The 69921-nt window shown below is 57.4% G+C and overlaps 2 protein-coding genes across 2 annotated transcripts; both read right to left on the reverse strand.

The window, feature by feature from the left end:
• Positions 1–8511: 8511 nt before the first annotated feature.
• On the reverse strand, positions 8512–41373 carry MTHFS (methenyltetrahydrofolate synthetase). Its single transcript, XM_046006985.1, has 3 exons — positions 41159–41373; positions 36188–36449; positions 8512–8917 (listed from the first exon to the last, which is right to left on the reverse strand). The coding sequence occupies exons 1-3, from the start codon at positions 41273–41275 to the stop codon at positions 8682–8684; spliced, it is 615 nt and encodes a 204-aa protein (XP_045862941.1). The 5' UTR covers positions 41276–41373; the 3' UTR covers positions 8512–8681.
• A 14871-nt stretch (positions 41374–56244) lies between these two features.
• Positions 56245–64153, reverse strand: BCL2A1 (BCL2 related protein A1). The gene is made up of 2 exons (XM_046009672.1): positions 63562–64153; positions 56245–56529 (listed from the first exon to the last, which is right to left on the reverse strand). Exons 1-2 carry the CDS (start codon positions 63976–63978, stop codon positions 56422–56424), a joined length of 525 nt encoding a protein of 174 aa, XP_045865628.1. The 5' UTR covers positions 63979–64153; the 3' UTR covers positions 56245–56421.
• Between the last annotated feature and the right edge of the window lie 5768 nt (positions 64154–69921).

Raw genomic sequence — 69921 nt, forward strand, 5'->3', positions numbered from 1 at the left:
AGCCTGCCGCATCCACAGCTCCCAGGGGCAGGACCCTCCCACCCACTCCGGCGGAGCTCCTGGTCCCCCTGCACCTGCTTGGCCTCGGGGAAGACGTCCAAGTTGCAGGTCCACCTGCCTCCCCCAGGGCTCTGAGCCACGGCACCCTATGCTTAGCCGCAGCTGGCACATTCAAGCTCTTCCTCCAAGAAAAGTCGGATACTGTGACCCAAAAGGCACCTGCAGGCCCCCGGGTCTGGGACAGGAGCCCAGAACGTGGCAGGGAGCACTGTTTTCTGGTGGGGAAGGGGGGATCAGACCCAAAGCAAGGGGATCAACCAGGCACGGCACACAGCCCGCCCCCAAGCAAGGGCCGTTACCTTGGGACGAGAGCACTGTTCAGCCAAGGGCAGTTCCAGGGGAGGGTCTCAGCTCTGGGCCAGCAGCTCCCGCAGCCCCGCAAGTGGACGGGCAGTGTGTGTCGGCACCAGCCGCTCCCAACAGAGCTCGTTTCTCGAGCTCAGTGTTGGCCTGAAGCAAACCCCCAGCTGTCCCGTTCAGACATGACGTGGTCTCCGACAACAGCGTCTAATTCGCTTTCTGCTCCTGGAGAACCCTCAACAGCACGGAGAACAAGGTTCATGCATCCGCCACACATCACCGCCACCCGGAAACCAGGGGAGCGCGACCCCCGACCTCGGGGCCCTGGGGCAGCTGCTGCGCTGTGGGGCTAGGCTTTAGCAGCCGGTCCACACCCGCCTGCTTTCCGTGTGCAGTGACCACGGGAGAGGGCGTCGGGCGGGACATCTTCTGGCTGGAGTTCCTGCAGGCTCCACAGCAGGGACGATGGGTGACAGACAGCCACACACTCTAGGAGAAAGGACAGGACTGTCTGTTTTAGCCTGGGTCCCGGAAACACAGGGCCTGGGACAAGGAGTGCACATGGCACGTGCCAGGACACGGGAGGGAGGCCCGAGAATGGGGAAGCAGGAGGGCGGCTCACCCCGGGGGGGGGTGTCAAGCTGATCATGACCACGGGCAGAGGTCTGGCCCTGCCTGCCTGGCCACCCCCCGAGGAGCAATGCAGAACGTGCCCCGTAACCGTCTGCCCGAGGTTGGGAGCGGAGACACGTTATCCCCTGCCACCCACCTGCACTGGTCACCAGCTGCCCCGGCGTGCGAATGTCCCCGTACATCCAGGTTTGTACACGCGCCGGAGTGACAGGGTTCTGCAAGGAGGAGGAGGAGGAGGGAAGGGAAGAGGAAGAGAATGGGGAGGAGGAGGAGGAGGGGGAGGAAGGGGAAGCAGAAGGGGAGGAGGGAAAGGAGGAGTAGCAGGGGAAGAAGAGGAGGGAGAGGAGGAGGGGGAAGGGGAGGAGGAAAGGAGCAGCAGGTGGAAGAAGGGGAGCGGGGGAGGGAGGGGGGAGACGGGAGGGGAAGGGGCAGGAGGAGGAGAAGGCGGCCCTGAAGAAGTCCCAAGTGCACTTGCCGGCTTGAGAGTCATCCCTGAAGCCGACTGCGGCCCCCGGTCCTGGGCAGATGCGGGCGCCTGGTAGACCAGCAGGCAGAGGGGAGCAGAGCGCACTGTACTCCGGGCCCCACGGCACACCTGAGGGCGCCGCCGGCCCCGGCTACGGCCCGTGGCTCCGGTGTCCGCGGTGGGCTCCAGCGGCGACTCCGCCTGCTCTCAGACGACCGCGACCACTGCTGCGGCTGGCCAGGAGGACACTCCCACCTCCGCTGAGCCGCTGTCGTCTGTGACACCGCCTAGTCCCACGTTCTCTTTGTCTCTGGGCCCCAGACATCAGACCCTGGACTCAGCCTGCCTAGGAGCCTCCTCCAGAACTCGGTTTACACGCTCATCCCAGCACCCTGCCCCCAGGGCTCCGGACGGAGGAGGGCCCTGCTCTAGCAGGTGACGGAGCAGGCGGAGCTCGCGCTCCCACGGAACTTTTCGCTTCCCGCGGTGGCAGGAGGTTTAACCCCGGCGCGACTCGGGACGGCAGGTACACGAACTGTCGCTACGATGTCTAAGGAAGTGAATTCCAAATTTCCTTTCATTTTTTTTAAATTTTAGAAGCCATCTGTGCCTGGGGCTACCAGGGCACAGCACAGCTCGGACCCTGCCGCTCAGCAGGCGCAGCCCAGCGGCAGCCGCGGCATGGCCCGGAAAGGTCAGAAACGCAGAGTCTCGGGTGCACCTGACACCTGCCGAATGAGAGCCTGTACCCAGACCCCAGGGCCATCTGTCTGTTGACAGACTTTCCAGAACACGCCGGTGCCGGACATGGCCACTGCCCAACCACCCGCCGCTCACGCGCCCCTCCCCTGACACACCGACTCCAATTCCCTGCCCTGTGACCCAGCTCCCGCCCTCAGCGCCGGGGCCTGGCCTAACGAGCACTATGGTCTGAGAGGGAAAGAGGCACGCGCGTGTGTCTGTGACGGGAGAGAGGAAGAGACGTCCAGGCCGAGTCGGAAAGGCTTCTGCGTGCATGCCACAGGCTCGCACCTCACTTGCTGAGCCACAGAAAACCATCTGGTGCCGCAAAGCAGGCAAGTGACACAGGTCATGTTTTATGACAATCACATGGGGTGACATGGCGCACGGGGAGGAGCTGAGCACACTGATCTCCACTGTCCGCCGGTGCTTGTGCTCGGCATCATTTCAGGGAGTAACCCTTGCTATCTCACCGCACCGCTGGACCTGAATAACAGTAAAAATTCTGGACTTCCAACAATGTCTCTCTTCTACAGTGCACGTCGTCTACAATGTATCTCTTCTACTCTATCCGCTCCTCAAGTCTCCTAACCCAGATCTCCAGAGTAACACAGTACTCGCTGTTGCTAAGCTTGGGAGGAAATAAACCATTTTGCATTTGAGTCCGAAAGAGATTGTTTCTCAGCGATAAACCAAATAAATGATCACCATTTACAGTCAAGCAAACTCTTTGGGGTCTGATTCACCATTGAAGCAACGTTTGCTTCAAAATCAGTTTGTAAACGTACCATGTTTAAGATCAAAAGTATAAAGAAGATATTCACAGGATACATTATAGCCCAAATCATGAAACGGGATGGATTTTCCTGCAGACACCTTGTCGGCTGGTTTTCACACAGTCTGTCGTCCGAATCAACCCAAATGCTAACGTTAACCACAAATAATAAATTTTACGATGGAAAACAGTTGCTTCGGCAGTGGGAAGAGGGATGAAATGAAAAGAAAAGTGGGGGATTGAGACGGTGTTTCTAGACTTTTGTCTCGTCCTAGGAATCCCTCGCTGCCCCCAGAGGGCAGGTACTGGTCAGCAGAGGCGTGTGCTGGGGAAGAGCCCAGAGAGGGGTCTGCTGTTGCCCCGGTGACAGCGTTCTGGGACATGCTCCGTGTCTAGAGACCTGACCGACATCGTCCTTCTATTCCAACACTTTGAGCGAGAGAGCAGCCCCCAGCAGAGCACCCGGATGAAGGTGGGGAGACAGGTGCTGGGACACAGGGCCCAGAGGTGCCAGGGTCACAGAGGGGCCAACGCCAGTAGGAGACAAGACACAGGCCCCAGGTCAGGAGGGGCCAAGGGAGAGTGGGATCATCAGCCATCAAGTCACAAGCCCCCTCTGTGGACTGAGCCGCGAGACCAGCCCTCAGGCCCACCCGGCCATGTGCACAGGCTTCACAGCTGTGGTGTCTCCACGTGTGGGACACACCCCAGGAGCTGGCTGGCGGTCCACTGGGGTTTGGGAAGAAGGAACTAGAATCTCTGTTTGTACTTACTTTTTGATCTTTGCAAGACAAGAAGTTTTGCTACAAGTTCAGTACAGACTGACATCGGCCCCTTGTCGCACCTGCTGTATAAGTCCCCAGTCAGGCTGGTCTGCAAGCTGTGCTGGGGGAACAGGAGGGGGACGTGGGACATGGGTGGGGGGAGGGGGTTCGCTGTCGGCCTAGCGAGGCGTCTGCGCTGCCCCAGGTACGAGGATCTACCCACGTGGCTCTCACTGAGCCCAACCCTCTTAAAATGCGTGAGCGGCTCTAAGAGACTCCGGCAGAGAAACAGCCGGCCAGAGACAATTCTCCGGAGGCAAGTGGGAGCTAGCAGCAGCAGCTGGTGTCTCCGCTCCTGACGAAAGCTACTCGTCAGCCCTACGACAAGGAAAAGCAGTAACATCTGCCAAGAAGGGAGCCCCCAAAGCTGAAAATTTCACCAGGACCCTCCAGCAGGAATCTGTGCTCATCACAGCTAACAATGAGCTCCTTCCTATACGACCACGGTCGCCGGAGGTTACAGACCCAGAAGATGAAGACGGACCCCCATGATGCTTTTAGTAAGAGCCGCTATCTCAGGAAATGCTAACTCTAACCCATCTTCAACAGTATTCACTGAAAGGAATCAGAAACATTTGTAAGCCTTTAAAGAAGAACACACAGAGAGGAGCACGCCATCCACGAAAGACTCGTTCCTCCCGCCATGGAACTACAGGGGAAACTCATGAAACAGTCAAGAGGGACAAACCCTGAAAAGCAACATCTTCTACTAGATGACACGGCAGACCATCCAAAGATGTAAGTTCTGGAATAAATTCTTCAGGGTGGGAGAGGCTGGATAAAAGGACAGAAGCTTCCAGCACGTCCCAGCTTATGGTCTCGTGAGAAGAACGAATGAAAAGCTGAGATGTTAAAGACATCGAAGTCATGAGGAGGACAGGAGTCTCAGAATCAGCTGACATGGTCACCAAGACAATTAGGACAAATGTTTATGTAAGTGAGGCCGGGATGGGATGCCTCTGGCTGGCATCTGCCTGTGCCGGGGAGCAGGGAGCCCCATGGAGGCTCCGCCGCGGCATCACCCCATTATTCACGGACAAGAAGCGCACCACGTGACTGACGGCGCCACTGATTCTGTGCCATGGAGGATTCTACCACACAGAAGACAACACTGACAATATTTTAGTCTAGGAGAGACCCATGAGAAATATTTTGTTCACCTACATTTCTCTGACAATCTCAGGATAAAACACTTTTATTTTATTTCTTAAATATTTTATTTATTTATTTGACAGAGATCACAAGTAGGCAGGGAGGCAGGCGGGGGAGGGGAGGAAGCAGGCTCCCTGCTGAGCAGAGAACCTGATGTGGGGCTTGACCCCAGGACCCTGAGATCATGACCTGAGCTTAAGGCAGAGGCGTTAGCCCACTGAGCCACCCAGGCGCCTCAGAATAAAACGCTTTTAAAAAGAGCTGTGAAGCTTCAAGATAAATTTACATGTACTTTTTTAAAAATTTCGTTTATTTATTTGACAGAGATAAAGAGCCAGAGAGCACAAGCAGGGGCAGAGGGAGGAGGAGGAGCAGCGCCCGCTGAGCAGGAAGCCTGATGCGGGGCTCGATCCCGGGACCCCAGGATCAGCCTGACGTGGGGCTCGATCCCGGGACCCCAGGATCATGATGTGAGCCGAAGGCAGACTCTCAGCTGACTGAGCCCCAGGCGCCCCTCTGTGGACTTTACACAAAGGTGAGCGCTCCACATTTTCTGACTTTTCTGTGGTACAAATGGCCACCAGTGGCCCATTCCCTAAGCATACAGTGCCACGGATTATACAGCTGATCTGTGGTCGTCACGTTCCACCGAAGAGACAGAGGGAACGTCTTGTGGCACACAGCATGTGCCGGCAATGGTGATTTGGAAAATTCTCACCATTCCACGATCGTGCTGCCACAGACCACGTGTGGCACCTGTAAACACGTCCACGTCTGCACCACCAGAGCACCAGGGAGCAGGGCTGCTCTGACTCCGTTCAGAGTCTTTCAAGTTTCAGTAAGTTTCAAAGCCACGTGCTGACCAAGGGAAGGTGCCGCGTCTTCTGAGTAACACGCAGGAACGAGCCGCGTCAAGACCACGGTGTTCACGAGGCCAATCTCAATTAAAAAGGAAAAAAAGAACCTCCGCAAACTTGGTGGTCAGCAGGGCCCGTTTCAGCAAGTGTCGCGGGGCTTCCGTATGGGTCTGCGCAACTCCGGAAGGTTTTGTTTTCAGCTAAAAGCCCTTCAAACCCAACACTGAGATAAACTGAAATTAGAACCAGACATTTCAGTCATTCCAGGGGGAATAAAATAAGGTTTTCAAAAACAGTAAATTTCAAGAAAATTTCCATCACGGCTTTCCCTTTTGGGAATTAAGTGCATCACAGATTATAGACAGAAAAGCGACGGCTTCTCGGGTCTCATCTCTTTTATCTGTGCCTGTTTCCTGTTGTGCCTGATGTCATCTGGAAAGCAATTGTTCGTTTTTAAGCATATAAACCTGCATTGGGGGAGGGGGCGCCCAGGAAGGAGAGATCAGCCCTACAAGGGAGGGCCGGAGGTCGGGAGGGACGATGACCATGAGAGGTGAAGGGGGCCGAGCCGCACAGCCCACAGGACACGCACGGTCCAGAAGGGTCACGCAGCTGGCATAACAGAAACTATTCTAGAAGAATCCAACTGGGAGACAAGGCTAAAGGACGGAATCCCGGCAGCAGGTGGCGGCCAATGCGCAAAGCAGCCAGGGCCCAACACAGACCAGGCCTCCTCACACTGTTCCCTCCTTCCTTGAGTACCTACCAGTTATTATTTTGTGCTGGGGACTGGGGTGAGCCCCAGACCCCCGTGACCTTGCCCGTGACGAGCTCAAGGGCTCATGCAGGAGTAAATGTGCAAACACATGATGAAAATGCTGTGTGACCAACTGGATTTCAACGATCTCTGAACGAGAGATGCGGAGAACGGGGCCCAGGACCTGGGCTTCTGCAGGGAGCCGTCCACACCTAGACGCATGCATCGCTCCCGGGTTAGTGGGACTGGGTGACTGGACATTCCTAGTCACGTGCGTCGCGGCTCCCCTCTCCGGTTTAGCTTCTCGGTAAGTCACACCTGGGTCTAGGCAGGGCAGCATCGTGGACGGAAGCTGGGGCTCTGCTACAGCCCCAACGGCCATTCGGCTCTGCCTGGACCGTCCCCTCGCCCACGGCCAGATCACGCCGGCTCACTTCCTGAGCTCAGTCAGGTTCTGGTGCTCAGCCTCTGCTTACACCCTGATGGGCGTTACCTGTGCTGTGGGGGTTTCCCCTTCCCGTAGCTCTGCACCAGGACCAACACCCAGTCCTGGCCACCAGGGTCACCGCTTCTGGGCAGGAGACCCGCAGCCCTCCGGCTTTCCGGAATCTCATGAATCTCACATTTTAAAACATTTTTTACTTCCATGCATAAATCACCAAATCAAATGCTATTATCCAAAGAACACGGATCTGAGGATTAAATGCACTCCTTCTGTGCGTTCCCTCATTCCCACACTCTCCAACACCAACCATGCGTGCAGGTGTCCACCACGTATGGGAAATGGCCAGCACCGTCCCTCCTCTTCGGAGCTTGAGGTCTGGGGAAGGGGCAGACGTGACAGCGAACAGTCGATGCGCAGGACAGTGTGACAAGGAGGACATGACCGGGGCAGTTTACACGGGTGGAGGGACACTAACTGTACCCGGGGCCGCGGAGGAAGACGCCACACAGGATGAGTCACCCCAGCTGAGTCATGAAGGGTGGACGGGAGCGTCCAGGCGAGCAACAGGAGAGAGGGCATCGCGGCCCTCGGGGCAAGCATGGGACCTGGTGTGAAAGGCAAGCGACACCCGCGCCGCTCAGGGAGGGGCACAGACGCGTGCGTCCGCGTCCACGGAGGGGCCTCCTGCAGGAGAAGGCAGCCAGCCGCTCCCCATTACCTGTAGGCCCTGGATGGCCAGACTCCCAGATTCACGCTTTGTAAGGTCACTTGGACCGGAGTTTGGGAAACAGAGGACGGTGCCAGACTGTGGGCAAGAGAGGCCAGAGGGGGTCTCCTGCAAAGGCTGCGAGCCTGGACCCCGGGAGCGAGGGGACGGGGGAGGGGAGGGGACGGGCAACAGCGGCTCCGGAGGTGAACGCCACAGGCCGCGGCACAGGCGGGGCGCGGGGTTGAGAGCAGCGTCTAGGAAGATGCCCGGTTTCCGGTCCCGAGGCAAACCTGCCGCACAGAATCCCGGCCCCACGCTGGGAGGCCATCTGCCGGCCTGCAGCCCGCGGCGCGTTTCATTTCCAAAGCAGACACCACAAGCAAACAAGGCATTTCTAACCCACAGGACATCAGACTTTAAATCCTGTGACCGACACAGAGACACGGAGACGGAACTAAAGCATTTAAATTCTAAAAGGTCTCCGTCTAGACTGTCAAGAGCTACAAAGTGTCAGACACGGAATCGCAGGGGGAGCAAATGAAGTCACGACAAAGTGCTAGAACATTCCGGGGAAACTGCGCACACACGGACAGGTCGGTGAACAGTCGCTGAGCCTGCCCAGCTTCCCCCAGACTGGGCAGGCCCAGGACAGGACGCGCCGAGACCGTGTCCCCACGGGGCGAGATCCCCGGCCCTCACCCTCGGTTGGGACCACGGCGCCTCCCCAGCACGAAGCGAACGCTGCAGAGACTCCCCGACGCGTCCCCAACCAGCAAGACAGGCTGCAGGTCACACCGTCATCGCCAGCGTGTTTATTCACGTCCTGCCCGACGTGGGAAGGTGGTTTAGCATCAGCTGTTGTGCGACTACACCTGCTTAGGTGGTCTGCGTGCGCACGGATGTCCTGACGAGGCAGCAGACAGGCTCTGCTTTCCCCTGGGACACGGTCCGTGGCGCGGGCGTCAGGATGTGCGTGGACGGCTCTCGTATAGCACCTCGTCCACCTTCACGTCGTTCTCGTCCACGGGGACCTGCGGGCAGATCTGCTCTCGGAAGGCCAAGGCCATGGTGTAGGGCCCCACGTCCTGCTCCCGCAGACAGCGTTTCAGGTACGCGTCATAGTAGCCCCTGCCTCGCCCCAGGCGGTTCCCGTGCTCGTCGAAGCCGAGACCCGGCACGAAGATGAGATCGAGGCCCCCTGCGGGAGAGAGGAGCACAGGTGAGAGGGTGAACGGTTTCTGACAGAGACGGACCCCTCAGGGTCTGCGTTCCGCTGTGGAATGACATGCATCCTCTCCCCAACTGATGAAGAAACACACGACGCTCTAGAAGATCCAGTGAGCACGGGTCAGAGAACCCGGGACGGACACTCCGAGAGCCCACCCCCATCTCCCCAGGCGTTCTGCTGTGTACACCTCGGACGACGTGGGTTTGCACCGTGGAAGCCCACAGTAACGTGCATTTTTTTTTTCAATAGGGGATAGTGCTGTAAATGCATTTCCTCATCCTTACAATTTTCATGACAATGTTTGCCTCCCTCTGGCTTAGCGCATTGCAAGACACAGCACACCACACAGAGAGCGTGCAAAAGACGTGATCGCCAGCCGTGTGTGTCACCGGCAGGTCTTCTGGCCAACTGGCCGCTACTGCAGGCACGCTCTGGAGGAGAAGAAAGTCACATGTGGATCTGCGGCCACATGGGGGGTGGCACCCCAGCCCCCGAGTAGTTCAAGGGTCAACCATATGCACAAAAACGCCAGATTCCCAGACCCCATCCACAGCTACAGAGAATTTCCTTGGATAGCGACTAAGAACACTTTTTCTTTCTTTTTTTAAGCATCTCTGCGATCCCACACACCGACCAGGTTGGGGAGCCAGTGTCCCCACACCGTGACAACTGGAGGAGCCAGAGAGGGTCGGAGAGAGGCTGGAACGGACGGAGCCGTCCTCCACGTCAGCGATCAGGCAGATGCGGCCAGCTGTGGGGGTGCCAAGGCCTGCCCGGCTGTCAGCTTCCCCGGACTCACGGGAGAGCAGGCTTCAACCCAGCCAGGGACATTTTAAAGGTACAAAAGGGGACCCCAACTGTCCTCTGGCTGGAACCCTGCCAGGGAACACGGGGACCAGGAGTGGACACACATTATCGAGCCAGAGCGGTTGCCGGGGCTCGGGGTGCAAGGCAGGGTCGTGGAGGCAACGGAAACGCGGCGACTGTGAGAGGCGTGGGGGGTCCCTGAAGGAGGCAGGACAGGCCGCGACGTGGAGAGCTGCTCGGATTCAGTCAGTCCCACTGGAGGGTCCTGCTAGCGTCCGGCAGCAAGGACGTCGGACCAGCACGAATCAAGAGCCACCGCACACGCCCAACTCAGGGCTGAGCCCAGCGGCCTCCCCTGCCGGCTGCCCGAAGGCCACGTGGGAGCCTCTGGGCGACCTCGAGCTTGGCACAGAGGCACCCCGCATGCAGCCCGCTGCCAAGGACGTCCCAGCTTGGAAGCTGTGACTCCTCGGGAACACGGTGTTCGGGGAGAGGTGTTCAGACTGCCGGCTGGGCTGGCCCCCCGCGGGCCGCAGCTGCTCTGACTACGCGCAGACGTGCAGGGTGAGCCCAGCGCACACCTGCCAAGCCGTGCCTGCCAGAAGCCCGCAGAGCCGCCTCCGACCGCGGTCGTGACCGTCTGTGTAAACCGGCTTGTCTTTTCTGGCCAAACCTGCTCACAGGCCCTGGTCCCTGACTTTCCCTTTCCTCCCTGACCCTGGCCTGCTCCTCCCCCTCCTGTGGGATGAACGGGGCTGCGTGCACGGAGACCGGGCTGGCTCTGGGTCCTCCCGTGTTGCCAGAGCACGCCGGGGCTGAAAGCTCGGCTCCGTCATCTACACGCACACGCGCACACACGCACACACGTCGTTTCCCAGGCTCCTGCCGGAGATGGAGCTCAGCCAGGATAAAACGAGCGACTGTGTGACCCCCATCCCCGGGAAGCTCTGCTGACCGCCTAAAAGCAACAGGGACAGGGACAGGGCACACCTGAGGTCTCGCCAGAGAGACAGGCCGTCTGCCGACTGGTCGGGGAAGGACACGTGGGAACCTTGGCGGGACCGGGGTTTTTGATGATGTTCCAGAGCTGGGTGCGGGCATGTTTCAGAACGTCAGGGAAAGGTTGCAGGAGCAGAGTGACGGGGGTGGGGGTGGGGTCAGATAGGCAGAGGGGTCTGCTGAGGAGCAGAGGGCATGAGAGAGGAGTCCGCCAGGTTGGAGTACAAAGGTTTGGGAGGGAGAGGCGAACGACCCCCTCAGGTCGGCAGAAAAACAACAAACAACCCGACCACACCGCGGACAGAGGATTCTCCAGAGAAGACCAGAAAGGGCCAACATTTTCGTACATTAATTTGTATCCGTGACCTTACTGTAACCCTTTATCCATCCTAGCAGTTTTCAGCGGGAGTCTCGGATTTTTACATACGGTCCCGTGTCGTCTGCAGGTAGTGGAGGCTTTACATCGTCCATACCCGTCTGGACGCCTTTTCTTTCTTTTTCTTGTCGAACTGCTGTGTTAAAGCGCTCGGTACTACGTTGAGTAACGCTGGTGAGAAGGGACATCCTCCTCTTGTCCCTGATCTTGGGGGACAAGCTCTCCGTTCCTCCCCACGGACTGACGTCGGCCGCGGGTTTCTCCTCCACGGCCTTCACTATGTGGAGGTTTGTGCCCACAGATCCGCTTTGCTGAGCACTGTCATCGGGAATAGGTGTTGAATTTTGTCAAAGGCTTTTCTGCAGCTACACGGTGACCGCGATTTGTATTCCTCACTTTGCTCACGTGAGGACTGTGTGGGCTGACTGGTGAGCACGGAGCCGTCCGCGATACACCCCGGGATAAATCCCACCTGATCACGGGGAGTGAAGCTGTTACTGCATCGCTGAATGGGGTTCGCCAGTGTTTTGTTGAGGACTTTGGTCCCTGTGTTCATCGGGGAGACCTTCTGTGTCTGTTGTGTCTTTACCCGGGTTTGGAGGGTAACGCGCTTCACGGAATGAATCTGGACGCATTCCTTCCTCTTTTTTCGGAACATTCGAGGACTGTAAGTACTAACTCGTCCTTAAATGTTTGGTAGATTTTCTTGTAACTCATCTGTCCCTGGACTCTTGTTTATTGGGCGTTTTTTGTTTTTGTTTCTGAAGTAGGTTCCATGCCTAGAGTGGAGCCCAACACCGGGCCTGAACTCACGACCTGACACCATGACCTGAGCTGAGATCATTGAGTCGGACCTCAACCGACGGGGCCACCCAGGGGCCCCAGGGGGCAGCTTCTTGTTTACCAACTGAATTTCATTACTAGTAATTGCGCTGTTGAGACTCCCTATGTCTCCCTGATTCAGTTTTGGAGCCAAGAGGCACAGAAAGAAATGTTCGACGTTACTCGTCAGCGGGGAAATGCAGATCAATACATCAATGACACGTCACCTCGTGCCTGCTGGGATGGCCGTTTAAAACGCCGCATATAGCGAACGTTGCTGAGGCCCTGGGGAGACCAGAACTCTGTGCATCGTTGCGGGAGCATAAGAAGGTGCAGCTCCTACGGACGACGGTGAAACCTTCCTTACAAAATGGGAAGTGGAACAACTAGGCATACTAGCCAGAGAGCGCCCCTGGAACGCAGGTCTTGAGGAGGGCTTTGGGCACCCCTGCTCAGAGCAGCCTCCCTCACAACAATCCAGAGGCAGAAACACCCAAACGTCGGCTGACGGCTGCGTGGACAAGCACAGGGAGGCTTGCACACGGGGTGCTACCCAGCCGTGGGAGGAAGGAGCCCGCACCTGCTATGGACGCGGAAGACACCAGCTAAGCGAAATAAACCAGGTGCAGAAGGACCTGCACGAGTCCCGCGCAGGAGGCGTCTGGAGTGGCCAAACTCGCAGGACGTGCTGTGGGGGTCGTGGGAGCCGCGGAGGAGAAGACATGGGGGGCTGCCCTGGGTGCCGGCCTCACCAGGCAGGACGAGAAGACACTCTGGGTGAAGACACTCTGCGGACGCCCGCCGCCCCGCACTGTGCCCAGAGCCAACGTGGACGCCCCTCTGAAAATTTTGTTGAAAGAGTGACTCTCAGGGCACCAGGGTGGCTCAGTGGGTTAAGCCTCTGCCTTCAGCTCAGGTCATGACCTCAGGGTCCTGGGATGGAGCCCCGCATCGGGCTCTCTGCTCGGCAGGGAGCCTGCTTCCCTTCCTCTCTGTGCCTGCCTCTCTGCCTGCTTGTGGTCTCTGTCAAATAAAAAGAGAGTTAGAAAGAGAGAGAGAATGGCTCTCACGTTATGTGTTACTTACCACATTTTTTAAATGCAAAGATATGAAAAGGAAAGCCAGGAGGAAATCAAGATTTCCACCCATCAATACGTGAGGAAGGGAAGCCAAATTTCAGAGCACACACCTCCAGGCCACTAGAAGAAGAGAAAGAAGAAAGGAGGCAGCAAGACAAGAAAATACCTTTTTCGAGCCCCTTGCAGTCCAGGTGATCTCGCTCCCCCCCATGTCACAGCCCCCACGTGCACTATAGCCCTCATGGCGCTGCCCTGGGTCTGGACGGAGGCAACACCCAGGGACAGGAATACGGCAAGTGTTACCTCGCGCGGTCACTAGAAGGAAGCTCTACAAGGAGTAAGCATGGAGAATGGCTCTGGAACTCTCAGGTGGCAAGAGGCCATGAGAGGGCCCTTCTCGGGCAGGAGTCCCGACAATCTGTTTGGGGTGCTGCTGCTGGATCCGCGGCCAATAGGATGGGTAGCACGACTCCCTTCAACCACGGGGTCACCTGCGTTCCCGGCTCCAGGTCCTCAGAAGCCCGCTCTGGCCTGCGTCTACGTGACGAATCCAAGTGTCTTCCTGGAACACGGAGTCTCCTTGCCTGACCTCATCTGTCTGCTGTCGCTGCAAGTTCCTCCTGTATCCTCCCCAGCGCCCCATGCGTGCCCCCTCCTCCCCCACGCACACCCCAGGCCACGTCACGCCGTCACAGCGCGGTCCTGGACGCTCTCCCTCCCCAGAGGCGAGGCCCCAACGAGGCCTGAAGGTCACACTCAGGCTTAATGAGCTCTCCTTGCACCCACCGGTCCAACCCTGGGGTGTCCCCACTAATGGGGGACCCCAGATCCTCCTGAATGCCCCGCAAGGTCAAAACCCGGCAGGGACAGCAGGAGAGACGCTTGGTCTGTGCACAAGTCCTCCAAGTGCCTCTGGCGGCTCCGTTTTCGCTGCGGGCTCCGTGCGAGAGGGCAGTGACGTAGGGCTCCATGCGCACAAAGACCGCACCTGATTCTGCCCAGTCGTGCGTGCCTCACAGAGCACCCTGCCGCACCAGACTGCACCCCCGCCGCTCAGAGAGTGCGCCCCATGAGGCCTGAGACTGCCCCACACAGTCATGAAGGTGGTTCTGGGCTCCAGGGCCAAGGCTAAGCTTCAGACCAGCACCCTGCGTCTGCTCAGACCTGGGCTGCCCACCCTCTGGGCGGGCTCTGGACCGCCAGTGCCCCCTGGAGGCAGCCCAGGGCGGCGGCGCTCGGCCCTGAGGCTCCTCCATGGCTCTGCGAGGCTTTCCTGCGTAGGTCGCCAGAGCGGGGAGAGGCAGCTGGAAACAGTGCCCGCTGCAGAAGGCTGGCCATGACCGTGAGACTAGGTGATGCCTGCAAATGCCTCCACCCAGGGCCAGGCCAGGCTGCGTCTGAGGAGAGGCTGTTGCCAAGAGCGCTCCTTTTCTCATTAAGAAATATCAGACACTGTTGCTCGAGCCTGGCAGCTGGGGGAGGGGCCCGGCAGCTGGGGAGGGGCGGGGGTCTGCAGTCTTCCAGGGGAATCCTCCACCCGGAGCCTGCCCACCTCCCCTTGGAGGGGGCTGGCACCTGCGCTCTCAGCTCCGGGCGTGGAAGGAGACGGGGGGAGGGCTCTGTGCAGAACGTTCCCCGTACAGTCAGAAAATAAACAATCCAGGCTCACGGCCACAGGGTCGTTACAACGACTTAACTCTGCCCCGTGGTCCAAAAGCGACCATGGACAGTCTGTCCACTAACGCATGTGGCTGTGCTCCAGGAAGGCTTATCCGAGGCCAGTGGCGGGTCCACTGTGGCCCGTGGGCTGCTGGCCACTGACCCCACCCTAGAACATAAGGGAGGAGTTTCAGGGAGAAGGGACCAGCATGCTGGCAGAAAGGACAAGTACGGTCAGGACAGGAAAATATGCATTAGATTTGGCCACGAGGAAACCACAGGGGCAAGGGTGCACCCAGCAGGGACACAAGGACAGACACGGAACACGAGGACAGACACAGGGACACGAGGAGAGGACAGACATGGAGCACGAGGACAGACATGGGGACACGAGGACAGACACGGAGCACGAGGACAGACACGGGGACACGAGGACAGACACGGAACCTGAGGACAGACACGGGGACACGAGGAGAGGACAGACATGGAGCACGAGAACAGACATGGGGACACGAGGACAGACACGGAGCATAAGGACAGACACGGAGCACGAGGACAGACACAGGGACACGAGGACAGACACAGAACACAAGGACAGACACGGGGACACGAGGACAGACATGGGGACATGAGGACAGACATGGAGCACGAGGACAGACACGGAACACGAGGACAGACACGGGGACACGAGGACAGACACAGGGACACGAGGACGGACACGGAGCCGCAGACTTCCATGCACTCACACAGAAAGAACAGGAACTAGGCCCAGAAAGAAAACGAAGATGGAGGGTTTCCTCGGGGCCTAGACGGAAGCACGGCGCTTGGCGCTGAGGACAGTCCACCCGCGCACAACGTCCTCGCTCTCCCCGGCTGCAGAGGCGGCAGCTGGCCACGGACCCTCTTCGGGCGCACTGACCTCTGACTCCTGCCCGTCCTTGCCCTCGGCCTGCAGAGAAGCTGGGAACGAGGACCGTCGGAGCCATGCCCCGCCGTCTCCCCCTCTTCTCACCAGCGCAGGGCCGGGGCGGGATCTGCGGGCCACCCCCTCCCGGAGCCACCGCCCTGCTGGCAGGACGCCCGCCTCACCAGCCTGCCCGAGCACGCATTCCTCCGGCAAGCCTGTCTCCATCCCCCCTCAAACTCAGCCTTCATCCTAACTCCCCTTGCTCAAAGCCTGGAGTCGATCAGAGTCTCTTAAAGACAACATCCAAGTCCCCTGACTGGGTGGGGGGCAGGACCCACACACCTCGGCCCCAGCACGGCTCCAGCACGGTCTGTCCGGAAACGCGGGCAGTCCCGTTCCACCGAGGGGCCCACCGCCCTATAGCCCGGCCCCATGAGGTCCTGCGGGCCAGTCTGGGCTCCTGCTACGCTGTTCTCCACGCCAGCAAGGTCCTCTAATCGCTGTGCTGACCTGTCTGGTCGCGACAGTCCCAGCATGCACAAAAAACCTCAGTTAAACGTCCACGCAACGCCCCTGCCCATGAACTGCGTTGTGGCCCTTATCCGACGCGGCAAGCAAGGGGACGAGTCCCTTCCTTGCCTTCTGGGGACAGTTTTCTCCTTTTCCCAGAACAATGCCGAGTCCGGTTCTACTTCCTATGAGAGAAAGCACCAGAGTGAGGACAGAATGACATCTGACTAGATTCAAGTCATCTCTGTTCGCACCTCCCGGGCACGGACTCTTCCCCACAGTGCAGCTTCTAGAAGGGAAGAAAGGGAGCAGGGGGTCCATGTCTTACGCGCCCACGATGGGGCAGGTGCCGTGCCACATGCTGGGTAGAGAGGGGGGACTAGATCGGCTGCTCGGTACATCCTCCGGGTGAGCCAGGAGGACAGGGCTCACGCGCCGGTTCACGGACAGAGACCCGAGCTCCGTGCTCAGAGAACCCAAACGCCTCCTCACGGGCGCTCAGCTCCGAAGAGAAACTGAGGGCTGCCGCCCGGGGGGCACCGCTCCTGCTGCCAAGGGCGCCCACGGGGCCAGGCACAGGGACGGAGGAAGCACCAGGAGGGCTGGTGTCCAGGCTTCTGGGGGGGGGCTGTGGGGCCTGGGTCCCAGCACCAGCTCGTAGTAGCCGGGAGACGTCAGACAAACTGCAACGACCTGAAATCCGAGACGGACAGCGTGTGAGGACGTAAAGTTTCTCAGCTATTCAAGCCACGTGTCAACTTAACTGGTGGCTGTGAGCAGACTCCCTGGCCGGCCGCTCATGACAGACGCATCCCGGGGGCACAAGGAACCAAAATCCTGAAATAAAATCCAGAACCAAAAATTCAGGAGGGCTCTTGCCGCAGAACTCTCAGAAATCGATACCAGATGCTTTGAGCTCATCGGGGTGCCTCGGAAGAAACAGAGGGACACAGGACCCCTCCCCCGGGTCCCCTGTCCTGGTGCAGCCATACAGACCCTGCATGGGGTCCCGCAGTCACGGGATCGCAGTACAAATACGCGCGACTTCCGACGGGTATAACCACGACGGTCCCAAGCGCTCACCTCCCTGCCAGCGCAGGCTGCCCTGCAGGAGCGGGACGCTGAGACCACCTCGGGCAGAGAGCGGGCTGTGCTCTTCCGTCACACGGTAAAGGCGCCGCCGTTCACCCACCCTGCTGCGTCACGGGCCTTCGTGGCCCTCTGGGACTCTCCATGCAGAATCAAATACACTATAGTAAAAGCCATCTCTCTCTCTCTCTCTCTCTCTTTTTAAGATATTTATTTATTGGGGCACCTGGGTGGCTCAGTGGGTTAAGCCTCTGTCTTCGGCTCAGGTCATGATCTCTGGGTCCTGGGATCGAGTCCCGCATCGGGCTCTCTGCTCAGCGGGGAGCCTGCTTCCTCCTCTACTGCTTCCTCTGCTCATGCTCTCTCTCCTCTCTCTTTCTGTCTGTCGAATAAATAAATAAAATCTTTTTTTTTTAAAAAGATTTATTCATTCAGAGAGAGTCACGAGCAGAGGGAGGGGCAGAGGGAGAATCCCCAAGCTGACTTTCCACTGAGTGCAGAGCCCAACACGGGACTTGCTCTCATGCTTCTGGGATCGTGACCTGAGCCAAAATCAGGACTCAGATGCTCAACCGACTGAGCCCTCCCCAAGCACCCAAGAAATCATCTTTGAAAGACAATCGTCTGTGACTGATCGTTTGTGTTGTCACTCTAAAATCCACTCTTTGAACGTGGGGCCTAATGCCTATGTTAAAATACAGGGACTGTACTTGTCACAGGAGCATGGGAGCCCACACCGGCCACGGCCACTTGTCACTCCCACACCAGCCATGGGAGCCGTTCCCTCCGTGCCCCCGGGCAGGCCACCGCTCATCCGCTACCGAGGTCTTCAGGATGTGAGATGGTCTCTGCATGCCTTCGAGTTAAACCTAAGTGTTGATGAGTTCCAGGCTTTCATTCAACCCTGTGACACGGACTACGTGTCCAAATGAACAAGGTGGGGATGACGGGAATCAGACTCTTCTGGAAGGGCTGAAAGCCAAGACAGAAGCAGCGTGGGTGGTATTTGGTGACAGATGCTGAGACTGTCACCAACGGCATGCCCCCCCCCCAGCCAACCCAGGGAGCCTAGAAAACCTCGGGGACAGCAGCATGGAAGCTGAGCTAAGGTGCACTGTGAAGGCCGATCAGCCCCTAGAATACGGGCGAGCCTCTCGGGACAGCTGGGAAGGGTCCAAAGAAAACCAGCCACAGGGACCAGCTCTGGAGAAGCAAACCGGGGGAGAGGAGGACCTCCCTTGCCTCAGTCTGTCCTTCTGCTGTTTGGATTTTTTACCACATTTGTAGATAACCCAAGATTTTTAAAAAGATTTGAGAGAACGACAGAGAGCGCGAGTGAGGAGAGGGACGGCGGGAGAGGGAGAGAGAGAATCTCACGCAGGCTCCCCACTGAGCGCAGAGCCCGACGTGGGGCTCAATCCCAGGACTCCAAGATCACAACCTGAGCTGAAATCAAGAGTGAGATGCTTAACTGACTGAGCCACCCCAAAACCCTCCCCCCAGATATCTTTAAGATCCTTTGGAAGTACCGGCCCTTGAGCATTTCCGGGACAAGGGCCTTAGAGGCCATGTGACGCGGCAGGTGAGCGTGCTTCCGGAGAGAGTGCCGCGTGGGGACCCTGACCTACCTGTGACTCGCCAAGAAAAATATTCCTCAAACTGCCTGTCTCCCCCTAAAACTCGGTGTCCCCTGCCCCAGAGGGAAGCCACACCACCGCCTGTGGCAGGAGTGGCCGCACGAGCAGAGGCGGCAGTGAAGCACGAGCAGGTGCTCAGCAAACCACCGCAGGTAAGCTCCGGGCGCGAGCGGGTGCTCAGCAAACCACCGCAGGTAAGCTCCGGGCGCGAGCGGGTGCTCAGCAAACCACCGCAGGTAAGCTCCGGGCGCGAGCGGGTGCTCAGCAAACCACCGCAGGTAAGCTCCGGGCGCGAGCGGGTGTTCAGCAAACCACCGCAGGTAAGCTCCGGGCGCGAGCGGGTGCTCAGCAAACCACCGCAGGTAAGCTCCGGGCGCGAGCGGGTGCTCAGCAAACCACCGCAGGTAAGCTCCGGGCGCGAGCGGGTGCTCAGCAAACCACCGCAGGTAAGCTCCGGGCGCGAGCGGGTGCTCAGCAAACCACCGCAGGTAAGCTCCGGGCGCGAGCGGGTGCTCAGCAAACCACCGCAGGTAAGCTCCGGGCGCGAACGGGTGCTCAGCAAACCACCGCAGGTAAGCTCCGGGCACGAGCAGGTGCTCAGCTAACCACCGCAGGTAAGCTCCGGGCACGAGCAGGTGCTCAGCAAACCACCGCAGGTAAGCTCCGGGCACGAGCAACCAGTTCTCTTCACAGTGACTAGGAAGTCACTTCTTCTCCGGGAATGCACACACGGGTAACCGGAATGCTGGGCCAGGGCAGGGGTGACTCTCTAGAGCCACCTGCTGTCACAGTGAGAACCGTGCAGGCCAGAGATGCCCCAGGTCAGCCAGCACGGAGCAGGGAGCCAGGGCAACTCGCAAACACACCGTCCCCGAAACAGGGGTCACGGGAAGCATTTCCACTGTTCCACGGGGCCTCTCCCTTGGCCCAGGCCGCTCAGGAGAATCTGCTTCCACACCCAGGAAAATGGAGTCACTCCTTGACGACCCCATTTAAAACCCACGTACATGTCGGACGCTGTGCCAGACATGACTGGCCAGATGACCTCCCCGTGTCTCCCCCACAGCCCCGCGAGGGCGGGAATTACTATCCCGGCTCTTCAAATGGGAAAACCAAGGCTCAAAGAGAGCACGCTCCGCCCAAGACCGCCCGGGCGCGAAATGCAAGAGCCGGAGTGCGGGCGCTGATTTCCCAGCCTCGCGAGGTGCTCAAGCTCTTTGTTCCTTGCCTGGAAGGATAAAGCAGACATGGGACGGGCTCCTTACCGGCCCTGGTTGGGGAAGGGGCCCAGTGAAGCGGACACAACCCTGTCTCAGGTTAAGGTCATGGTGAGGGGCAGACAGCACAGTCGAACTGGGGAAGTCCGAGCCGTGAGTACGGGAGGGAGTGGCCAGAGGGCAGGCAGGGCTGAGAGAGGCGGCAGACAGCGGCATGTCCCCCCGCAGGGAGCCTTGGCCACCTCCAGGCCCGCAGGTGGAGAGGTGGGAGCGGGGAGGGCAAGGCTCTAGGCGCTGAGAGCTGTAGCCAGAGGGGCCGCTGGCCAGGATGGGGTCTGGGCAGGGGAAGCACCGAGGGCGGGCAGGAGGGAGCAAACACCCAGCTCTCCCTCCCATGCCCTCTGGTTTCTGTCGGGGCCTCCTGCTGGCTGAAGACCCGGAAGCCAGGACCGGGCGCCTGTGACGTGGTCCACGCAGGGGGACTTTCCCGGCACCAAGCAGGTGACAGAGACAGACAGCTGCTGGGGGGGGAGGATGTGCAAAGGGACCCAACAAACAATGTATACGTACCTGTGATCCGTGCTGACCTCCGGGTTTGGGGAACTGGACGTCTTTACTATTTCTTTACATTCCTCTGCACTGTTTGAGTCTGTCTCATCTTTATCGTCAGAACAAAGCTATTTTCCTTAGAACAAGAAATCCTTTCGGAGCCTCAGAAAACCTCTGCGTCTCCCTCTGAAGATGCGCTTCAAACGTGTTTGCTCTTTTTTTAGGTATATCCTTTACTGTACCGTAAAGCTGGGGAGCATGGCGTACAGGAAATAAGCCCAAAATGTAATAAATGACTAAAAGTCCTTAGGAAATGATCATTTAATTTGCATTTCTTAAATCATCAACAGGACCAACAGCAAGCGAGGCGCTAAGGACCCAAGAGGTAGCAGTGAGGTCCCCCCACCGGAGGACAGGGCTCAGCAAACCACAGTGGGGGTCAGATCTGGCTCGTCGCCTGCATTTGTAAACCAAGTTTTTTTTTTAAATTTTATTTATTTATTTGAGTGAGAGAGACTAAGAGGGAGAAGCAGACTCCCCGCTGAGCAGGGAGCCTGATACAGCCTTGATCCTAGGACCCTGAGATCGTGACCTGAGCAGAAGGCAGAGGCCTTAGCAACTGAGCCCCCCAGGTGCCCTGTAAATCAAGCTTCAATGGAACACAGCCACGCTCCACATGCACACAGAAACAGCGAGCTGCATGGTTACAGCAGATACCGCAGGGCGCAGGGAGCCCTAAATATTAACTACTGCGCCCTTTATAGAAACCATTTGCCATGCCTGCCCAGCTTTAGAACATCCCCTGTAGGTTACAAAGGAAAAATGGTAACAGTGTACAGCTTCCAAGGAGAAATGGTAACAATGTACCCTTACAAAGAAGAACCGGTAAGGACCTAAGGTTAGAAAGGGGAAACGGTAACAATGTACCCCTACAAAGGAGAAACAGTAGCTCTGGGCTGCTACAAAGAAGAAATAGTAGCCCAGGGCCGCTACAAAGTTGAAACAGTAACAGCACAGTGTGGCTCCTCCTGCCTAAGCGGACGCAGACCACAATCAGTCCTACCGAGAAAGAGAATGAAACAAAACTGGGAAATGGACCCGCGGCAGCCGCCTCATCCAAATGGCTCTCAGAGACACAATCATTCTGGCTCCGAGCCTGCGACACTGTCCCTACTGCTGGTCACCACGGGGCCCCTCGGAAGGCCTCCCCCACTGAGAAGACGCTGCAGGACGTCCTGAGATCCCCGCAAACCTCCGTGGCTGTGGAGCTAGGGCAGAGGCTCCGACGGGCAAGAGGGAAGGTGGCCAAGGTCTGTTCCACAAGGCCGTGCGTGCGTGGAATGTTCCCAAGCTCCGCACAGAGAGGTGGCTGGCGTGGTGAGCTGCATACACTTTCACCACAGTCCAAAGCAGACGTAAGAGCTTGGCTGCTCAGGAAAAGTCAGGCGCGTGGGGCAGGCAGTTTGTCCCAGGTATGGGCCCTGCAAGGCTGGGCTCCGGGGACAGGAGGAGCCTGGTACACGGGAGAGCCGTGAAGAACGATCCCTCCCGACAGGCAAACCCACGGGGGTGTCCGGAGCTGCCTGTGCTGTTCTCACTTTTCAGGAGATCAGCCCTCGAAGTCATCAGCCTGAATAACAACAGCATCGGCCCTCTGCCTCACGAGCTTATCAGCAAGATGGAAGCTTCTCCTGGTTTCCGCCATTTCTCTCGCCAGCACATGAATGAGCGCCTCGAAGTCCTACAAACTTTCTGGCTCCGTACATTTTGCTAAAATAAACCACCCGGGACACAGTGTCTCTTCACGACCCCGGGAGGACTCATGGCCTGGCTGCTATGAGCCGTGGATCGCGTGCAATAGGTTTCACTACTGCAAGCCTGAGATAAGGTAACAGGGGACTTGGAAACAATGGTCGCTGGTGTTCACAGACGCCGTGTTCCAGCGGGTCCCAAGTGCCGTTCTCACCCCAGCCACCCCCGCGACCTGCTTCTGGAAGCCTTCTGGTCGGGTAGAAACCTGCCTCCGAGCCCTCCACGTTCCCCAACACCTGCTAGAGCGGCTGGACAGGAACGAGGAGGAGAAAGGGCTCGCGGCGGCTCACCGGAGGGACACACGTAACTCTCCGGACTCCAGGATCTAACGTACCCGACACAGTGTGCACGCGGACGAGTGCGCACGTCTCACCCTCACGCTGGGGTGACGTAAGCGACGAGGGAAGAAGCGCAGGGGCGGGAGGATGGCCAGTGTCGCGGAGAAGGGGGTTCACCCCAGCAAACCGGCGCATGGAGGGGCGTCGGGCCTGACCAGCCGTGGAAGGCTGAGGAGGAGCCCGGCGCGTCAGGATGGAGAGGCAGGGATGGAGGACCAGGAGCGCACGCAAAAAGCAGAGGCCCCGATTCGGAGAAGCAGGGAGTGTGTTCATGGCCGGTGACCAGCTCTCTCTGGAAAGGCCCACCAGTGAGACGTCTGGAAGCGCACGTTAGACCACGGCGAGACGCACCTCCGGTGACAAACCCACGTCATTCTGCAGGCTGAGCTGCTGACGCCCGGGCTTAGCCTCCAAGAGGAAGACCAGCGGCCCCAGAGCCCATATGGACTGCGGCAGAATCCCAACTCGCAGGGTGCGTGGGGGAGTCACAGAGGGAGAGGACAGCATCCTCGAGACCTCAGCAAAGAACCTGACTTTCCTGCCATCCTAAACAAATTCTACATGTAGTATCCCTAGTGAAGGGGCACTGGGCGGCTCCGTGGGCTGAGCGTCCGCGTCTTGATCTCAGGGTCACGAGATCGAGCCCTGCATCGGGCTCTGTGCTGGGTGCGGAGTCTGCTTAAAAAAAATGTTCCTAGTTAAGCAATTTCATTCCTTGTTAAGATTTGTCACAAACCCGCCAGCTCCCCCCACGTGCCAGCCGCACCCTCTCAGCGGGGCTCCTGGGGGCGGCCTCCAGGCCACAAACCCGTCCCTGGACTCCTTCGCCAACAGGAAAACTGGATTTCCTCTAGAGCTCCCCGAAACCTTTACAAGGAGGGACACGCCTGCATTTGGGTAGTGACTGCACAAATCTGCACGTGTGACAGAACCACACAGAATCGCGTGTCCATGTCCTGCACACTGCGGCGTGCGCGTGCACATGGGTGACACGGAGTCAGCTGCAGTGGGACCCGTGTCCCGTGGTCACGACTGCACCACAGATGTGGGAGATGCCACCGCGGAGGCAGGCGGGGGAAGAGAACCCAGGACCCCCCCCCCAACTGTTTCTGTAATTTATTATTTCAAAATAACAAGTTCAAAAATGTTCAGAAAAAGCATCTCTTGCTGTGACCTCCAACTCCAAGAATCTCGAACCCAACCAGCCCCCATCTACCCTGGATCTCACCTTTCTCCGAAAGACCTCAAGCTCGGAGCACGACAGAGCCTCCCCACTTGGCTGGGGTCTCCGTGTGCGGCCGACCGCGGGTGACTCTCCCCGGCCTGTCAGTCGGCGGGTTGCAGCCCCGCGCGCACCATGCCAGTGCCCTTCCCTCCCTCGGCTCCTCCCGTGGGCTTGGATGAGCTCACAGCCGCGGCCGAGCGTGGGACAACGGGTGTTCTGAGGGCGAGAGCGACCGCACCCAGGCACCTTCGTCACAGTATCGTTCTAATGGTGCCGCTTCATTATGAGCGTCTGTCATTCGCCTCCTACGGGGTCTTGTTCATTAACTAGACTTCACCCTAAGTGCGTATGGACTGGAAATACATCGAGTACTTTGGGTCCCGGGCTCCGAGATTTCAGGCGTCCGCTGGGCAGCAGGAACACGGCCCCTCGACTAAGAGGTGTGGCTGTAACGTATTCACCTCTCGCCCGGACCCACGCGCTCTCCAGCCTGCCACACGCGTGTCCCGTCTGCCAAGCGCCTGTACTCAGGTGACCCCTGACTTTCCTTCAAGGCTCAACCCACCATGACTTCCTTCAGCCGCACCCAATGCATGGGGCTCTCGCGGCCCCCGAGCCCAGGGAGGGTGGGGCTCACCACGGCGCCCACCGGAGTCCCGCCTCTGCCCTACGGATGACACCCCCCCACGCTTCCCACGAGCAGACACGGACAAGGCGGCCAGTGGAGTAAAGGGCGGGGGTCTCTCTGACACTCGGCATTGCCCGCTTCCTCGCTTTGTCTAACGTGGCCCGTAAGTGCGCCTCTCACTTCCTGCCCTGATTTCTCACGATGCAGAACAAAAAACCTTTCTTCTCCTGCTTGGTGTCTTTACTGGAAAAGATCATGGACCCCTGACGGCATGTGGAACCGAGTGGTTTCTAGGACTTTCCCCGACCTCACCAGCCAGGCCGTGCAGAGAGGGTACAGTTATCCCACTGCCCACATGCGGCTGCTGGTGTTCTATCCACAGGGACACGAACAAGGGTCACCCTCGCGCCCCATAATGCTACATTCAGGCAACAAAAGTTACCTGTTTTCAGTTTGTTTCACCCAATTATTATAACCCAAGAACCTAACATCATTAGGAGTCTCTATGTAGCTACCCAGACAAATGGAACAACATGCTTCCGTTCCTCCAAAATGTCACTTCTAGGTGGGGCCCACACAGTTTTCTTCTCTGTGACTTTGGTGGCTGACTTTTACCGTCATCTGGGTTTTACAAGAACATCTGGGTTTTGGCCTCGCCCTAAGTGCCTGTGTGACCTTGGACGGGTCGTTTCCTGTCTAGGCCTGTGCCTCCGGCTGCAGGATGGAAGGACTGAGTCAGAGAGTCTCCGAAATGCCCCCCCTGCCCCACAGCCCCGTGTGCTAGTTCAGTGAATAGAGAGGTGAGATGTGGGACACCACAGATAAAACCACCTCGGACCCACGCTGACATCTGCTGGGAACTGGGGAACCCTCGGCACCCACAAGTCCCACAGCCCTTAAGGACTCAGCCTGGGACACCTCACTTTGAACACATGACATCCGCGATGCAAGCTTCTCATTGCATTAAGTTTTCCGGGCACCTGGGGGCTCAGTCATTGAGCATCTGGCTTCAGCTCAGGTCATGATCCCGGGGTCCTAGGACTGAGTCCCGCATCAGGCTCCCTGCTCAGCGGGGAGTCTGCTTCTCCCTCTGCCGCTCTCCCTGCTTGTGCTCTTTCTCTTTCTCTCTCTCTCTCAAATAAATGAAATTTTTTAAAAAATAAAGTCTTTCAATATTCAATTTTCTAGGACTTAAGAAAACGTTAAAGAAAATAACTTTAACGTTGCTTCCAAGACTTCTGGTCCCATCTGGAAATCTGAGCCCATGCTCCTCGGCTTTCCTGCACAACAAGAACTTGACAGCACAGTGGAAAAATGTTCTACTAATAGCAACAAAAAAATGCTAATTGACTAGGAATGCACTTCACAAGCAACAAGCAGAAACAATATGACTCAAACCAAACACGTCTACAGAGGAACCCAGAACGGGCCTGGGACAATGGGGGAGACCGTACTCCTGCAGACGCTTGAACGATGTAAAAAAAATGTATTTCCCACAAACTAACCTCGAACTTTAACACAATTCCAGCCAAGATCTCTAGAGGATGTGGGGAAGAAACTGACAAGATAATTTTAAAGTTAATCCCAAAAATGAAGGGTTCGCAATCGTCTGCTAAATTTTTTAAACTAAGAATTGTGGGGGTGTGGGAAGGTGCATGGCCTCTCCCGGGAAGCACGAGGGAAGCAGCCACAGGCCTTCCGCCCCCGGCCCCACCGCACGGCTAGAGCGGGCCCGACGGAGCGACTGGCATGAATACGCGGACACGCGGCGCGGCGCTCTCTGGGCCGCTGCCTGTAACTTAGGAAACGGCAGCGGCCTGATGCCATCAGCACAGGACCGCTGCGGACAGAGCACGGCGATGCTTCGCGACCACTGACACACGGAGTCGATCGCCGCGTGCGGCCGTGCAGGTCATTCTACGCTTCCTTCACAGGTGAAAAAGCGAAACACAGAGCGGAATGCGGAGCGTCACCCTGTCTGCCCTGAATTCTTCAGAAGAGCGCACGCAGACGACGGAGGGCAGCGTCCGCCGCGCTCAGGTCTGGGGAACGGACGGGGCAACTCTGACTGCTCACCGTGTCCCTCGCTCGACCACAATCACGGCCCTGAGTGCGTGATCGCTTCCACGAAGCGCGAAGGAGCTGCTGCTCCCCCACGTGGGCTCGTCCTTCCACATCCGTCTCGCACTCACGGAAAGGCGGCCCGGCGGGGACGGGCCCAGCCGCCGGCAGCGTGACGCCCCGGGCCTTCCCGCTCTCCCGCTGGCAAACCGTGTCCACACTGTGAGGCTGTGGCGGCTTCCACACGGCCGGGCCTCCTCCCGGCCGCCGGAACAGAACAGTGCGTGCAGGTCACGCCTGCCTTCAGCACTTTTCGCTTCACTGCCGAGCCCACAGAGGGGGCCCGAGGCCAGCCCAGCCGCGGGCAGCTCCTCCTTATGGTGGAGCGCTAGCGGACCGTGGGGCCACCAACGCGAAGTTCACGATCGCCCCTGGAGGCGAGACGGCCCTGGCTGCTGGGCGAGCGCAGGCTGCGGTCGTATTTCTAATTTCCCGCTTCCCTCGATCGGACGAGCACCGAGAAAAGAGTGTCTCGCCGCAAGACACAGCCTCCCTTCCGTCTGCTTTTTCTACGGCAAAAGCTGACGGACGGAGAACGACCTGACCCGTGGCCTCTGGAGTCGAGCACGAGGCGGACACCCATTTCTGTGGGCTTAGAGATTGTTTTCTCCTTCTAGCTGACCCTTTCCAAATGTATACTCGCATTTTCCCCCCTACTTTTTGCAAACGATACTGATCTTAGAAATAATTTCAAAAACCCAGGACCGAAAAACCCTCACGTAGAAGAGGGAAGGACCAGCAGTCTGGCCCGTGTCTGCCACAGCCTCATCGGCCACCCATCGGCTCCCGCTTATAAACTCGGGGTTCACCGCAGCAGCGCGGAGTCTACCCCCACGACTCCCGAATCCACGTCACCATTTCCTGACCCCCGGATCTATGCACCCCACTAATTACCTCCAGCCGCCCCTGGACGCCCCGGAGCCCCCTCCACCGGGTCCGCTCCTGCTCCCCACCCCTCCCACGCCCCCAGCTCGGCGACCAGCACCACACCCCAAAGCCGGGCTGTGCTCCAGTGGCCTGACGCGGTCCATCACCAAGACAAACCGCTGCCTGTGTCAGGGCCCACGTGTCCTCTCTGTCCTTCGAGTGGCGGTCACTTACCCTCCTATTCCAGCACATTCCCTGATGATGCCGCTCCGCGTCTCTGTGGGCTTATCTCTCCAGCCCGCCCCCTCCTAGGCTAGCACCACGGTCTTTCCAAAACAGAGACTGTCCCCATCACTGCCCTGATTAAAGTATTTCGGGGACCCCCCCCCCCGCCAGCACCAATAGGATGAAAGTCAAGCCCAGGGGCAGGACGGGCACGATCCTTCACGAGTCGGGGCCGTGGGTGTCCACTGTGGAGGCAGCCCGAGCCACAGCCAGTCCAGGCGGAGCTGGCAGACGCCGCTGCTTGTCCTTCTGCACCCCCTGTCCTCCCCCCTCGTCGCGGAACCAGCACCTCACTCAGGAGCCCACGAACCCCACACAGCAAGACTCTGCAAAGCCTCTCGTGTTCACCACACGGCCCCTGACAGAGAACGTGCGTGGACACGGGGACCATCGCGGGTTCGCACCCATGGCTGAGAACACAGCGTGGACGTGGGGACCCTCGCCAGGAGAGTGAAGCCAGTCCTCCGTGTCCTTATCATCGTCACCGTCATAAAGACGGGGGGGGGGGAGCTTCCGGGGTGACGGCTTCCAGCACAGGACTTTCGAAGCAAAACTACGCTGCCCTCGCAGTAAGGGCGTACGACGCCATTACCCGATACGCAGAGCGCAAACGGGGGGCCATGGAGCTCACAGCAGCCGAGTCGCTGGATTTGGGGGAAGCATTGAAGCTGAGCCTTGAAAAGGGACAATTCAGCTGACAAAGACGAGGGGCATTTCAAGCTGAAGGCACAGGGACCTTCTCAGAAAGAGGAAACACACGGACACCCACACGCTCACACCTCTCTGCTCAGTACTGCTATGGAGGCAGGACTTCTGTTCCACGCACGGCTGGAGTCCAAGCCAGGTGAGTTTTCGGGTCCCTCTGGCAGCAGTGGGAGGCGAGGATGGCAAGTATCGGCAGGACGGGGGGCTGACAGGTCCCGCCACACGCTGGAGCGGAGAACTCAGCCCAGCACTAACCGGGCTCCACAGGCAAAGGGGAAATTTCCTCTCATCTGCCGGCTCAGCGCCCGAGGTCACCTCTTACCTCTGTGTTTCCACGGGGAAAATTCTCTGTTTTTTCGAAAGAACATGTCATAATGCATCATAAAGGAACATCCCAGTCTCGTGACCTTTCAAAATGCCATAACGAAGAATTGTAAAGGGGTGTTTCCCTGCTGAGGGCATTCGAAAAGACGCTCCTCGCTCTTGCCACACAACAGAGGAACAAGATGGGGAGCTCCAGGGTCCCTGGGTCTGCCCAGGACTGTTCGTTAATCCTCGGGAGAGGGCTCCGGGGGGACGGAGGGACAGATGGACAGAGAATGAGGGAACCCTTGCTGGGCAAGACGGGGCACTGTCTCTGAGGCCATGGGAAGCCATGGTGGGGCTTGTTTGCACACAGCTCTCACCGTTAAGGATCACAATTTACTTCGTTGTAATTCAAACTCCTCCTAAAAATTCCGCCTCTTCTCTGAATTGAATACGGACAAAAACATACAGAAGCCTAACGGACATTTTAATTTTTCTATCAGAGGTAATAAAATAAAAATTGAATAAGAAAAAGCATTTAAAAGTTGAGGTTCTGTATGAGGGGAGTTAAGTCACCTGGCTCAGTCCCTTGAATGACGCGTCCATGGGCACCGGGACCCTGGATGAATCGTTACCCCGGACCAGAGCATGGAGCTGGTTTGCCCATCTTGGCTGGCGTGACAGGCCATAACCTCCAAGGAAGTATCTTTTCCTCTTACTGGGCTGGGAGGGAATAAAAAGTAAATCACACTCCGTGAAATGAGCACATACTCCAAAGTCGCTCCCGCGAAAAGATGAAACAGAAAATTCTGGAACAGCCTCAGGAAGCCCGTCCTGAGGGCGCTCATCACTGCAGCGAAGGCCCGGGCTGTTCCTCCTGAGCATTTACTGGAATACAAAGTGGGAAAAAGAGCATCTTGACATCAAGACCGGTGTGCTTTCAGACACGGGGACTCAGTGCTCACTCTTCCCTGGGAAACCAGGACAGCGTTCCCGCAAACACGATCACGCAGGGTACCAGCTCCGGGAATCACGCTTATGCAGAAGGCAGTTGGGACAGAGAAGCATGGCCCGCGGAGACCACAGTCTTCATGAGGGAGTCGCTGGGAAGGGAAGTGGCCCCGCCACGGCCGCTGGAGGGGAAGCAGGAGAACAGGGGGACCAGCATCCCTGACCGCCCGGGAGTCCTCGGGCAGTCACTCAACCTCCCATCTGACAACCAGGCAGAAGCAGTGAGGACTTCAGGGCCCGTCCCGCCTCCCACGGTGCCTACACCCAGGGGCAGCCCTCCGTTGTGCAGAGGTCCCCCGAAACTCCCGCACAGCCCCAGGGACACGCTCCAAAGTTACAGGTGCTTTATTTTTAGTCGTGTTGATTTATTCTGAAAGTTCACGTAGAATTAGTGGAGGGGATTTTCGTGAAGCAAGAGAGGCCGTCAAAGGTCTAGAAACACCATTTCCAGGAAGAGCACGAGCTGTCACTATAAATCCCCCCGAAGCATTCAGCCACGGAAGGCGTGAGGGCTGCTTACGTCTTGGCTTGGAAAATTCAGCGAAGAATGCCCGTGTGCACACTGGGACAGTCGTCCGTGGTGGCGTGGGAGTCCCCGTGGGCCCGGCCGGGGAGGGCCCGCAGACGGGATTCGGCTCGACGCTCTGACCCGGGAGGCGCAAGCCCCTCTCGGTCTGGTGTCACCACCAGTACACGGCGCTCCAGAGCGGCCCCGTGCACAGCTCCTCTCTCCCCCTTGCACACCCAGAATGAATCAAGAGCTGTTGCTGACCCCCACACCTGCCACGTCCCACCCGTCTTTCGCATGAACTGAGACCCACAGACCCAAGGCCCGCAGACCCAAGGCCCACACACAGACGCCCAGCACCCAGCGTGGCTACGGAGGCCGCCAGCAGACAGCTGGGGAGCTCACGGCACCACAGTCTGAACTCGCAGCGTCCCCAAACCAGTGCTGGGACAAGAGCAAGTCGCAGGTTATTCCCTCCCAGGACTGGTGTCCATCAACCCTTTACTCACAAACACCAAATAAAAATGTCACAGCATCTTATGAAACAACAATTTCTATTGTTTTAAGATTTTTTAAATTTTCATTTATTTGACAGAGAGATCACAAGTAGGCAGAGAGGCAGGCAGAGAGAGAGGAGGAAGCAGTCTCCCCGCTGAGCAGAGAGCCCGATGCAGGGCTCAATCCCAGGACCCCGAGATCATGACCTGAGCTGAAAGCAGAGGCTTCAACCCACTGAGCCACCCAGGCGCCCCTCTATTGTTTTAACAAAGATTTTTACTGACTTCTTCGAGAGGAAGCGGGAGCGGGGAGGACAGGCAGAAGGAGACGTCCGGCTGAACAAGGAGCTCGATGCAGGGCTCGTTCCCAGGACCCCGGATCCAGACCCAAGCCGAAGGCAGATGCTCAACCGACAGCGCCCCCCAGACGCCCCACCTTTATCACTAAGGAAATTACAAGGGCATCGGGAGCTCTGTGCCAGAAACCCAAGCGCCGAAGACCGAATACAGGTATTTTGTACAAATCACAGTTCCATCAAGTCTGTCAGCAATAAAATACATGCAGCCCCGAGGAGAAATAAAACGGGGGGTGCCCGTGAGAAGCCAGGTGAGTGGGAATTACAGAAGGAAGGAGGGAGGTTTGGGGGGAAGTTAGGGAAGGTCTGGAAAAGGCAGCCGAGCTCAGAAGTAGCAACCGCCGTTTACCGAGTGCTGAGCCCGCGAGGGACCACTCGAGGCACGTCGCACACATCCGAGCCCCTCCGTCCTCTCAACACAGGCAGCGGGCACCGAGCTCATCCGCACTAGTCACATGAGAAACGTGTACTTTGAGGCAGTGAGTAACTTGCCCGAATGGTAAAGCCTAGACTCGAGCTCAGTCGGTCTGACTCAAAGGTGCTAGACCACAAGATGCTGCCTGCGAGGGACACGTGAGACCTCCCAGCTCCCGAGAAACCGGGGCAGCAGAGTTCACAGTGGCACCCACGGGACGCTCTGGGAAGACAGTTCCACGGCGGCACGCACGGCACAGCCCGGCCGGGACACTGAGCACCAGCAGAGCAGTGACCGCATCCTGAGCACGCGGCAGACACGGCCCCTGCGAGCTCCCCCACGGCCGTCCGCGCGGTAGGGGACTGAGGCTCACAGGCTGTAAGCAACCATCCCCGTCACACAGCAGAAAGGGGTCAAATGAGGTTCATTTGATTCCCATCTATGTTCTCGACGGCTGGGAACCTGTCGTCTGGCACACACCTCTGCTGAAGCAGGAGTCAAGGAGGAAGGACGGGGAGGGCCCAGAGGGTGGCCTGGACGTTTCAGGGTTATCTGGTGTCCCTTCTTCTGGCAAGAATGAGCCAGCAGAGGTGACCTGCCCCAGAAGGTATTTTAGGTATTTTAGGATGGTCAGTATGTCCAGGAAGCCAGTCCATCTGTTCCAATGGAAGAGATCTGAAGAATCAAGACTGCAGACAAGATTCCCCCAAGGCTGGAATGAGAGGCAGGTGGTAAAGACAGTACAAAGAAAAACGTGGCGATATTGGAAAGCCAGATGGGTGGAAAGGAGACGAGGACGATCCTATGTTCCAAACCATCGATGCACAGGAATGGAGGAAACACACGGAGAATGACAAGGATGAGCTCTGACGTCCTTGGGAACAGTGGGACATCTAAGTGGCAATGAAGTGTTGAACAGGGCAGCAAGGAGCCCTGGGACAGGCTCGCACAGACCTGTCTCGGCGAGGACCGTCCGCTCTGCGGCCATGGGACCTGTCCAGGCCCGCCCCATCCAGCTCACACACACCGGGTGCTCAATAAATACTTTCTGAATGAGTGTTATGATCCGATCTAATTTTATTTGGCTTATCCTCAAGGATATCTTGACCCTGTCCAACACCTCGATGAAATTCACACCCATTCTCTTTATTCTATTCTCTCTGAGGCCGTGCAATCCTATTAGAGGAAGGAATGAGGTCAGTTTAACCCGAATGACTTTCAGTGAACCGAGCCTCACCCTCCCAGCAGCTCAGATGGTGAACAGCGAGGAGGACACCATCCCGGTCATGCTCGTTAGGAACATCCCACTCAATCACTCTAAAGGTCGAGGACAAGAAAGTCTCCCTTATGACCATTCGTTCAGGTTACGTCTCAGGCGCCCACATAGGTATGACTTCCCAGAGAGCCTCTGGAAAGAGAAACAGAACAGCAGCCGGACAAAGTGACGGCAAACAGCTTGCGATATTCGACAGAATTTCAGAAAGGGGGCGCCTGGGGGCTCAGCGGCTTGAGCATCTGACTCTCGGTTTCGGCTCAGGTCTCGATCTCAGGGTGGTGGGATCCGGCCCCACGTCGGGCTCCACACTCAGCGGGGGTCTGCCTGGGACTCTCTCTCCCTCTGCATCTCGCTGCCCCCTCCAAAACAATAAATAAATCTTAAACAAAAAAAAGAATTTCAGAAAGGTCTGAAATGAGCAGAAGCTGGTCATGACAGGACAGGTGAGTGCAAACTCGGGACCGTCCCGCATCCCTTCCCCATGTTCCAATGCAGAGCCCATTTCTCCCGTGCGGAGTCGCCACCAGACGCCAGCGCCAGTGGCTGGAGCAGCGCAGCAGGCGCGAACACACAACCCTCCTTCCTGCTCTCGGCCGAGGAGCCCCCGTCCACATGCCGGGCTGCAGGGACCGATTTGGGGGATGACCACTTGGCCGGATTTGGGTCAGTGAGAAGAGCGGGATTTTACTGGTAGACTTGCTCCCTTCTGCCAGGAACGCGAACAGCAAGGCTGCTGTGGAACCGGAAGGTGCCACGGGCTGCCACGGGGCACCACGGGGCACCACGGGTCACCTGGAACAGAAGCCAACCCAGATGAAGGCAGAGTCAGAGTGGATCCTGAGAACCCTGACTTAGCCATATTGAAAGCTAGTCCTTTTGGGGATTTTTCAGTCTCTGAGCCAAAAAAAGTCCCATTTCTGATTCAGTCAGGTTGAATCAGATGATGCACTTTCCGTGGGAAGACTCCTGGCTCACCTCGTTGCCCGAGCAGCTCTCCCTCTGAGGGCGTTGCCCGAGCTGCTCTCCCTCTGAGGGCAAGTCGGGAAGGAGGCAGCCCCTCCCTTCCACTGGGCGATCTCTTGTGTTGCTGGACACACGATGCAAGCAAACCCCGTGGGACATTTTTAAGAACTTACGAGGGCAGCGACAGACACCACAGCTCAGTCTCCAAGCCGTGGTAACACGGGCAAACCAGAAAGAAACGGGCCACGAAAGCCACGCCAGGACGGGATGGTCTACGCGCTAGTCATCTCGTCCCAGACACCGTGAAGCGAGATTCGCAGCTCAGCCCCAAAGCTGCCTCATGCTAAGCCACTGATGCCGAGGAAACCCACGCACCTGCTAGGTAAGAGCAGGCTTGCGGGGCCTCACCCCCCAGACTGGAGGGGCACGAAACCAGATCGCAGCCCCTCTGCCTTTGCAACCCAGAGCACAAGTGTCTGCCAAGAAGAACACACGGGGAAGCAAGCGGCCCCGTAACTACAGCGTGGATAAGCATGACGGAGGAGGGAAGGAAACGAACCGCCTCCTGGGGGGACGGCTGTCTACTCTGGGCCAAGCCGTCAACTTCCATATTCTCAGCGGTCTCTCCCTTTTCATTTGGCGCGACGAAGATCCTCCGGAAATGTCCGTTGGAAATTCTCAAAATGTCACACCCTGGCTAGCAATGAACTGAGAGCGCGAGTAAGTCTGTCTTCCTCGTGCACGACTGAGAACAGTTACTACCTGGGACGCCCGGCTGGCCCGGTCAGGAAAGCCTCTGCCTTCGGCTCCAGTGGTGATCTCCTGGGATCGGTCCCGCTCCCGGCTCTGCGCTCAGCACGGAGCTGTTCGAGATTCTCTCTCGCGCTCTCCTCCCCCTCCACCCCACCGCCTTATCGTCTCCCTGTCCCCGCGCAGACACGCGGCCGTCCCACAGCGTTGGGGTTCCTCTGGCCTACTGAAGCAGAGGGCAGGGCTGGGTGATGGGGGGAGCTAAGGTCTCCAAGCAGGTGACACCCCCACCACGACGAGCCCTGACTCAATGCCCTCCTGCCCCACCGTGGTGCTTTGCTGGGTTAGGGTGTCAGGCTGGAAGGGAGCAGAACTAAGGAGGTGACCGCACAACGCCGCCCTGCGGTTCCTTGCGACTGTGTAAGCCGTAGTCAAACACGCACTTGAAAGAAGGTCTGAGCCAGTGTCTCACTAGCTCATAGTCCCGGCTTGTTTTGCTTTCAGCTCTCCGATGGCTTGTCAGCCATTAAATCTCCCACGTGGCTGTTGGCGAGGGCAGAGCGTGTGCAAAGGTACAGCGGTAAGGAAAGCCGGCAGGGCTGGGAGACAGACTGAGTGGCCGGGACCTGGGTGACCCAGGGCGGGCTGGAAACAGGTGAAAACAGACGGACACACAGAGCCAAGTTGGGAAGAGCCTCGTAAGGAGGGTCCGCCGCCCCCACCCCAGAACAGCAGGAGGTCGCTGAGACGCTTGAAACAGGGCGGAGAAGTGGTCAGATGTGTGTCTCAGAAATCTCGTCTCACATACTGCGTGGAGAGCAGATCAACGGGGAGGAGCGGTACGAGAAGGGACAGGAGCAGCCACAAGGAGGCTGCGTGGACAGCGCAGGCAGGTCGGACTGCCGTCCCAGCCACGGGGCCGCAGAGGAGCAGACACCCTCAACAGACACTCAGTAGGGACACCAGGAGGACTCGGCCACGGACCGCGTGAGGGGCGTGAGAGAGGGAAGAGGGACGAGGGAGTCAAGGACGATCCTGAGACTCCTGGCACGGCCAGACGCAGGGCTGACGGCACCAGGCACTAAGAGGGACACGCAATGGGCCAAGGGGGACAGGATTCAGCTAAAGCAGCCTGAAGCCAGGTGACATCCAAGAGGAGATGTCATCCAGAAGGCAGCTGGCTGGTCTGAAGTTGAATCAGAAAAGCTCATTAGCATTAACGTTAATGTGCTCATTAATACACAGAGCATAAGGGAAGTCATGGGAAGTGATGACATTCTCCGGGGGAAATGTCCGGTCCGACCCCGGGGAAGGGCCAGAGTGGGTACACCGGCGCCCGTACGGGACGCCTTACTCTCAGCTTACCGGGGCCGCTCGCCCTCAGCCACGTGATCAGGGCATCTCAGAACGGAAGCGCCACACTGTCCGTCCCCATAGGGAGAGCGGCCCCCACGACCCGCACGTCGCCGTCGGGTCGCCGTCTGCCAGCACCCTGGGATGCCGGTTCCAATACCGCAAGTACTCACCTGTCGACAAGGCTTCCTCCCGAACCTCGTCCTCTCCGGGCTGATGAATGTTCCAAGACGTTTTGGGAAGCGCGGAGATTTCCTCGGGCGAGGCCAACCTCACCATATCCATGTGATTGCTCTGGAACCGGTACCGCGGGATGAAGCAGGTTTTGCCTCGCCGGAAAATGTCCTTGATGATGTCCTCTGTCTCGATCTCGTCTGGCATGCTCAGGAAGATGGAAATCCTTTGGGACTTTTGATACTGACTGTGGGCCATCACCTAAATGGGAAACGGCAATCACACTGATTCCCCAAGGTGACACTTCCGAACACCAGCGGTTACCCCTTCGTGGTTTTTACCCTTTCTTCCCTCGTCCTCCGCCTTCTCCAGCTTCTTGAAATACAAGTCACCAACGGAGAGCAGAGCGGCCGAGGGGGCCGGGCAAGCCTGCGTTTGCGTCCTGAAGCCCAGGACTTGGTTCTGAAGCCAGCAATGACCTCTCTGACCCCTTGCCATCTTTCTCACACGCCTGCTCCAGCAGGAGCGACAACTCGTTAAAAAGTCACTGTCGGCTTGCAGAATCCCCAGCCTGCCCTCCAGCCACCTTCAGTCCGGCCACCTCCGGTCACCCCACACACTGCCCTGAGCGTCCCCACCTGGCTTCCACTCTGAACCTCGGCTCCCACGAGCTTCCTCACTCCCTGGATGGTCAGGCTCGAATCCCCTTAAATTCTGCCCATTTTAGCCAACTCCGGCGCTCGCTTCTCCTGACTTCTGCAGAACACTTACAACACTGAAGGGGGCACGGAACACTTACTCATGTTTTATCAGGCTGATCACTAATTGTCTCACGAGGCCCAACCTCAGTATTGTGACCAGGCTGTAAGCTCCCGGGTGCAGGGGACAAGCCTGTCCTTCTTCAGCTCTGACCACCTCTGTCCCCACCGCCTACAACTCTTCTGTCCAGATGTTAAGGAGTTTGCAGAGATGGGAGGAGGGGCTCTTGGAGAGGTGCAGTCCTTCTAGAAACAAGTACCAGGTTGCGAGAAGGTCCCCGGGTGGGGAAACACCATCGTGCTCAGTTTCGTTGGCCTCAGAGCACTTAATCTCCGAACTGCCCCAGACTCACAAGTCAGCTCGGAGCTCCCCTTCCTTTCCTGTCCTTCTGCGCTAAGAAGACAGATACCGCGACCCTGGCTGATAAATGGGTCTGCCGGAAAGGGACCGATACAGAGAGCCAGGTCACTCCTAACGGAAAGGAGCACGTAGCCTTCAGCAGACAGAGCACACCAGACCGGGGCCAAGGAAGCGAGCTCCATCCTCCTGGGAAGTCACAACACTGTGACGAGGCCTGAAATAAGGCGAAATGAAAAGAAATGTGACCCCCAGACCCTGGGAAGACCTGCGGCTTCTGACTTTCTGAGAAAGTTACATGTCTGTCGTGTTTGTTTTCTTTAAAGAGGATACGAAGCACCAAGAGCTGAATAAGCAGAAACAGGAATCAATTAAAATTCAGTGCGAGACTGTGCATCCGCGTTTATCTTCCTTGCTCCTGACGGTCTCATTTTGTGACAATAAAGAGGCACAGAAAGAGAAAACCATTATGGCACCGAGAACAGGAGCACAGACACTTGACTAGTTTCTGTGAGATGGAGAAGAGATGGAACCGTATTTCCAGACAAACAGCATCAGACACAACACTCAGACGACCGACGAGGTTGTGGGGCAGGCAGAACCCCTCCGCCCAAAGTGACTGCAAAAGGCAAAGGAGATCCCGGGGGCCTGTCACACCTTCATTCGTAAACACAAGTCCACAACAGAGCTTCACAAACATTTAGAACGTCAAAACACAAAAGAGAAGGCATAAAAGCGGGAAGGGTGATCCAGTGGGAAACTGAGAGAATTCAGAGAATGGGAAATTTTTAATTCTAATTAGTTTTCTCAGACAAATTCAAGATAGTTGCATCTGTAAGGTAACAACATACTATGGAAAGAAAGCAATCCGAAAATTGAGAAATGATCATTGAAAATAAAAATTAAGAATACCAAAATTTAAAAGTTCAGGAGAAAGCCTTAACGTAGGAGAAAAAGACAAAGAAATGGGGAAAGTAAAAAAAAGAAAGAAAGAAAGAAAGACTCTTAAAAGATGCAGAAAGTCTGTAGGATTTTCACTAGCTGATTCATGGGAATTGCAGAAAGGCACAAAGGAAAGAAGTAATCGACGATATAACAGATAGAGATACCAGACTGAACGGAGGTCATGAGTGCTGAGCAGAACAAGGAATGTATTTTAAACTTGAAAGTCAAACTAGCAGTGAAATATGAGGGTAAAGACTTTTTCTAATGTATAAAGTCTTAAAAACTTTACCCCCAGAGATATTTCTAAAAAGAAAAAAATTACTTGAGAATATACTCTAGTGCACTGGGCTACAGCAGAGGGAGCAGGGCCTGGAGTGCTCTCAGGAAGAACACTGATTTATTTAAACAGACAAAATGAAAAAGAATCTACTGGTAAAATAAAGGCATATTCCTGTTTTCCATAAAAGAAAAATAAAAGTGATCCGAAACTCCTTGAAAACCACAGAGCTGAATTAGAAACATAGACTCCAAACAGGAGCAGACTAAAGCCTGTCACGATTTTGAGCAATTCTAGAGCATAACGAAAGAGAGTTCTCTGCAGAGACACTGGAAACATTCTCTGCCTAGCCACACACATCTAGCGACACAGAATCATACATCCTCTTCTGATAACCATACAACTTGGCTCTACAATGAATACTATGTAATCAAGACACTGTAAATACTACTCCCTAAAATTCCAAATTTGGAAATCAGCCACAGAAAATGCTCCGTAGACTCATTCTAAGTATAAAACAATACAAATACTGTAAAAATTGAAGTAGATGGTACAGGGGTCAGAAACCGGCAGATGGAACAGAAGACAGGTACAGGGCACTAATGTCCTTATTTACCTGGGGAGTCAAGATGTAACACAAAGTTGAATTTCTTCACCGTACATTGCTTTTCCGATAAATTTCTAAATTATATTAAAAAAGGTGCTGTGTTGTTAAGAATAAATGTGCCTTGTAAACTACGGTACTGAGAGAACGGCGTCACTTAACGCCTTGGTTGACCGTGCACTATGGCAAAATACTGTTCTAATCCCAGCACTGGACCCCTGCAGCCGTGACCCCTGGTTGGTCATAAAATCAACAGCAGGTTACGAGCAGCTTTTTAAATAAAACAGAACACACTGAAGTTCACTGTACACAGTACGAATTATGAAACACTGGGCTGTGAAACGTTTCTTCTGTATGTGTATCCGTAGGGGTACAATGCACCGAGGACGGAGGGTCCTGGGTCTGCTTTCCAACGTTTCTCTACTCTGATGCCAGCTCTGACTTGTCACCCTGTTCCGTCACTGGTTCTGCGTCTGTACAGCTACTACTTCCGCACGGAATTTATGAACTCTCATCTTCTGCAGACAGACAGACAACTCATCTTCGTCTTCCCCACGCCTTTCCCAAGTCTGCCCCAGGCCTTGTGTGCCCCCTGCCTAGTGATGTCAAACGCCCATTTTGCGAGCACAGAGAACTGCTCTCCTTTCCGGGACTCTCTGAGCATCCCACCGGTTGCCAGGTTCCACGGGTTCTCAACTGTGCAGACTCTGGTTTCCCAAAACGCTCCCATAGGCTTCTCCTAAAGGCTACAGGGAAAACGTGTGTAGGGGCGCCTGCCTGGCTCAGTCCGTGAAGCACCTGACTCTTGATCTCCGGGTTGTGAATTCAAGTCCCACCTTGGGTATAGAGATTAATTAAAAACAATCTGTACCAAAAATAAAAATTTAAAAAAAAATCTAGGGGCTTCTGGGTGGCTCAGTGGATTAAGCCGCTGCCTTCGGCTCAGGTCACGATCCCAGGGACCTGGGATCCAGCCCCGCATCGGGCTCTCTGCTCAGCAGGGAGCCTGCTTCCTCCTCTCTCCCTGCCTGCCTCTCTGCCTGCTTGTGATCCCCGTCTGTCAAATAAATAAATAAAATCTGAAAAAGTAAATAAATAAAATAAAATGCCTCGGAGCCAGGTTAGACGCGTCCCTCCCCTCGCGCCCCCGCCCGCCGGCCCACCCTCCGCCCTCATCGTGCACTACGGGTGCGCGGCCCGCGTCTCCCTGGGGTGCTCCCTCGCCCGGGGCCCATCACACGGGTGACACCGCGGTTCCCTGCTCCTGCGGGCGCCCCTAGCCCGACCGGAGCCCTTCCCCGCACGCAGCCGCGGGCTGCTCCCTCCGCGCCGCACCTGGCGCTCCGACCGGCACCTGCGGGCGGGCCGCGGCTCTACTCGGGGGCGCGGCCGCTGCCCGCCGGGGCCTCCTACGGCAGCGCCAACCACGCGCGGGCGGGGACGGGGAGGGCGAGCGGCGCCGGCGCAGGGGCCCACGGGGACCTCGCCCCGGGAACGGGGCGGGGACGGGGCCGGAAGGCAGGGACAGCGGGGAAGTCCGCGCCGCTCGGCCGAGGAGGGGCCGCAGCCCCGCCCCGCCCCGCCCCCGCGGGCTCCCCTCCCGGCGGCGCGCGAGCGCACAGGTGCACGCGCGCGCACGGCACCGCCGGGCCGGCCGCGCGCTTCTCCGCTCGCGTCCCCTAGGCGACTGGACTCTGCGCCGCGCGTCCGCGCTGCCGCGCTCAGCGTGCCGGAGCTTCCTGCCCCCACCCCGCCCTCACCTCGGCGGGCTGTCATCCGCCGCCACCCTCCTCGCCCTCCTCAGCCCGGGACCCCCTCGCCGCACGCTCCCCCGGCGGAAGGACGTGCGCGCCCCCGAGCCGCCCGTGGGGAAACGTGCGCGCACCGGCGGGGTCCTCCCGGCGCCGGCGGAGGGACGTGCGCGCGCCCGCCAGCTGCGCCTGCGCAGGCCGCCCACCCCGAGCCGCCCGGCCTTCCGGCGAGCGTGCGGTGCGGTGCGCTGCGGGGGCCGCCCTCGCGGTCTCGTACCTCCTGGGCCAGGAGGCGGGACTGGCGCAGCCGCTCCTCGGCGCTCATCGCCCGCAGACGCTGCTTCAGCTCGGCCCGCAGCCTCCGCTTGGCGCTGCTCACGGCCGCCGCCGCCATCTCCTGGGCGCCCGCGTTCGTCCCCGCTTCCGGGTCGCGGGCGCCCGCCCCCAGCTCGCCTCCCGCCGGGGACTCCGCGCGGCCGGGGCAGGGTCTGAGGTCGGCCGGGTCCGGGGCAGGGTCCGGGGGAGGGTCCGGGGGAGGGTCCGGGGGAGGGTCCGGGGGCGGGGCGGCCCCGGGGGAGGGGGAGGGTCCGGGCCCAGTGAGGCCCCGGGGAGGGCCCGAGGTGGGCGGGGCACCCCGGCAGAGGGTTAGGCCTCAGGGCCGCCCCGGGGAGGGTTTGGGCTCCGCGCGTCCCCAGGGAAGAGGGGGGCTGTGTCCTGCGGGGCCCGGCCTGGGTTCGGGGAGGGGCGCGGCGGGCCCCGGCGCCGGCCTAGGTTGCTGGGAGAGAGCCTGGGGGCGCGAGCGGCTGGGTGGGCCGGACCCGCGCGCAGGGCCTGCGGAGAGAAGCGCGCAGGGTGCCCAGACCTGCTGGTTAAAGGAACATGATGTTGTTGGGTTTTGTTTTTTTGGCAAAACCGCTTTCTTCTCTTTTTCTTTCCCAGTGGGTGGGAGGGAGCCGGTTTGTAACCGAGCGACAGGACAGACCCTTGAAGAATTCAGGACTCAGAGTGAGTGCCCAGTGCGTCACAGGGTCCAGGTCCGGCTGTGCGCGCAGTTGGGTGCCTGGCCCTGGGGCCTCCGGAACAACGAGCAGATGAAACCCCGAGTTCCCTCCGTCTTCGGGGTATTGACCTGGACTGGGAGGAAAGAAGACTAATCCAAGGGACTCCGGTGGGGAAAGGCTCTTACTCTAGGCTGACCCCTCGCGCGCTGGCACAGTGATCCGATGGAAAGGTGAGAGGGTTCGTCCTTTAGCAGGTAAGGAGACCGAACTGTACAATAATTAGAAGTTGAGAAAATTTAGTGAGTTTTATGTTCATCAGTTTTACTGTTTACCGAAGTTCCCGTGGGAAAACGAGCATTCACGCATAGCCCGCAAAACAGAAAATGAAAGGCCGACCGGGAACCGGCCCTTCCAGACCTTGAAACGTAGGGTAAAACCTCGTAACTTCAACAGTTCGGGATTGCCACCCAGCAGAACAGTGGAATAGAGCAGAAGCTCAGAATAGGCCTAAAATGAAGCCGTATGGCAGTGTAGTATAAGACAGGGACGGCATCGCAGGTCACGGGGCCAGCACCGTCTGTGTAATAAATGTCCTCGGGGAGCTGGACAGCCATTTCTTAAAAGGTAAAACTATGTCCAAATCTCCCACCATGTATAAGAAAACCTCCAAACGGCTGAAGGATGTAGTGTACAACCTGAGACCACAGGAGGGGAGAGGGCGGTTCCGCCAGGACAGCAGTGTGGGAAAGGCGGTGAGAGAGAGGACTGGTAAGTTCGACTGCGTAGAGTGTCTCGTAACTTGGCACGGCACGTACACAAGAGACCGCTGACAAACGAGATACGTGCAGCATAAACCGCAGACAAACGGTTAATTTCTTTTAATAAAGAACTCTTTAAACGTTGGGTTCCAGGGCAGTTAGGCCAGAAAAATAATAACAGGCAACCAGCCTGGAAAGAAAGAAGTAAAACTTCTCTGCAGCTGGCATGACCACGTGCACAGGGAGTCCTGAGGAATCCATCAGAAGCTGTGAGGACTAGTACACTGTCCTGCGAGGTCGCAGGACAGGAGACCAGCCGCCCAGCCTGGCGCTGTTCGCACGGGACACGTTGCTGGTTCTTCTGGTCTTGCAGCAGCTCCTGGCCTTTGGATTCAAATGAGGACCACGGCTCTGGAGATGTTCCTGACTCCATGACCACATGCACCCGTCCTTTTTAAGTCTGGAAGCAGCCCTACTGGTTCCTTCGAGCTACTCCCACAGCTGACCCTCAGACAACACAGGGATCCGGAGCACCGACCCCTGCACAGTCACCTCTCCAAAAACGTAACTGCTGATACCGCACCAGTGGGGAAGCCTCGCAGACCACAGCACAGTTGACGGACACCTAGTTCTTGTTCGCGTGTGTCGCAGACTCTGCTGACGGTGCCGTGAGCCAGGGAAGGGACTGTTGCGGGTCATGAGAGAAAACACATTTGTCGTGCTGGACCGTATCAGAGGAAAATCCTATGTGTCAGTGAGCCCACTCAGTTCCTGCCTTTGCTGGTTATTGACCAACTATACACATATATACAAAACAGGAGATAATGTAAGTAGGGGATTTATATGTATATCTCATAATATTAGGTGTATATAACAAGATGTAGGTTACATATAATAAGACTATATTATGACCTCTAGTTGATTCCCTTTCTCTAGAGAAGCCCAATACAGATTTTTGTAATAATCCAGAGAGTCTCAAATTTGAAAAACAGTTCCATTTGCAATAGCATTAAAAAAAATACTTAGAAATAAGTTTAACAAGTGTTAGAGTTCTGGAAACTACATGGCATTGTTGAAAGAAAGGAGACCTGTATAAATTGAAGGGCATCCCGTATTCATGGGTTGGAAGACTTGATGTTAAGCTAGCACTGCTCCTGTTGATATGTAGAGTCAACACAATACCTATCAAATTTGGCTTTTCTGCAAAAATCGACAAACTTATCGTAAAATTTTTGTGGTAAAACAAAAAACCCAGCATAACCAAAACAGTCTTGAGAAAAGAGAACAAAGTTGGAAAACTCACAGTACTGAACTTGAGAAGTTAATACAAAGCTACAGTAATCAAGGCAGTGTGGTCCTGGTATAAGGAAGAGAAGGATAGGTAAATGGCGTAGAATCGAGAGCCCAGAAATAACATTCACATTCACGGTCACTTGATTATCCTGAGAAAGAGAGCCAAGATGATTCTATTGGGAAAAAATGGTTTTCTCCAAACAGTGATGGGATGTAGAAAACAAGGAAGTGGGATCCTTACCTAACACAGTATTCACAATTTAACTCAAAGTAGATCAAAGGCTTAAATGTAAGTGTTGAAACAGAACTCTAAGAAGAAAACATAGGCGTAAATGTTTATCACCTTGGATTAGGTAGTGGTTCCTTAGTTACAGCACCAGACACAGGCAACAAAGGAAAAATAAATTGGGGCGCCTGGGTGGCTCAGTGGATTAAGCCGCTGCCTTTGGCTTAGGTCATGATCTCAGGGTCCTGGGATCGAGCCCCGCATCGGGCTCTCTGCTCTGCAGGGAGCCTGCTTCCCTTCCTCTCTGCCTGCCTCTCTGCCTGCTTGTGATCTCTCTCTCTGTCAAATTAATAAATAAAATCTTTAAAAAAATAAATAAATAAAATAAATTGGACTTCATCAAAACTAAGCATGTTAATACGTTAAAGGACACCACCACATACACAAGGGAATTAAATCCAGACTATGTAAAGAACTCTTACAACTCAGCGATAAAAGAAGATAATCTAAACAGGCCAAAGACTTCAGTACAGAGAAGTCTCTGCCTAAGATACACAGACGGCTACAAAGCACGGAGAAAGATAGCAGCATCCTTAGTCCTTAGAGAACTGCAAACCCAAACCATGAAGGGACGCAGTGCGTGCGCACACACACACACACACCCACACACACACACGGCTATAATCAGAAACACAGAGTGTCGGTGAGGGTGTGAAGACGCGAGCCCTCCTGCTCCTGGGAACCTGGGATGCTACAGCGGGGATGGGCCCAGTGACAGAGGCCACACACGAAAGGCCACGTACTGTACGGTCCCTTTTGTATGAGATACCCAGGACAGGCAAATCCACAGAGACAGCCAGTAAGGGAGTGGCCGCCAGGGGCTGAAGTGGGGAGTACGGGGCTTCCGTCTGGGGTGATGAGAATTTCTCAAGTTACACGGAGAGGCTAGGTGCGGAGCACTGTGCGTAAATAAAATCTGCTGAATTGTGCATTTTAAAAGGGTGAATTTAATGTCCATTACATCGCCATGAAAAAACAGCAGAAAGGAAAATCTACACGTATCTGCTCATTTCTGAAAGAAAAAATGTAGCAAACATAAACCGGAAACAAACGACGGGTCCCCATAGGGCATGGGCGAGGGTTAGGGTGGGACAGTGGGAAGGGAGCAGCCGCGTGACGGGGACAACTACCTGAGCTCTGAGGCTCAGAACCGTGCCAACGTCTGCGTGCACAGGTGCACACGCCCGCGCAGCCAGGGACAGGGCAAGCGGGACGAAACGGACATGCGCTGTGATGCTTGACAGTTACCACCACTGGAGGAGGAGGGAAGAACTGACTTAAGTAACTTCCGGAAGCAGCATTCTGACGGTCCCCTATAAGAGCCGGGGCCGAGGCAGCTGGACCCTGACCGCGCACGCCAGTTAAGACGTTGGCTTCTCATCGGGTTGTAAATCAGTAACTGTGAAACTACTTTATCTGTGTTCCAGAACTGAGCCAATGAGGAAATACGTCATAGAGAATGAGAGTGCCAGTGTCCCCCCGTCAGGAAAAACAAGTACAAATAAGGACGGAGGAAAGGTTGAAATGAGCCCTGTTATGTTGCCTTGGAATGGGAAGTGTTGGTATAAATGTGTGATTTTCAACAGATACACAAACGGACAGAGAAATAGAGATGCGCGTTTGATGCACGCACTTAGGTTTCCTAGTTCTGTCCGTGAGAGCACGCAGAAGCAGTGGCCCTTCAGAGCAATGAAACCTAGTGTCCAGATCTTGGTTTCCAAGTGTCGTTCTCCAGCAAGGAACAGGGCTTCCAGCGTTGAGGCAGGAGCAAGATAGGCCTAGAAGAGCTCATGGCGCCGCAAGGTGAGGAGGTGAGCCCAGCAAAGGGAGCCGGGACCCAGGCTGGACTTCCCAGCAGCCTAAGCCGGGACAGCCTGAGCAACAAAATAATTTTACTCTATAACCCATGAAATAAAATAAATACCTGTGGTCCATAGCGATTGATAAATGGATAATGATAAATAACAAGTAGGCATAGCTCCTTATCCTATAAATGCTAGTTAACAAATGTCGAAGGAATGGTGGACATCGACAACCACCATTAGGCAAAATTTGCACTTACAGTCAATCAGTGCAGGCAAGAACCATTGATGGGGCTAAAATCAGTGGGCAAAGGAATAAGAAACAAAAAGGTCATTTTTGTGGTCTCTAAGTATCTCCCCATAAGATACTTAATGGATGTTAACATGTGATAAGACACATGTGCCCCCTAATATGGCCCACTGAAAAGGACACAAATTCGTTTACGTGGTATTCCTTCCTGCCAGAAAAATCAGGAAAATGTCAATCATGAAAAAACATCAAACCCAAATTGAGAGACATTCTCTAAACACCTGAGCAGCACTCTTTAGAAGTCTCAAGGTCAGGGTGCCTGGGTGGCTCAGTGGGTTAAGCCTCTGCCTTTGGCTCAGGTCATGATCTCAGGGTCCTGGGATCGAGCCCCGCATCAGGCTCTCTGATCAGTGGGGAGCCTGCTTTCTCCTCTCTCTCTGCCTGCCTCTCTGCCTACTTGTGATCTCTGTCAAATAAATAAAACATATAAAAAAATAAAAAAAAGTCTCAAGGTCATGAAAGACCAAGAAATTTAGGGACCGGAGATGAAGGAGATGGGACAGTTAAGGACATTGAGACGTCCTTGGGCTTCTGGACCAGAGAAAGGACATTGGTGGGAAACCGGTGGGATTCAGGTAAGGTTTGCATGTGGTTTGTACATTACGTAATTGTGTGGTATCGACATTAGTTTCTTTGGAAAGAAAGCTGCACCGTGATAACGAGGGATGCTGTTGAAGTTAGGTGAAGGGTATACAGGAAGTCTATTTTTGCCAGTTTTTCTGTAAGATTAAAATTAGTTCAAAAAACCTGTTAAGTAAATAAACTTGGTGGAAGCATGGGATGGAGAGATGATCCTGTGAAAAAACTAGAAGTTTTAGTTGACACAAGTGTACGTCAACACGTTTCCTAACCACCTGTTACAGCAGGCTCCTAACTCCTCTCCCAGAAAGAAAGAGAACACTCTCGTCCTATCACTGTTTCTAGTACCTTCTCTAGCCTGTCATCAGACCCAGCTCCCCTTGGTGACCCGTGTGGTCCTGTCGCCGTCTGCTCCCTGGCGTGGTGCGCTGTGCTGCCCGAGACCCCCAGACATCGCTGACCGCAGAGCTGTCCCAGTGCGCTGAGGGAGAACGTTTACTCACAGAAGTCCTCCTAGGAAAGCACCATGTATATGACCTTTCTTTCTTTTTTTTTTTTAAAGATTTTATTTATTTATTTGACAGAGATCACAACTAGGCAGAGAGGCAGGCAGAGAGAGAGGGGGAAGCAGGCTCCCCGCTGAGCAGAGAGCCCGATGCGGGGCTTGATCCCAGGACCCTGAGAACATGACCCGAGCCGAAGGCAGAGGCTTTAACCCACTGAGCCACCCAGGCGCCCCTATGGCCTTTCTTTAAGAAGAAATACTTTGATAAGGCACTTGGGTCATGGATCGAAAGCCACAATCACAGAAAGATGGTCCCTAACCTGTGGTGCGTAAGACGGGCAGAGGCGAGTCCGTTGGTTCCCAGAGGGAAGGGGGGAGTCAAACAGAGCCCGCGGCGGAGCTAATGCAGTGGGTTCCCTTGCACCGGAGGGAAGAGAAAGGGAGAAAAGTCCCTGGAAGCAACCGCCAGGGAGAGGAGCTCTGGAAACGTCCAGGAGGGACTTCCTCGCTTGTGCGCTCTCGGGTGGTTGACGTGAAACCTCCCGCCGACTCCCTGGCAGCATCGCCCAGGTCCTTGCGGCAGGGCTGCGTGAGGAGCCTGTCAGGTGAGCAGCGGCCTGCCCAATCCGGAGCAGAGGAGAGCGGCCGTGGGAGCGAGAGGGGCACGCGGGTGACAGCTGGCGGGTCCAGAGGCTGCTCTGCTTCCTCTGTCTGCGCAGAGTCCGGGACCTAGAAGCTGTGACCCGGTGTTACTGCGATGTTCTCACGGAAGAGCAAATAGGTTTGGACATGCCACGTGGCTCACCCAGGCTCACTACGTGGGGGGCTACTACGTGAAAGAAGCCGGGACCTCCGAAACCCAAGCTAACCCGCCTCCTCTGTGTCCCAGCCGTGTCCCAGCCGCCAGGGGACAGTCATCCTGGGGCCTTGGGTAGCAGTGGCTCGTATCCTCGGTGCTCGGCCCTGGCCCTGGGACGGCGCGGAGCTGGGTGGGTGCTGGGTCACAGCAAACTCGGTGGGGAGCAGCTGGCTGAATCTGGGAAAACCTCAAACTCCGCTGGAAGTCGGGGCCCGGAGGAAAGAGCCCGCGCGCTGCAGCGGTCAGACCACAGCTGAGTGCCGAGCGTCGGGACCGACTGGGGAATATTCAGAAAAGGGTGGCCCCCTCAGCTATACGTGGCAGGCAGCCATTCCAGAAATCGAACAAGAAAACTCAATGTCACCAGGGAAACCCACTGATTCGTGTCCGTGACACCGAGCTGGTTCCACACGTTCCATCCGACAGGTTGTGTGGAAACTTGCAAGTGGGTGAGGACAGGCAGGTACGAAGGAGGAGGAGCGGAAAGGAACAGTTTCCGCTGTCAGGAGGGAGACACGCACCGAATTCACTTACACACGTGGCTCATTCTTACGTGAATAGACCCAAGACTTAATTTCCGTCAGCAGCCCAAAACGCCCTGCATCTACCCATGCCTGCCCCTTCGAGCACGGTCCGTGAGCCAGCAGCATCGGCACCGCGAACCTCGTCTGGCACGCGGGGTCTTGGGCCTGAATCTGTATTTTAATCTTAACAGCCCCCCAGCCGATGTGTACTCACGTTGAAGTTCAGGACACACTGCCACAGGTGGCGTCTAAACCGCGCGGCAGTTTGCAGGAAGAACTAGAAGGACGTGCAGACTCAGTCCAGTCGGCCTGCACAGGTCATCCCCTCCGCCTAGACGGCTGGGGGGGCTGATGACCACGGCTCCTCCCCCCCCACAAGCTCCACCCCCGGCACAAGGAAGTGGCCTCCCCGCTGAGGTCCTGAGGTTGAGTAAGCACTAACCCAGCGGCCCGGAGGTGAGAGAGTTTTCTAAGAAGAAACAATTCCGTGCAAAGGCCCCAGAGGAAACAACCGTGGGGCCTTCCACAGGAACCAAGAGATGGCTGGAGAGCCTCATGGGCAGAAAGAGACAGGAGATAAGGCCGAGGTGCCCGGTACCAGAGGACGGGGGTGGTTTTCATTTGCCAATTTGCGTTTTGATTTTTTTTTTTAAGATTTTATTTATTTATTTGACAGACAGAGATCACAAGTAGGCAGAGAGGCAGGCAGAGGAGGGGAGGGTGAGGCAGGCTCCCCGCGGAGCAGAGAGCCCAATGCGGGGCTCGATCCCAGGACCCTGAGATCATGACCTGAGCTGAAGGCAGAGGCTTAACCCACTGAGCCACCAGGCGCCCCTTCTCCATGATTTTCAATGCTGGTGGGACGCGTCTACCGCACTCTGGAGGCGTGGTTCTCCTGGGCGTCCTTGGCTACTCCTGATGGCTCTGTGTGCTGTGTAGACACTGTAACAAGAGATGAGCCTCGTCTCCTTCAGTCATGCGTTGCCTGTCTTGGGGAAGAGAGCCTTCCTCGTTCGGTCCCAGTCTTTGAGAACCAGTAACAGTGGGGCAGGCATACGCTGCCTCTTGCTCAAGGACTGTGCTTCTGGAAGCCCGAGCACCGGCACGCACACCTGCAGCAGTGGGGGGCCGCTGCTTAGATCTCTGAATCCCCAGAGAACTGTGGGCATGGGGATGGGGCCTCATGATCGCATCACCGCCATCCGTGTCCCCCCGAGTGTGTTATCCTCGGAAGCCGTGCTTCATCCCCGGCAGAAGTCGGGAGACGGGGAGGAACACAGGGTGCACCGGGCACGGCGGGGAGGAGCTCGGGTTCGCAGGGGAACTGGGCCGGGGAAAACCTTGTAAGAAGAACAGAGCAAGAATCCCGTGCGAACGTGAGGAGTCTGGCTGTTCCGTGGGGTGAGGGGTCAGTTCTGAGGAGGGAGGGACCATACAGTGTCTTACGTGTGTTTCTTTCTCCTTTCGTCGGAGTCTGGCTGACGCACGGTGTCGTGTTAGTCTCGGGGCACAGTGTGGTGACTCACCTGCTCTCTGCGTTGCCCTGCGCTCCTCGTGGGCGTGACTCCCATCTGTCACCTCACTGTCACGCTGTCACAGACGATATTCTGTCTGCTGCTCCTCTCATCCCGGAGATGTCCTCATGCACGTTTTCTCGCCTGTTAAAGGCTCCCGCTCCTTGGGCGCACACTGTGAGGGGCAGAAGCGAGGCCAGCGAGGGGCTTCCTGCAGAGCCCAGGCAGGACGGTCGGCGGTGCGGCCAGGGAAGCGGCGCAGCGGTGGTGACTGCCGTCCCCTGGGCGGCTCGTGATGCCGGAACCAGCTGCACCTCCCGCTGGGCTGCATTCGGGGTGTGAGAGGAGAGGGGTCGAAGAGTCTGAAGGATTTGCCTGAGCGGACGGAGAAGGGGAAGGATGCGGCGTGCCAGGCTCGGGGAGCGGGACAGGTGTTGGGATTTCCCATGACAGGGTCCGACAGGCTTGTCGAATATCCCAAGGAGGAAGCCGTCAGGTCAGCACTTGAGGATCTGAGTCTGGAGCTCGGGGACGAGGTCCGGGCTGCAGGCGTGAGCTCAGGGGCCCCATAAGGCCAACTTGCTGAATGATCCCGGAAGCTGGAGGGCAGGTGTGGGAAGCAGGGAAGCCGAGGACAGGCCAGGGACGCCTCGGTATTTGGGGGCGGGCAGTTGGCTCAGGGAGATAATGAAAATCCATCGACGGAGATGGGAGAAACAGCCAGTGAGATGGGAGGACCAAGAGACCTGTGTCCCCAACGTCCCTAACAATGGAGAGACATCGGCTGTGTCTGATGTCATCCTGCCAGGAAGTCTGAGGACGGGGAGGCCATCCTTGACCTTCCTCGTGGCGGTGAGAGTCTGACGGATACTAGGGTCCCAGAGACAGTGAGAGGAGAGTTTGGAGAGCAAGTGTGGACTCTATTTTGAGGAGTTTTTCTCTGAATGAGAGCAGAAAAACAGGGCAGCCCCTGAGAGCTTGTGTGGTGGGTTTTACGTAACGGAGGCTGAAGGGATGTTTCTGCGGAGGCGGGGTGGGGGCGCTGATCCACACGTGTAGGGCTCGGCCCGCAGCACGTGGGCCCCCTCCGCAGTCACAAGAGGACGGGAGAAAAGCGCCGGAGACGGTGCAGAGTAGGCGGCTGGGGGGAGGGGCACGCGCGAGCCCCGGGCGAGAGCAGGGAAGTCCCTGGGACTGAGGTCGAGTCACTCACACCTCCTGCGGGCGCGTCCTTCATTGCCCGGACAGCAGAGTCGTCAGCCTCCAGCTGTAGAACAGCTTCTAGAAGACACTGGCCCCGGGCTTGGTTCTCCGGGAGCCGGTTAGGTTTGCTCCGTTAGTGTGGGAACTCACCGCGCTGGGCTGCTGGCCGCGGAGAATCCTGCCTTCAGGCCTGAGGCCGGCGAATCCCTGAGGACCCACCAGCACCCGCAGAAACGATGTTGCCGCGCCTGTCCTGCTGCGGAGCCGCCGCCTGTAAACAGAGGCCTCGTGCTCATGCTCCGCGGAGTCACCCGAAGCGACATTTCCCTGTCAGCAGCTTGTTCCAGAGCCGAGATCGTGATGCCCAGTCGGAGCTAGGGCAGTTCTCCCCGGAGGAGACGCGTAACGGGGTGGGGGGCGCAGACGCCGGAGAGGAGCTCACCCCGCCGGCTGACGGGCACGACGCAGGCCCTCTGGGGAACAGCTCACGCTCAGGCCCGGCGTGTGAGCGGGATGGGGAGTCGGTGTCCGGGCGGCCCACGGGGCCAGGAGGGCGTGGACAAGAGGAGGGCGGTCAGTGAACCCCATGCTCAGCCCACCCCGGCCTCGCGGCCGCACATCCCCAAACCAACTCCATCTGTTCAGGTGTTTCCTCGACAAGAGCTCATCAAGCTTTTACCTGGCTCTGAACGAGACTCGGGAGTGGGGGGAGGGTGAGCGCAGACAGCCGGGGTTCCTGCCCGCCAGGCTTGCTGTCTGTCGGGAAAGACACGCTGCCGGGCACATGGCGCACAGAGAACGCTAACGGAGATGGGGGCGTCTGGGGAGGCGACGCAGGAGAGCACAGCCTCGTCGGGCAGGGCCACCCCTGAGACAGCGACCTCTGAGCTGGACTCGGAAGGGCAAATAAGCCTGAGCGAGGGACCAGCTGGGGGACAGAGGGGGCCACATGTGGGAAAGTCTGCGGGAGAAGGTGCTGGAAACAGACCACCAAGGCTATCACGGGGTCCGTGGCCAAAATGCAGGGAGGGCCGCCCGCGCAGAGGGCCTGGCAGCGTGGCCGCGGGCATTAGGACGAAACCACAACGTCCTTGTACGTGACCGGGGCACCAGCAACAGCGCTTCGTGATTTTATCTGAGCACTGGTAGCGTCCACTTTTTTTGCTTTACATTTTATTTATTTTAGAAAGAGAGTGAGAGTGAGCTCAGGTGTGAGAAGCAGAGGGAGAGCGACAAACAGACAGACGTGGTGCTGAGCGCAGAGCCCGACGGGGACCGTGACCCGAGCCACACCTAGAGGCGGCGCCTCACCTCCTGAGCCCCCCCGGCATCCCGATGGCGTTCCACGTTAGTCGTATTTGGGGTGATCTTATTTCTTTCCTTTCATACTTTCCCTCAGTGCGCATTATTTCTAGTGAGGGTCTATTTTCTTCTTCTTTTTTTTTTTTGCAAAAAAAGGGCTTTTTAAAATACAACTACACTGACACGTGACTTATACTAAAATGTCCCTGTCCTAAGTGAGCACCTCTGTGAGTTTTCTTTTTTCTTTTTTTTTAAGATTTTATTTATTTATTTGACAGAGATCACAAACAGGCAGAGGGACAGGCAGAGAGAGAAGGAGAAGCAGGCTCCCCGCTGAGCACAGAGCCCGATGCGGGACTTGATCCCAGGACCCCGAGATCATGACCTGAGCCGAAGGCAGAGGCTCAACCCACTGAGCCACCCAGGCGCCCCCCTCTGTGAGTTCTGACAGGTGCACACAGCTCCCTGAGGGTGTAGGACAGTCTCACCAGCCCAGGAAGACCTTTCCTGCCCGGCCCCAGCCCCAGCCCCGGGCAGCCACTCGTGCACTCTCCACCACCGCCCGGCCGACCTGCTCTGGTTTCCTGCGGACGACGCGGCCCGCGGGGTGCTCCTCCGTGACCAGCGGCTTTCACTCACACGCAGCTGACTTTGTCCGCCCCTTGCACAAGCCGGCGCCCCGCGGCCGGTGCTCACCGCGTCACAGCCCCTAACGCAGACACGCACACGCGTGCAGTGTGTGGAGCGCTTGGGTCGTCGCCTGTCTTTCTGCCACTGTGAGTGACACGGCGGGGGATAGCGTGGACGTGTTTTACTTCTGCCAAGCGTTCCCGGTGAGAAGAGTCTCTCGTGCTGTTTTCCAAAGAAGTACAGTTTTCCCCGTGCCCGTCAGCACCAGAGACCGTCGGCTCCGTGCCTCCCCGGAGCCTGGCGCTCTCGGTGCTTCCCGAGGGAGCCGTTCCTGACCGTGTGCGCCTCTCCCGGTGCGTCCAGCGCGAGCTCCGCCCGGCCAGTGGCGTCTGGCCTCTTTCCCGTGTACCCGGCCTCCTGCTTTCCCCAGCCGTGTGCTCCGGGCTGGCGGCCGTTTCTACACTGCGTTGGCGGTCGTGTCCTCACTGAACTGCAAGTGTTACCTGTGCTCGGTGCAGGGCCTCCGCCAGGTGCTGGTGTGACGTGTCGCCTCCGATCTGTGCCGCTTTGAGTTGAACACCTTTACTGCGATATGATTCTAAACTGTCTTTATAAGAGAATCGCTTTTAGATGTTTGGGTTATTTTCCTTTTCTGGTGCAGGTTTTTGTGCTGTGCCTAACCTTGACCTGCTACAAGGTTGTGAAGATTTTCTCCTGTGTTTCCTCTGGGGTATTTATAGTTTTCCCTTACATTTAGGTCTGTATCTGTTTCACTTTCATCCTTCTGTGCGGCCTTGGAGAAGGGATAAGGATCAAAGCACCTGCCCCACCCCACAACCCCACATATTTTCATAATAAAACACACAGGGAGGGGCGCCTGGGTGGCTCAGTGGGTTAAGCCTCTACCTCCGGTTCTGGTCATGATCTCAGGGTCCTGGGATTGAGCCCCGCATCGGCTCTCTGCTCAGCGGGGAGCCTGCTTCCCTTCCTTTCTCTCCGCCTGCCTCTCTGCCTACTTCTGATCTCTCTGTCAAATAAATAAATAAAATCTTTAAACACACACACACACAGGGAGCTGCAGTCTGAAAGACCAGGTCACAACCAACCAGAAGTTTCACTGCCTTCCCAGCAGTTTTTACTCTGTTAACGAGATCATCGTGCCATAAAAGCCTGGGTTTGGGGGCACGTGGGGGGCTCAGTTGGTGAAACGTCTGGCTCTTGATTTCCGCTCAGGTCCTGGGATCGAGGCCGTGTTGGGGATTCTCTCTCTCCCTCCTCCTTGCCCCTACCCCCCACTCATGCTCTCTAGCTCTCTCTTAAAAACAAACAAACAAACAAAAGCAGGCTTTGCGGTTTCTTGTGCAAATGTATTTCAGGTAGCCATACCCACACACATCCTGTTCTGTCCACTCATGACTCGGCACTTAGTTCTGATTCACAGGAACATGACGTTGACGTCCCCCACGGAGCAGGGGGCCGGGAGCACGGAAAGAAACAACAGGCAGAGATGCTCCCCGTTGCAGACAGACGCACGCCCCAGGGCCCAGGTGCTTGGCTCTCCGGCGCGATTTGATAAATCAGCAGGAGTTCCTTCTGCCAAAATGTTTCCCTCCTGACTTGCCCCAATGACCTAGCCCACATCGCTAAGGATCCTGGGGGACTAGTAACTGCACTGATGGCCACCAGAGGAGGGGGGCACGGTGGGGGGGACGGGATGGGGATCAGGGAGTGCACTTGTCATGATGAAATGAAGTACAATAAAACACAGAAACCCTCCGGGTCTCTGCGTCTCTAGCCCACAGCGGCCGTGGGGAGCACGAGACGGGCTGAGAGCCTGCGTGTGAAATCTCCGTGCGGGCTTGCGCAGCAGACCTCCACGGCAGGACGAGTGATTTCTGAAGGGCTCTCTTCAAATCAGCTTTAAAAAAAAATCACAGGGAGGTGGAGCCTGAATCAGCTGAAATCCCCGGGGAGAAGGCCCAGAGCCCGAGAGCAAGGGGTCTCGGTTCTTTGTTAGATCGGCTACTCCCTAAGCAAGGTGCTGCAAGCCCTGGGGAGGGGCAAGGGTTGGGACGGAGACCGTCAGGGGAGGACGAGGAAGCATGGGGAGGTCTGGAACGAAGTGTGGCGCTCCCGTCCTGCCGTCAAAGTTGCCGACCTGCCGTTGGAACTCAGGATGTAACAAAAGACATAATTTTTTCATTTATGAACTTTCCAAAAAATGTCTATTTGGTGTGGGGGGCGGTGCACAGGGAGAGGGAGGGAGGATCCTCAGCCTCCACACTGAAGGCGGAGCCCAGCATGGTGCTCCAGCTCAGGACCCCAAGATCATGACCTGAGCTGAAACCAGGAGTCGGACGCCTCACCGACTGGGCCATCCAGGTGCCCCCTAATTTGTGAACTTTTTAAAGGGGAAAGTTGAATAATGGCTCAAAAATGAGTCATTGACCAGAGTGTCTTGGTTCTGACTACCCAAGTGTCCTGTGCCTGTCAACTGCCATCTGTCTGTCCTCGCTGAACGGTGGGCCAGGGAGCAGGGTGGGGGCGGGCGTCAGTGGAAACCCCTCCGCACCCAGGGTCATGGGGACCACAGGGGAGCAGGACACGGACTCGCCCCCACGTGGTCTCCACGAGTGACACGGAAAATGACTTCTGGGTAACGGGCGCAGCCTCCAGAAAGTCAGCGGCGGGGCAGGAAAGACGTCCCCTTCCTGCCCTCGTCCTCTCCATTCAGTACCTGCCCCTGTCTTGAGCTTCGCCCTTTCGCTCGGACACAGACAGGACACAGATGACACACTGAAGCAAATACACAATTTATTCACTAAAACGAGAACAAAATTTCCATCACATGGAAACATCGAGTTACATAACCAAATTTGTTTATTTAGAAATAGAAGTAAGTTTTGGCAACACTTTTTGTAGAAGTCAAGGAAACTGGGCGGGTTTCACAATTGGGAGTGTCCCTGTTGGCCGGTCAGTAGTATTGCTTCAGGAGAGAGAACATTTCACAGATCTTTCCTGTAACTTCCAGAAAGGTCAGCCAGCCGGACTTGGGCTCGAACTTCTTTACAAAGCCGTCCTCCTGTTGGGGAATAAATTTCACAGTTTAAAAATCACGAGAAGGGCGCCTGGGTGGCTCAGTGGGTTAAGCCTCTGCCTTCAGCTCAGGTCATGATCTCAGGGTCCTGGGATCGAGCCCCGCATCGGGCTCTCTGCTCAGCGGGGAGCCTGCTTCCCCCTCTCTCTGCCTGCCTGCTTCTCTGACTACTTGCGATCTCTGTCAAGTGAATAGGTAAAATCTTTAAAAAAAAAGGAAAAAAAATCACAAGACAGATTAGTGGGATGAAAAGCAAAGAAACTGCCACTTCACTAAAGCAGACAGTGGTCTCATCGGCACCCGCACGGGTCTCCCCATGCACCCGCACCGTCGCTGGCGGCAGTGCCCTCCAGTGGAAACACCGCGCGGGCTACAGACGGAAGTCCAAGTTCTAAAATATGATGATTTCAAATAAATAAATAAATAAAAATTACGTTTTCAATACGTAATCGATATGAAAATTATTGAGCTGTTTGACATTCTTTGCACAAACGCTTCGTGATACGCTGTGTTTCGCACTTAGAGTCCACCTGAAATCAGGCTAGTCACATCTCAAGTGTCCGACGGCCGCACACGGGACAGCACGGCCCTGGAGGACAGGAAGTCTCACTCCTCCTTTTCGGTTGTGTGACGTAGAACTGTGCACTGATGTTTGTAAACGGAACGGGGGCTAGCGATAAAGCCGGGTGCCACAGGGCGTCTGAGCCCGAGAAGAGCCGGTGGTCTCTATCCTGATTCATTCCGTCCGATCACAGGTTTACAACAGTGGGAACTGCTCACCTTCTTTCTGGACGGTGATTGTAGAGCGTCCTGACTGCACAGAACTTCTGAGCCAAATACCTGCTCTCATTTCGACAAACGAGGGAAACAGGCCCCAGAGAACGTGAGGGGCCTGAGGTCACTGACCTTCTTAGCCTGGGCCTGGAAGGGAAGGCAAACCCCGTTCTTTTCATTCCATGAGCTTCCGAACAAGCACCCAAAGAATCCGAAAACTGTTGCAATCCTTTTTTAAGTGTTCCCCCAGTGTGCTGGCCAGCCTCCAGCAAGGTCCGGATTCTGGGGTGATGGGCCTTCACGCCACTGCTGGCCTAGGCGACCGCGCTGGAAACAGCGCACCCGGGCCAGCTGGAAGAGGCCTGCCGGCCGTGCCTGCCACCATCTGCCCGAGCGCGGCCAGAGCACAGACTGACACGGTCAGGAGCACTTCCCAGGCAAAGGGCTGCCCAAGAAAGGCAGCTTCTGCTCACGCATGTGTCAAGTGTGGTCCTGCTCTGAGACACGACGTCCCGGCCTAACCAGGGGGACAGTCTGCTCCCGCTCTCCGGACTCACACACACACATGCCGCTCGCTTGAGGTACATGTGCCGCTCACTGCTTCCCTCCCCAGGATTTCACGAAGCCCACGGGAACGGGGCACGGCCAGACGGCTGCTGGCACCACGACCGGGATCCCTGTCTGTGACGACCGGGAAGTTAACGTCTCACATAACATTCTGCTTCTCCACCGAAGAGAGCCAGCGCGGGGAAACTGAGAAACTCGGCTCTAGGAAGATTAGAAAAGCTACGAAAAGCTACAATTCAAAGGAGAGAATTCACAGTAGCTAAGCCTGCAAGCAACCGTCAGCGGCTGAGGCACGGATCACCCAGACGCACACATCCCCAGGGTGGAACGCTGGTCAGCCTGAAGAAGGAAAGACGTTCTGACCCCCGGCCGCCCTGGGCACAGGCCTCGAGCACGTGACGCTCAGTGAGCCGAGCCCATCATGAGAAGACAAATACCGCCAACCCCATGTACACGAAGAGCTCGGAACAGTCAGAATCACAAAGCAGGACGGGGGTTGCCGCAATCTGGGGCGCAGGGATGGGGAGCCGGTGTTCGGGCGCAGAGGCCTGCGGGCCAAGGCCGGTGATGTCCTCCGTCCGAGCGGGTAGTGCGACCGTCCACACAGTCTCAGTCTGCCCGTCGTCAGACATGGGTCCTGGGGCCAGTCGGGAAGTGTCTCTACGAAGGAAGGCAACCCAAGTGTCTACCAGCTGGGAGCTGGTTAAGGAATCATGATGCGTGGAGTAGCTGGGATATTCTGCAGATGTTGGAGATGTCGGCACGGGGCCGGGGAGGCCGGCCTGGAAGTACTCGGGAAGCCACGTGCGAGACTGTCACGTGAACCTTCGCTGGAATGACGGATGGTGAACGCATGTGGACGCGGTCAGTGGTGGGAGTGATCTTCCTTCCGTCACACGTATACTTTTAGTGATGCTATTTGTATCTTAGAACCATTCTGTGGGACACCTGGGTGGCTCGGTCAGTTGAGCGCCCGACTCTTGGTTCCGGCTCAGGTCATGATCTCGGGGTCCTGGGATCGAACCCGCGTCTGCTTCCACGCTGAGCTTGGAGCCCGCTTAAGACTCTCTCTCGCGCGATTCCGTTGCCCCGCCCCACCCTGGTCCTGTTCTCTCCGTCTCCCTCTTCAAAAAAAAAATTGCATGAGGATAGATATAGAACTAGGGGTTCGATATCCTCTCAGTAATGCAGTAATAAGCAAGGCGTGCCCAGATCTGGTTCTTCTTCTATTAAATTCAGCTACCTTGGCTTCAAGAAAGCCTCAAGCATCAAATAATATCCTGCATCCATAATTCAGAGAAAACCAGACCCTCAGAATTGCTCAGAGCCAGCAAAGTACCACGTGGTGATGGGCGGCTGAGGGAAACGCCCCCCGGAGGGCCGCGGGGGCCACGCACACCTCTGGGGGGAGGTCGTTCCGGGCAGCGGCCAGAGCCAGTGCAAAGGCCCTGGGGAGGGGGGCGGGGAGCCTCCTTCGTTACCCAGGGAAGCTGGAGCCAAGAGCGCACAGGAGGGGCTCCGAGAACGTGAGCGCCGACGGGGTTTCCGTGCAGCGGTCAGGACTGGGTGTGTCGGGCTTGCTCCCTGGGCGACTGGGTTGCTGGGGAGGGTTCGGACCAGGCCAGCACACGGCAGCTCCCAGTCTGGCTGCCACGTGGGGAGCAGGCCGTGGCAGGGCGGGGACAGGAGCGGGAAACGGAACAGGTGCCGTCGACAGGACTCCCTGACATGGGGTGTGGGGAGTGGAGGGTGACGCCCAGAGTCAGAGAGTGTTCCGGAAGGACCCACGGGGAGGCTCGAGTTCTGGCTCATCTCCCGTTTCATGAAATGATCTTAAACCTCCAGCTAAAATCCCAGAGGACCAATCTGACCCCCCCAGATGGAATCCAAGGGTGTGAGGGCTCCTGGAGTCCATCCCCTCACCACGAGGTCCCCGCACCAGCGGGACACCGAAGCGCTCGTGTGTGCATCTCTGCACGTCCTTTGTCCAGGGCACTCTTCCGATAGCTCTTCCGAGCAAGAGGCTCAAGGAACAGCAGCGGCAGCGGTGCCACGGCCACTTGTCTCCGCTCTGGAAAGTCCCAGCAGCGCCTGCACGTTCCTGCCTTGGAAGGGGCTTTCTGTGTGTCCGCACCTCAGGGTCACGTGTTCAACCCTCTGGAAATGCCCACATTCGCTTCAGAGCCGCGTGGGAGCTGGCATTTGAGAAGGCGCTCTTCCAGTCGCCACGTCTTCTACCCCCTTCTCAGGTAGCGCTACGGGGCCCCTTACACGGGGCGGACACGACGCATCTCCGCTGTCACGTGACACGCATTCTGCAGGGGGCCTCGCTCACTCGGGGTCACACCGGGAGCAAAGCCAGGATTCAGATCCCAGTTTGGATGGGGCCCCCCAGGAGAGGGCGGGGAGGGGCGCGCACAGCCGTTCCTCTCAGCAGGTCCTCATGGATGTGAAGGCCCAGCCCTTCCGCACGACAGATGGCAGCAGCCGTCCCGCCGCACCGGCGGGAGCCCTCCACTCTCGGCCCTCCGTGCTGGCAGGGGGGCAGGAGGAGGGACCCGCACACGTGGGAGGGGAAGAGAAAGAGAGGTGAGCAGCACGGACAGAAGAAGGGGAGAGGGGAGAGAGGCAGGGAGGCGGGGAGGGAGGAGGAGGGCAGTCACTCCCACCGATGAGCATGAGAAAGAACGTGTGAGTTGACCAGTCACACAACTGACACACGGGTCCCCATTTCCCGTTCCCGTGGGGACTCCGGTCTAACTGCAGGGCCTGGAACTTTGGAAGACTCCGTGTGGCTGAGCAGGGACGTCGCCGTCCGAGCTCTGCTGACGGCCACGATCCCGACGGGAGCGGACACCTGCGGAAGCTCTTCTAGGAGCTGTGGGCATACGAGTGACCGATGTCATCCAGACAGCGGTGCTGGGCATCCATGTCCCCCTCCCCCCATATTACAAACGAGGACACGCGGCCCTAAGGCTCGCTAACTCGCTGGCCTCCCGGGGCCACTGGGTGCTGGCACCTGGCCTCCAGCCCAGGGGCTTGGGGGATCTGTGTGGTCTCACCCCACGAGTTCTCAGGCTTGGAACGCCATGGGACTACACGTGTTCTGTGGCCGTGTGCTGAGGGCTCTTCTCGCCCTGCCTTGTTGACATGCGTTCTAGTCTGGAGCCACGGGCAGCAGACTGGGGGACAGCAGACAGGACAGTGGACCCTGGGCTTCCGGCCATCACTGCAGAGCAATCTCGCCCGTCTGAAAATTCAGACTTTATCAGAGCGGGCATGTGACTGAGCCATTTGCCCCAAGATGAACCCTTCCTGTGTTCAGTTCACTCGCTCGGACCGCGGTGTCAGCGTCTCGGGGAGGAAGGTCTCACGTGGCCCTGCCAGTGCTGACTCAGATTGCGTGGCCACTCCTCTGTGTGACCATGAAGTGCCACGTCCAAGACCGAAGCTCTTCGGGGCTCTAAGCCCTCCAAAACCGAGGATCCCCGTGAACGCTGAGTGTGCGCGTGGGCACACGTGTGAATCTGTGCGTCACTCACACCTGGGCCACCCCTGGAAGACAAGTCCATTTCTGGAAATTCTCAGAGACAGTCCCCACCCCTGCCGAAGATGAGTTCCACGAGCTCACAGCCTGTGTCGTTGAGAAGTTGCCTCTTTGAGGAACACATCACTGTGTGAGTGACGAGCACCGGTGTGAGCCACGGGATGCTCACAGGCGGGCCCCCGTGCTAGATAAGCGTTGCCTTCATGGAAACCTACTTCCGTGGCCAGCAGAGCTTCCCACGGCTGACTGGAGGGGAGTGGGACCCTCCACACCCAGGCTCCATCCAGCTCCAAGTCCATGAGAGTCAGGGACAAGAGACGTCCCATCACGACACGGGAAGGGACGATGTGGGGGGTGTCACATACAATGTGACCCCATCAAGGGTTAGAACATTTATAATAACGGGTTTCCTGGCTGGCCCGGACGGAGGAGTGTGCAACTCTAGACCTCGGGGTCGTGAATTTGAGCCCCAAGTTGGGTATGGAGTTTACTTAGAATTAAAATCTTTAAAAAATAAATAAAAAATTCACAAAACATTTATAATAAAGGAAAGCAGCTATACTTTCAAAAGACAGTTAACATACCAGAAGATATCTGCCACATACATAAGAATAATATATAAATGTATATTTTAAATACAAAAATGGTATATAAAATACATTTTTCATATATCAAAATATTCAAAAATATAAACATACAAGAAAGAATTGCTACAAATCAATGAGAAAAAGACAAAAAGTCGGGAAATGGGTGAAGAGCATAAATAGGCCATTCCCTAAGAATTGCGTGTGGTCAGTAAAGGTGTGGACGGTGCGCGGCCTCACGGGCAACCGAGGAAGCAGGAACTAAAACGGGAAGTTGGATAGCGTCTCCTAACCCAACGGAGAGGGGACATTAGGACAGGTCAGCTGGGGCTGGGGCAACATCGCCGAGCCTCTCTGGAAGGCAAGGACCTGGTGCGTTGAGAAGTGGACATGGCCATCCACCCCCCCAGGGGGAGCATGAGTGGACATGCCCGGGAACGCACTGTTTGTGGTGCAAAGTGGAAATAACCCGAGAACTCCTCCAGCCCGAGCCAGCCAGACCCTCCACGGTGTGTACGGACAGCAGCCAATGTGTAGGACTTTTTACAATATTATATTTTCTTTTTCTTTTTCTTTTTTTAAGAGAGGGAAAGAGAGAGAGAAACAGGTGGGGGAAGGGGCAGAAGGAGGGGGAACCCTAAGCAGGCTCCACGCTCATCGAGGAGCCCAACGCGGGGCTCGATCCCACGAGCCTGAGATCATGACCTCGGCTGAAATCAAGAGTCAGACACTTGACTGAGCCCTGAGCCTCCCCCAAAAAACACTGTGTATATTTTCTACTTTCTGTGGATACATTCATTAGGCAAGATTTGCATGTAATGTAATTGGTAACAGTGGGTGCGTCGTCACTAGGCGAGAAGAAGGCTAGCCTTCGGGGTTGGAGACAGGGGTGCTTTGGAAAAGGGTGAAGTGCATTGGGTCCAACAATGAGCACCCAGCTGTGAAAAGCCGTTAATCAGTGACTTCTGACAAAGCCCTCTCCACCTCCCACTCTGGGCTTTTTGAGGTTTTGATAATAAAGTGAATTGTTGTTTGGAAATTCCCCAATAAAGTTTCTATGGCATGGGGCACAGTACATTAGTTTTTTATCAACAGGCTTAACAGCTAGAGTTCGTTCTATTAGAAAACTGGCCAAGAAAAGCAATTTGTAAACAATGAATTTGCAAAGATGTACCCGTGTTTTGCAACATAATAACTACCCAAATGTAACAGCATTTCCTACCGACTAAAGCTACGTTGTCACGACAGCCTGGCAGGACCCTGACCGGGCTCCGCTGCTGACGCGGACAGGGGAGATGCCGCGTGGCTCCCCAACTCATCCGCAACCCTTCACGCTGTTAGGAACGAACATGGCAAGCACACGTATCTTCCAACTACAGAGCTCTGACTACCTGGAAAGGAGCCAGAAATGTCTTCTTGTTTTAAAACGAGAAACTTTAAAAACAAGTCACCCAAAGAAAATAGTGGATTTTTAACAACTAGCAAGAAACCGTGCATCCCTCCGTCAGAGGTAAAAGCCGTGAACAAGGTTCCCACTGTACGTACCCAGCCTCCGTTCTGTCTTATCCACTCCCTCATGTTTGTCGTGATGAACTCTGCCACAAAGTAAGAAACCCTAGAAGCATCCACGTCCGGGGAAATTCGCTCCCGGAGGAGCTTCTTGGAGAGAATGCCTTCAAAGGCAAACACAGTCACAATCCTTCCCCAGTTAACGATGCCGTCTTCAAATTCCTTCTCCATGACCTGCTTGAAGATGGTTCTGGCGGTGTCGATGGACCCCACGTCAAAGCTGTCCAAGCATGGTTTCAAGTTCTTTTCCACCTCCCCCTGCACAGAGGAGGCCACGTCCCGCAGGACCCGGGACACTCTGCTGGCAGCCGGGCCGGGCTGCGGGATCTGCAGGACGTGCCTCACGTAGTCCTGGGCCAGCGACAGCGTGTACCCGAACTCACAGTCTGTCATCTTCCACCCGCGCTGCAGGCCCGCCGGCTGTGCGCTCTCCTGGGAGCAGCCGAGGCCAAATGAGGCGGGCCCCGGCCGGGCTGGGGATGTGAGTCACGGCGACGCGTGGAGGCCGGTGGAATTTCTGCGTGCATCACCGGACGGGTCCTTCCTCTTCGTCACTCTCGGGCGTGGGCTGTGTGAAAGAGAAAGTTGAAACCATGGAAGAGGGAAATGGCTCAATGAGAGGTCACTTCCTCAAACTGTCAGTGATTAACTCGGGGACTTCAGGGCTGAAGGCAGGACGTAGAGAAACCAAAACTGCCCCCACCCCCGCCCGCCGGCCGCCGTCTCCCCCGCAATGCCACTTTGAAGAACTGAAAGCAGGTGTCACACACGAGCACCTGAACGGTCACGGCAGCGTTAGTCACGGTCATCAGAAGCTAGAAACGGCCCAAAGGCGGGTCAGCAGGGACCCAGCGACTCCGGTCAGGGCCGGTCACTGGAAGGAGGTGCCGCTGCAGGGGGAGGGAGATGCGGAAGCCAGTGGGGGTGGGGCCCCACACTGGGGACGTGCAGGAGGAACTGTGCGTGTCAGCCCGAGCCAGCCTGTGCAGGGAGACAGGGGCAAACCACGGGGGCAGGGGCTCACTCTCACCGGGAACCGGACCCACTGAGGATGAAGACATGTTGGAGGCACCCAGGGGTGATGTCACAAACCCTGTCCCTACACCAGACTCCGCTAAACCGCTAAACCGCTCATGCTGAGATGGGGGGGTTACGTCCTGCGAACGTCACCTGCAGAAAAGTGTCAAGACAGCCACCAGCTGAGCCAGGCTAGTGACAGTTGGGGACGGGGCTCAGTCAGCCGCGGGAGAGCAGCCGGGGAGCCCGGAGCCTGGCTCAGGGACACCACCCTGGACACCGCGGCCTTGAGCCTGGGAGGGGTGGACGGGGCAGGGGCGCATCTCCTCCTCCGGCCTTCACCTCTCGTGGACCCTGGAACGTCTGACCCACAGAAAACAAGCCCTTGCTTCTCGCTCTCGAGTCTTGTCGAAAATAGAAACGCCGGCACCCGAGTGGCTCAGACTCACACGCACAAGCCCCCTGTCCCTCGCTCGCCGTGTGCTCGGCATCCGTGCGGTGACCACGTGGACGGCCTCACGGGCTGAGGGAGGTGAGCCCGAAGCCCTGGCTGCTCACTGTCCTCCCCTTGGGCGGCCGCCGAGCCGCCGCCTGCCATCAGGGCGTCCCTTGGTGAGCACGTGAGGGGAGGGCGAGTGTCTGGTTCACAGGTCACGGGCAGACTGGGCTCTGCAAAGGGCCGGTGAGAGGAAGCCAGGGCGGACGGCGGGTCTCCCAGCAGAGTGCTGGTGGCGGGGAGGGGAGGCCCACATCCCGGGCCACGGCCACGGCCGTGGGGCCACCAGCCCTGTTGGCAGGCGGGACGGGCTGGGTGCCCTGCCGGACTGAAGCCACGGTCCCCAGCCACGTCCGGAGCGACCTCGAGACTCTGCGTCCGGAATGACTACAGACGGAAACATAGTCCGCGTACAAGGTGCATTTCTGAGCCCACGCACGAGGCCTAGAGGGGAAGGGAGCGCCCGGGGCTGTGGTGGCGGTGGAGGCGGCCCCGCCAGGGCTCCCGCTGCAGGAGCGCAATGGCAGAGGGTCCACGGCTGCGCCCAAGTGCCACCGCCCCCGCAGTGTCCCACAGGCCGCTGCCCGTCAACAGCTGAGCAAGGCAGGGGCTGCACAGAGACCGGCCTGTCAGCCTCCTCTGGAGGGCAGCCTGGTTTCTGGGACTCGCCAGCAGCGCTGGGACATTTTCGGAGACTGGCATCGGGCCAGGGCCTTCCCACAGCCCTCCCTCCACCACCCGCCGGGGCCTCCGTGCTCCAGCCTCTACCCTGCCTCTCCCTGCTCCCGGCAAGGCTCTGGGACACCCGACCCCCTGAGGCTGGGGTCCTGGACGGGCCAGGGACCCGCACGGAACACAGGGGCACACCGCACACTTTTGCTGGGCCTCTGCCCCTCTGCGTCCCCGGGGAGAGCCCTCCAAGCCCACTCCGCGATGCCTGCTCGCCCACAGGGGGCACGTTCCTTCCTCCAAACAATCGCTGGGCACCCGAAGAGCCAGCTGAGGCTTACTCGCTCCCCACGGAGAAGCGGTGTGAGCCCGTGGCGTCAGAGCTGCCGTCGGGCCCTCCACGGTTGGGTGCACGGTCTCTCTCGCCCGTGCCCAAGCCCGCACCCATCCTTGATCTGTTGGGCCAGTGGAGTGCGCCTCCCGGCACAGCTTACTTGATCCCAGAGTGTCTAGTCGCTTCTCAGAACAGGTGGCAGAGAGAAAGACAAAGTCTTTGCTGAAAAGAATGATTTCTTTTTATGGAAAGTGTAATGACTTAAGGGGCGTGTGGTGGGGGGAGCTAGGGGGCCAGGGGCACGTTGCCGACTGCGGACCGGGTGTGTGCACGGGGCGGGGGCACATGGCCGGCCACAGCCCAGGCATGAACATGAAGGAAGGTGTCCTTTCTCAGCATCACGACCACCTGGGTCTGCACTCACCGGGCCCGGCCTGTGCACGCTTCCCCATCCCCTGAGCTGCTCTGTGCCCACGGGGAATTCTGGATGAAATGCGGGCTCCATGCGGATCCATGCTGAGGGCGTCACCCTGAGCGTGTGGGTTTTGGAACCCGTATGTGGCCTGTCAGGTGCTCGAGATACAAATGTCTGCCCCGGAGAACTTTCTGTCTAGAAGACTCCGTGCCTTCTTAGAGGCACAGACCCGCGGGCGGAATGATGAGAGGTGGCTTCTGGAGCGTAACTTCCAATACGGGGCCCCTCCTGAAGCCCCTCTGGAGGCCACGGGCCGGGCTTGTGGGCCCACCACGACGCTGGGGGCTGGAGCTACACCTGTATCACACTCCTCTCCTCTGGCCCGGGACGGACGGGTGGTGGCAGATGACAGGTGACTTCCTGTGTCCTCACCGCACCAGCACCCGTGGCCTGACTGTCCCTTCTTGTCTAGAAGCTTCTACCGAAGAAGCGAGAGGCTTGGCCAGGGCCGAGGGAGGGACCAGCATTCGAGGAAAATGATGGGAACCGTTGAGTCGTGTCAATAACCAACTGCCTCTCCCATCCCTATGGCGCACTAAGCTGCGTCATCACCAGCACGAGCGCAGGCCTGCACGGGGACGACCTCACACCCACTCGCCGCGTTCACGGGGTCTGCACATCTGTCCACAGAAGTTCCGCTTCTCTACCGCCTTCCCCCAGAGCAGCCCCAGATCTTGGTGGCGGGAGCGGCGTACTGGCTCCCGCCTGTGCAGTGTGGGCAGGGCCGGGGCGCGGGGACGGCTTCTACTCCACGACGCCCACGTGGCAGGCTGGGGCTCCTCCGTACGGTGTCCCCAGCCCAGACGTCCCACCTGGCGGCTCCAGATCCTAAGAGCAGGGATTCCAGCGACAGACGCCGGCTACCAACAGCCTTTCCTAAGCCAGCCGGGAGCTCAGAGGGCTCCATTTCTATCTTCCGGTACCAGCAGGAAAAGCCACAAGCCCGCAGCTGTCCACGGAGGGACACACCACTGTTATAGGGAGGAAGCGTGTCAGAGAAGCTGCCGCCGGGTTTTCAGACTGCCGCAGGGCGCCGCGCACATTCCGGGTCACTTACGTGCACACTCATACCTTCTGGTGACGCAGACTGGCAGCTCTGACGCTGGAGGGACCCGGCAGGTGCTGGGGCCACGCCGCCCACCTGTGCTCCCAGCCTGCTGCCGCAGGGCTGAGAGCGCCCTGGGTCAGAGCCCTCTGGAGACGAGCCGCTGCTCTTCCCTCCGTCCCGACGGTGGGGAGCTCAGTCTGTCCTTCGTCCCCTCCTGCGCCAGCAGAGCTCAGTGGGGCATAGGAGGCTCCGGCTGCGGAGTGGCGGGGAGAATCCCAGCTCCAGGACCCGGGTCCCAGGTGTGTGACCTCAGGGAGAGGCTGCGGAGGTCAACTTCTCTTTTCCCAAAAGGTGGAACTTGAGTGGGAAACTGCTGGGCTTTTCGCCGCTTCGCAGGAGGTGGTTCAGGGAACCCCCGCTCCCAGCTCACTCTTTTGCTCTGGCTGCTTCCCCTTTCCAGGGCAGTGGCCAGGGCAGACTGTCCACAGAGGGCGGTGGTCTTCAACGGGGACGCCACCAGGACACAGAGGGGAGTGGGATGTGTGCGAGAGGACAGCTGCGCGGGCCCCGTCCTCTCCCACGGTCTGCTCGGGCCAAGCCCCAGCAGTCAGGACACGATGGAGGCAAGCCCGCTCCCCTCAGGAAAAGCCAGTGGCCCAGTGTGACATGGCTCCCACCGCGAGCTTGGTTTCCAGCTGAGGAGACTGATTTCTAGGAAATCCTAGGAGCAAGATAAGCCGGTGGGATTTCTCCCAAGTCTCCTGCTGTGCTTGGGAGCAAGGCCTAGTGGGTGCAGGAGGGGACCCGCAGGTCTGCAGCAGGAGAGCTGGGGGGCGGGAGGGTCAGGAGAAGGGGGTGTGGACAGATACGGCTAGTGGGGTAGCGTTTTTAAGTAAGGTCACACAGACCACGGGGCAGGGGATGGAGGAGGAAAGAGGGGGGAAAGCCAGGGAGGGTTAAAATGATGAACGGTGCCACTGAGGACAGAATACCGAGCCCAGCCGGGAATGCCGTGCAAGTCTGTCCTTCACGCCTGCGCGTACAGGGGTGTGTTCCCACCGGCCTCTCCTCACTGTCTCTGAACCTCTCCTGATACCCGCTGCCCATCCCGCTCACCCACTCAGGACCCGCCAAGGACTTCCCGTGGCCTGAGAAGAGGGGCCCAATCTCCTCACAGGACCTTCCGCTCTGGCTTGACCTCCTTGGTCCACTGACTTCGCCACACTCCAGCCCCTGTCCTGGCTCCATGCCTGTGGCTCTGCGTCCCCATCCGCGGGGCCCACCCCAGCAAAGTGCCCCCATCCCCGAGCCAGGACGAGCTTCCCGGCCGTGCGCACCTGTACTGGGTGCCAGGCGGGCAGCTCCCCCGGGAGAAGGGCTGTCCGCTCCCCCGGGATCCTTCCGGAGGGCCCTGGCGGTGCCTGGCACGTGTGGGCGCACCACGGACGCCGGCTGGGTTCTCTTCGGCCTTTGCACCCGCCGAGTGTTTGCAAACGGCCTGAACGGCCATGGGTGTGAGCGCGGCTGGAGCCACATCCCTTCTCCTGTGGAGCTTCGCTAGCGACAGGAAGCACAGGGCTCTCTCTGTCCCGTGTCGGCCTGCGGGGAGAGCAAGAGAAAAGCCCACTTGAGTGATGGTGACGGAGGAGCTCGGACTTCCCTGCCCTCTGCGGAACGGCAGGACCCACAACATAGTCAAGGGAGCACAGGTGTGTTTGGGGGTCCAGGACGAATCCGGGCCCCCTCCCCTGTGAGAGTGGTTCCCCGTGGCGAGCGAGGACTCGGAACACCCGAAGTGCACAGTCTGGCCGGCCGCCGCTCACTCAGCCCGCTGCCCTGCGGACCTCACCGTGTACCAGCCACGGGCCGCACACCTGCCATGAGCCGCGGAGCTGCCATGGGCCGCGCCCCGCGCCGTGTCCAGGGGCCCGTGTCAGGAGCACGGAGCTCGCCGTATCACGGAGCCTCACAGACTGCCAGGAGCTTCAGCTGTTGGACGCTCAGAGCCACCGCACGACAGGACGTACCCTCCGGCCTGGCGGGGCAGGGGGGAGCGGGGCTCAGAGGGGAGGCCGGGCTGGGAGACTCACACTGGCTCCTGCCGGCCCAGCACACCCACCACCAGCGAACACACCCAGGGGGCAGCACGGAGATGCTTTCCGACGCAGCTGAGCCGCAGACTCGGTCACGCGGGGAGAAGACACAGACCTGGGGTCGCTGCAGCCAGGGAGCTCCGAGGGAGGGGGAGGCTGGGAGGGCTTACAGGGGAGAGGGACGCAGTCAGAGCCGTACTGCGG

This window comes from Meles meles, chromosome 6, assembly GCF_922984935.1.
Source record: "Meles meles chromosome 6, mMelMel3.1 paternal haplotype, whole genome shotgun sequence".
In the NCBI taxonomy this organism is placed as follows: domain Eukaryota; kingdom Metazoa; phylum Chordata; class Mammalia; order Carnivora; family Mustelidae; genus Meles; species Meles meles.

What these genes read in the sequence shown, in the direction of transcription:
- MTHFS (XM_046006985.1), bottom strand. Translation starts at nt 41,275, where the DNA reads ATGGCGGCGGCGGCCGTGAGCAGCGCCAAGCGGAGGCTGCGGGCCGAG. An exon ending in CCCGCCTCCTGGCCCAGGAG is followed by an intron (nt 36,450 to 41,158) that starts GTACGAGACCGC and finishes TTTCCCATTTAG; the next exon opens with GTGATGGCCCACAGTCAGTA. An exon ending in GGAGGAAGCCTTGTCGACAG is followed by an intron (nt 8,918 to 36,187) that starts GTGAGTACTTGC and finishes TCTCTCCCGCAG; the next exon opens with GGGGCCTCGATCTCATCTTC.
- BCL2A1 (XM_046009672.1), bottom strand. Translation starts at nt 63,978, where the DNA reads ATGACAGACTGTGAGTTCGGGTACACGCTGTCGCTGGCCCAGGACTAC. An exon ending in TAAGACAGAACGGAGGCTGG is followed by an intron (nt 56,530 to 63,561) that starts GTACGTACAGTG and finishes ATTCCCCAACAG; the next exon opens with GAGGACGGCTTTGTAAAGAA.